We start from the raw sequence: 72089 nt of genomic DNA, 5'->3' as shown, positions 1-72089 counted from the left end.
TCCCTTCACCTTAGAGACCCCCAGCAACTTTGCTGGTTTTTGAGGACTTGATTTGATTTTTTTACTTGGAAAGAGTGTGAGCCTTTCTCCCCCCCCCCACTCTCATGTGTTTTTTTGTGTGTTTTACTCTTGTGTTATTTGATTATGGAGTTTTAAGATCACTCCATAGACATCTTCATGTGTTACACAGCACCCTCCATCCAGTAACACAGGGATGTCTTTTTAGACTTCCAAAATGTATAAATACATTCTCTGGGATAAACTGTTCCCCAGAGAATGTAAGGTTAAATTGACTTTACTAGTCTTTTTAAATTCCTAGACCCAGCACACACTATCTTCCTATAGAGTGCTGGACGGGTTACCTAGTATCCCCTGTGTCTAGAAACTCACGTAGCAGTCAAATGCTACCCTTTTCTATCGAAATGGCTGGTGGCAGTGATTTTACAACTACCATGATTTTTCCCGAATGCGAACACCGGTAGCTAAAAATCGCGGGAGCCATGTTTTTCAATATGGCGTCTTAAACCCCTTTGTTTAAACGGGTCACAGTCTTTTTTTTTTCTCCATTCCATTTTGGAAAGGTTTTTAGTGTTTCTCCGCGCGCCAGGTCCCTTTGTTTCTATCAAGGGTACACAAAAGGAGGTGAAGTCTATCCCTATCCTTGCTCACTACTTTCCTGTCTACTTTCCTGTCTACTAAAATGTTGCACACATCATCAAGGTCGATATTTTTACTTTGTCATCTCCTTGGATCTGTGTGGCTTACAGTACTCAAAGCCTTGATTTTACTAATCAAGGAATTTCTAAAACCAAAAAACAGCTACCAATCTTGTTGGTCTTTCTGATTTTTCTCAGAAAGAGTCAAGATTTTCAAATGAAACATGTGCTTTTGAAATTACAAACAGATATTCTTGACGCTAAGGAGGCTATGAAGATGCAAGATACCCAACGGGACAGCCACCAGAACAGCGGCGCCTCTGCTCTGACTTTTGCCCGCCAGGACACTTGTCTTTCTTCAGCAAATATATTGGCGCAAAGGTGATATTATCACTACAATTAACAAAGGACTATATGGATGAGGGAAAGATTCAGAAAAACAAGAAAGGTTCTACAATGCAGTTCTGGATATGATAGAATGGGTTTTGGATTGGATTACTTAAGGATAATTTACTGGCTATGGACAATTCTATTCTACATACTCAAGAGTATGGTTTGGAATAGGCCCGTCAAAGATCTGATCAAAGGGTTTGGACTGGAATTCGGCAAGCCCACCGGACAGGATTCAGGCACCCGGTTCTGCACTCAGCACGGCACTCTGGTCTCTGCACTGCCTCTGAACTGGATCTGACGGGTTGGTTCTGAGTTACAGCTATCTGGTTACAGCTCTGATCTACTGGTTTGGATCTCTGTGTTCTGGCAAGGGTTCTTGGCAAGAAAGCAGAAACCGCACAGCCAGGCTGTTCAATTTTTGATTCCCCTTGGAAGTCTGGGGTTAAAATCAGGTTTCAAGATTTTAAAGGCCAGCTGAGAAAGGTTCAGCTTTAGAATTGGGCCTTCTGAGTTCTGGAGTCTTGGATCTGGGTTCTCCTGCAGAGTGCTTCGCCGACAATCAGTTGATGGGTGAATGTGTGTGTGTGTCTAGGTCCTAAACTGTCCCTATTTATGTATTTCCCAAAGGGGTGGGTAGGCTGAATTATACTAAGCACACCCTCTAGGATTCCTATTGGTTAATGTATTTCCCCTCTCCTGATTTGAGAAGGAAATCTAGTATCATAGTGATGCTGCATTTTACAATCCAGGGAGTACCTCCCTTTTGTTTCCATACAGTAAATCTATTTTCCACATAAATCATAGTTACAATATCACCAACTTGCTAATAATACATATTCACATCACAGATTTAATAGAGCATGTATCCGTCCGAGTTTCATTTTAGTGTGAGCTTAGGTTCAAAATTGAGTGTTCCGCTCTTTTGGTGGGTTACCCAGTGTCAGATATATACACATTTTTCTACATATATGCGCATGACATCTGGGCATAATCCTGTGAAGTTTCATATTTCTATCATTATCGCAATTGCTACAACATCAACATTTCGGTAGTCCTGTCTCTGAACATCGCACAGAGTTCAGAGTAGTTTCAAACTGTGAGCAGCATTTTCATATTAACAACCTATAAATTACAGATTTTTCCAAGTTTTACACCGCTTTCTATGAGTCTTTTTCAAAAAGATATTTTCTTGTGGGTCAAGATACACATCTGTCTGGTCCTGCCCCCAAGGTTTGGCTGGGCCAAAAGCAGCCCAGGCCTCTCTTCCTGCTGGCAGTTGTTTTCTCTTGACAGTTGAATCTGCATATTTTCAATCAAGGGAGTCTTTTTTGTCTCTCCTCAGAGCAACAGGCCAAAATCTCCTCCCACCTCAATTAACAAATCAATGACAGTTCCTGAGCAGGGGGAAGATGCCTTTGTTTGGGGCAAACTGTGGAATGTGCCTTTGAAGTACTGTGGCTAACATTAGTTCACTTTTAAAACACTGTTTTAAATTCTTTTCTAAAATAAACTTTACATTTTCAACAAATGTACCCACAGATCTCTTCATTCCAGTCTTTTTAAAACATAGAAATTGAATATTAGCAACCTATATTGCTTTTGATGGCAAGTCTCCTCTTTTCAACAATTTGATCTTAATGTACAAGTTTAAACTGACAGTATAAATAAATGACAGCTCTGGCACAGGCGAGCGGCGGTACTGCGCCCATATCTGACAGATTTTTCCAGACAAGCACCTTTTTGTGGATTTTCTTGTGATGAAATGTGCTTCTGACATTGTGCTCAGGTGGATTCTTTAAATAAAGTGATGTTTAACACCCAACAAGGATGTTGGATCTTTTCTGATGTTTGGGAACCATGATTTTGCACTTTCAACAGCCAAGCAAAAACGGATTTTAAAGCATGTCTGGGTTTTCCTGGCAATGCAGCCCTGCCTTTTCAGGTAATTCCATTTCACTCTGTGGGCAGCCCAATGACAGGTTTTGGTAGTGTGGTCTCCGGTTCCACCACTGACACAGGCAAAATGGATTGGCGGCCTATTTTTCAGGTTTCCCTGTGCACTTCTCCGAGATTTTTAGCGCATAGCTTTTTGGTGGCCATCCAGTTGTTTCTGATGAAAGCAGCACAGTGTCATGTTGCAGGGCAGAGCCTAGTGGGTCAGAACATCCCAAAGGAGATAGAAAGTGCCATAGTAGGGGTACCAAGTGTGGTACACTTAACCAGGTAGTGCAGTTGAGGTACGTGGGAAGAGGTGGGCAAGGAGGGAGCAGACGCGGAGGGAGACACAAACTGGATAAGGAAGAAACAATTGGAGATGATGAGGCTGAGGGATACCGATAAGACTAGACAGGAGATAGAGGGGGTAACCTGTCGGCCTATTCACATGAAAGCAGGATTTGAGCACAGCTAAAAACTATTTTAGACAGCAGTAGAACAATCGGGATGTGCACACTGCTAAAAAACTATTTATCTCTTTGTCCTTCTTAGTTTAACTTTTTCTTTGTATAACTTAAATACTTTTCAGAAACAGCAGAAGAGGGAACCAGCACTCTAAAATGACTCCTTGTATATAAAGAAAAAAGTTAGTTGTAATAGTGTGTCTAGATTATCATACTCCTACTTGTGTCATGCTTTATATTGCAGGGTTGTTTGCCATTTCTATGTTTTCATTAGGCATTTATTTAGGAGCTGTTTTTATTTGGGGGCACATATATAAAGGGGGGGTCTATCAAAACACCACTGTTACTAATGTATTTAATACTAATTCAAATGTACCTATGTCTTTACTGTCCCAGGGCCACAAACATACATGCCAGCATTAACAGTTCTGTCCCTGTTACAGGCACTCCCACTGGTTCAGGGTTTTTAGAATTTGTCAGGTGCTTATTATTCCCCAATGTTTTTCACAAAAGAAGTTTTACTCATGGCACTTGTAGTTGTAGAATTATGAATGGACATATATACAAAGCTCTAGGCGCACGAAAATACAAATAAAAAAGGCATACCATGGACTTGGCTTAGATGCTATAGAAGATGCGTGCCACCCAGAATTGTCCAATAATTGGTACATGGACAACAGCACTGTGGGGAGAGAAAAAAGTGAATGGGAGTTATGTTTGTTGTTACTGCATGAATCCGGTCCTCCAAGCTTTTAGTACTGCTGGAAGTACTTATTTTAGAGGCTCAATGCCTGGTTCATCTAGTGCTCTGTAGGATACAAGGCATGTTCCAGGCACATAGTGTGAGGCTCGAAGTATCGGATCCAGATCAACTGCAATGCAACAGCAATCCTGAAAGCATACAGTGTCTGCCAAGACCGCATTTGGTGTTATAAGAACTTAAATATGTGGCGAACAAGTGGCAAGAAACCACGCTGAGTTGCATGGCGGGAGGCTTAATAGAGTTTGAAGACAAGGTCCTGGCCCGAGGGAATACAGCATGTGCACCATTCTGGACTGGTCATATCGCAAAACTAACGTGGATAGAGGCAATGGAAAAAACAAATAAGGGACTGTTTCTGTAGGGGTCCATGAACATTATAATAAGACTCTGCTCATCCCAGATCTCAGGAAAGGCACAGCTGCACTAATGGACTGTTACTCGGCGTGTGGTCAGCAGGTGTACTTGCACCTCCACCATCATGCAGGGGCTACTGTTCACTAGCTAGCTTGCACTCCGTGCTGCTTGTAATACCCGAAGAGCATCTCGAAGGGGGGGGGCCAGCAAGCTCATCACCACCAATGGCGTTCCCACCTCAGAAGGGCCTACCAGAAACCCATTACAGGCTCACCGAGTTCCACATCCTCCCTGAACGCGAAAGCAAAAAGAAAAGTTGCAGCGGAAGAAAAGACAAACTATTTATCTCGCGCTTCATCTGAACTTCTCAATTAGATACTCAATGACTACAGCCTATTCAGTAGCACAGAAACATTCTTTGCATCACTCTACTGCCTGGGGTCCAAGCAGCTGCTAACGCCAAATGATTCCAGATTGTCCGCTGGAAACCGATACAGCTGGCAAATGATACGAAACAAGGGTTCAACGCCATGAAAGTAGAGTTGCGTGCCTTACAATTGATGGTGCAGAACCGCAAAATTTTTGACCTCCTCACGGCGATGGAAGGAGGCGTGTGCAGAAAAATTGGTGATTCTTGTTTCACGTTCTTGCCTGCTAATGATGCAGAGAACGGCTCCCTCTCGCAAATAGGAGCCGTACATAGAATGAAGAAAGAAGCTGGAATACAAAGTGAGGGCTGGTTTGATAGTATTTTCTCCTGGGCCCTGTCCGGGATGGGAGCAATAGTGAAGATGTTGGTACCCGTGATCGTATTTGTATTGGTCATCTTCTTCACCTGCCAGCTGGCCTCAGATGCTGTGCCAAAGCAGTCCCTAATAGCGTTATGATGATGGTCTCAATTAAGGCATCCAACGCACCTCGCTTTACCACAGAACACTGTACCCAGACGTATGACCCAAATAAGCCCTGCATGGTCCGAGTTGAGCAGCGTTTATACCCCCATGGCACGATAACTATACCTCCACTAGATCCTGAGAACTATACAGAACATTGTGTTGCTTTAACTGGGGCTGCGGAGTATATATATATATATATATTTGTTCTCCTGAGGGAGTATGCGCAATCCGGAGCAAGTTTGCACAATGTGTGTAGAGCATGCATTTTTAAGGAGGGATGGCCACCATATTTGGAAGCTGAAGAGTTACAAGGGGTACAGAGATTGGAAGAGATCCATTGTTGGGGGATAAGCATAGGTGACAATGTGGTTGAGTTCATTAATGTAGAATTAACGAAAAGGGGGAATGTTGGGAAAGGAGAGGGTCTAGACCACCCCTCCACCCCCAGGCTATTCCGAATGAGAAACAAACGATAGTCCGCACTTCGACAGTGCAGGGATAGGGGGGTGTGCACGCAGGAGAGTAGTAGTGCATGCATTAGGAGCCATATAGTAGAGGCAGGTGTAAATGCTAACTTAGTTATTGGCAGCCATTTTGGAACGTAGGCACAAGCGCAGCGAAAGCTTCGAACGTGTTTATATTAGGCCTGCATTATTAGCATAGACATAACCCACACCACAAGTGAGCTTCAAGGAGTTGCAAGCCTTTCATTGTCTCGGAGGCAGTATGACTTTGCGCCCTGGGAAGAATGCGCTCTGCAAGGCCACGAGAAGGGGGCAGAGCGCCTCTTGGCAGTTACTAGCATGGCCGTAAAGCCCAAACACCCCCTGCGTCAGAGCTGCATCGCTCTATACTTTGATCCCAAGACCCGACATACCACAGTGCCGTCAGGCCGAGACCACTGACCATAAAGCTGTAAGACCCCTTATCGATCAAAAAGATCAGGAAGCAAGACTATCTCGCCTTCACATTTGGGTCACGTGATTTGTGCTGCAAGGTGCCTGGGAGGGATGAAATGATAGTCCAAATCGAGGGCGGAAGACCTTGGGAGGTTGCTGGTGCATCTGGGAATGGGAAGTATGCAAGTTGGTATGGCCTCGGCTCTCCCCCAGGGCTAATATCTGTGTCTGCAGGTGCACTGTTAGTGATAGAGTAGCATTGTTTTCAAGGTAACTAATTGCTTATTAGGCCATGTTATACTGCAGATGACAAGCCCAGCAGCACCCACGTGGATGGAGACCATAAAGTAGGCTGGGACCAGTGGCCTAGCATCCCCTACGGAGTGGGCGTCCATGTATAGGGTCTCGCCAAATAGCCTTGCAGGTGTTCATGATGACATAGATGACGCCATGCACCCTTTTAGCTTGCTGCACAACCCTAATTTGGCAGAACGTTCTGCGGCAACAGAGCTCTTTGCTGGTGCACTCCTATCTTGAAGGAATAAAAACTTCTTATACTTGTAAGTTGTGTCTTGTGACTATTATTTTCTTTTGTGAGCATGCAGGGGCTTACTTTCAGGGACACCCTTCAGATGGATCAGTAAAAGGGGTAAAACTCTCTTCTAATCTGACAATGCAGCAACAGGACGAGTGCAGAACTTTAACTCTGTTTTCCCCTCTGTTCTCACTTACACCAGGCTTGACCCCTTAGGACCAACATGACATTGACACTGGTGATAGTGTACCTGTTAACTGCAGGCGCTACGCTACAGAATGTCAGATACTGTGAAAAACCACATTAAATAAGAGGTCAATAAGATGTTTGACTTTGGAGTGATTGAACATTCCACATATCCATGGGCTAGCCCAGTTCTGTTAGTGCCAAAGGAGGAAACTAAGGAACCTAGATTCTGTGTGGACAAGACTGGTGTCCATCCTTTGCCAAGAACAGATGAACTGGTGGATAAGCTGGGTTCAGCAAGATTCTGCAGTGTTTTTGACTTGATGAGTGGTTATTGGCAGATTGCCATGACTGGTCATGCCAAGGAGAAAACGGCCTTCTCACCCCAGAAGGCATGCCCTTTGGATTAAGGAATGCACCTGCCACATTCCAGAGGATGTTGAACCAGGTTCTCAATGAGTTGGAGAACCTCTACATGGCAAACTTGGATGAAATTTCAGTGTTCAACACTACTTGGGAAGAACATCTCAATCACCTGGGGCTTGTGCTGCAGGCCCTTCAACAGGCCAATCTGATCATCAAAGCAAGTACCACGTAAGTCAGAGTAAAGCGGTCTACCTTGGTCATGAGGTAGGAGGAGGGGAGATTAAACCCTTACCCAGCAAATTACAGGCTGTACAAGACTGGACCACTCCAAATACTCAAACTCAAGTAAGAGCCTTCTTAGGACTCACTGATTACTACAGGAACTTCATTGAGTACCATGGGTCCATAGCTTCACATCTAAATATGGTATCCTCTTCCAAATACCCTAAAAAAAGTCGAGTGGAATGAGGACTGTGAAAAAGCTTCCAGGGGCTGAAAGATGCCCTTTGTAAAGCCTCAGTGCTGTGAGCTCCAGATTATACTCTGGCCTTCTTAGTCCAGACTGATGCTTCCAACACATGGATAGGAGCAGTCCTGAGTCACTTTGATAGCAATGGCAGGGAGCACTCCATCTGCTTTATTACTTACACTAAAAGATAGAGAAACCAGGTAGGCAACAATTGAACATCAATGTTTTTCTATTGTATGGGCCTTGAAAAGGTTCATGCCATACCTCCTATGGAACTACTTTCAGGATTCAAACTGGCCATCAACCCAAAGCTTTGACTTCACTATTGAGCACAGGTCAGCTACCCAACATAAGAATGCTAATGGTTTCGCCAGAAAGTATGACCAACTGGATAAAAAGATTCATCCAGAAGTGGATCCTCCTGTACCTAGTATGGAGGGGACGAGTGTTGGGGAGATTTATAATTTGTATGCTTCATCCGCTCTCCTAGTGAGACCCCCAGCACTTTTGCTGGACTTCTGGACCTTTTTCTTTATATCCTGATTGTGGAGCCTTTTTCCACTCATTCTTATGGGCTCTGTCTTTTGGAACTCTGTAATGTGTTTTACCTGTACTATGGCGTCTACTTTCCTCCATATCTCTTTTAAGGCATCTGTATTTAACTTTTGCAGCATACACAAAGGTTAGAAATTATACACATCCATATGGGCAGTGCTGCTAGGAACCCTTTGTGTTCTTGTTTGATAGACTTACCTTATCCTTAATGTCTACAGTTGTATCTCTCCTAAAACTTTATATTTTGAGAGATTGGCTCACCACCTTATGTGGAGTGCCAACGGGATACTTAGCAACCCCCGTCTCTTTGCTCCTGTGACTTTTTAGTCACAAAGACAACCTTCAAGTTATGGCTGGTGGCAGTGGACGTGCTCTACCTACTATTGTGCTATTTATTTGTACAGCAGACTGTATTCACAGTCCCGATTGTGCGCAATAGGGGCACTGTAATACCAACTGTCATGACCCTTGCCCCTGGCCCTCACTGGCAAGTCAGCCTTCCAGTTAGGGATAGGTCAAAGGCCTTAAAACCTCATCCAAGACTCTCTTGGAGTCAGTCCTGGCGCCTTTGGCATTTCACTCACCTTTCCTGGGTTCCTCCATCTTCAGCAGCGATCATCCGGATACACAGCCAAGAATAAGAGGTGAGAGAAGGAAGGGAATAAGACTTACCTGTTGGGTCATTCCCATTTCATTTCGGGTCTTGCCGCTTCCAGGCATTTTCCGGACCCCGGCCCCTATGGGGAAAAAAGACAAAGACATTGAATGAGCATAAGCAAAGACAGTTCCCGAGCGCTCATCCAGAACTAACCTGCCATTTACTGGAACTGGAACTGCACGTTTCACTTCGGGTCGGCGCCATATCTCCGGCATTCCGAACCCCGGCCCCTAAGGGGAAAAAAGACATAAGCATTAGCGCTTGCTGCAAAAAGACAATGAACATTATTATTCAGCTTGGACTTTTGAACTTGCAACTGAACTTTTACAGAGTCTTACCTGAATAGTCAAGCTTACCTGAACTCCCATCAATCATCAATCCAGTGAAGTAACTGGGTTTCAACGCGCCCCTGCATCAGAAGCAGGATGGAGAGCTCATCCTTCCTGACCCTAAGGTGAGACTTCACGGGGAATCGTGGAAGGGTATCGTGGAGGGTTGGAAGAGAGTGGGAGGCTTGAGCATAACTCAGTCAGTAGGTAATACTCCCTTTTCACGCACAGGGGAATATTCCTGCAAGCCGGAGAAGCCAGAGTAGAGGGCCCTTCCTGTCCATCTTCAGAGTCCTGCGCTTCACCATTGAAGAAGCATCAGCACTCGAAGCCAGACCTGCGCCTCCGTGGGAATCAGGTGAGCGTTACACCTCTTCACTCTTGTTAGCCCTACAGCTCTTTTCCTCCTCTTGAGTCCATCTTGGGGAATCCCTCTACCTTGATATCCTTCTTGGCTACAAGCAGTGCAGGTGTGTTGAGGTGCATCAGTGAGCACGTTCCTCCACAATTGGGTGATAGCTTCACGTATGTTTTGGATCTGCAGACCCAGTAGTGATCCATCAGTACAGCTGTTCCAGCGTTCATACCTGGAACTTTTACTGTCTGCTTACATACTTTATTTTCTCCAACCTTTACTGGACCACCATTCTGGAAACATAATGCTGCTCCCTTGATTGGTATTATGGGCATTGGTCCAGCTTCATTCTCTACCCATGTTAGTAACTTTGCACATGCATCCCTTTCTTTTAGACATTTGTCGTTTTCTTCTTGTACTATTCGAACTAGAATGGTTAGGAGTGCATGTGCCTTGTTCCCCACCACCCCTGCTTTCCAGCCATCAGCTATGTGTATTTGACCATACATCAGCATCTGTGGCTTTTCCTGGCATCCTGGTCGTCCTCCCATCTCCACTGGTGTTCTCTTGGTACATGGTAACTCATTTGGTGTCACTGCTCTTTTCTCCCTTTTGCCTTTTGTGGACCTTTTGGTTATGTAGTCTATGGCCTGATCTTTTTTTCCAGTAATCATCCATCATTTCTAGGGTCTTTATGTAAGTGTCTTCATATGGAAATGTCTTTTTGGACATCCATCTCAAGGTAGCTCTCTTCCCTTGAAATCGTCCCCCTGTGGTGCACAACAATAAATAGAGGAGCCATTGCGCCCTTGCTGCTAGGAGTTCAGTTTCCACAAACGTTCTGGAAGCACTCATGGCATAGGAGATGAGTGAGCAGACGTAACGGCTCTCTCCAGTGCTTAGTTTACCTACTTTGGTCATGTGCTTATACCGCATGTTATTAGATACCCAGGCTGAACGAGTTAAAAATGAATCAACCCCATCCAATTAAGCACTGAAAAAATAAACTAGGAGGCAGTCTTCTCTCTTGTTCAGACTGTATAATGAATCGAACAAAGTGATCCTGGTACGTTAGGGGCTTAGGATCCCAGGAAATCATGGGCCACAGAAATAACAATCGCCACTTTCACGATGAATAGCTATGTGTAAGAAAAAGAAGTATTCCTAGTCAGGATTTATGGGAAGTCCTTGCCCTACTACTCTGGTTCTAGAGCACGTTATTCTTGGCTGCAAGTCTTCCACCTGGTTTTGTCTTGGTCTGGTATCTTTTTCTTCCTCTTTCCTCAAATCATCCCCTTCTTCGCGACTGGGAGAGGCCTCTGCCCAACAGGATTTCACATCTCGGATGTAGTTCCAGACTCTTTTGCCTCTGATCTTGACTACTTAAACGGTTGCTTCCTCCACAGTATGGGGGCCACAAAACCTGGGCTTAAACCAGGTATGAGTAAAGTTCCTCAAAAGCACAGAATCCCTGGGTCAGGCTGTGCTGGTTTTAGGTGATCTTCGTTGGCCTCTGGGATGTTGTCCTATTCGTTCGTCTTTGACCTCTCCCGCCGTGCCTGCAGTTGGTGAGAAATAAGACACACTAGCCATCAAAGAAGCAGTATATTCGTACATTTCTTTTCCAAGTACGTTAAATACAGGATTGGCATCTGTGAACGCTCTAGTGGGAGGAGCCCGGGGTAGCCGCATGCATCATCAGGTTACCACCTCGTGTGGCGTTAAATGGTGGTCTAACCCAGGCTGGTTGCGCAATGAAAACAATGCTGTGGGCAGACAATGTAACCAACTCTTGTTCAGGGTTGCTTTCATTTTAGATATTATTTCTTTTAGCAGGCCATTGAGGCGTTCACACATCCCATTTGCTTGTGGGTGATGAGCACAGGAAAACTTGTGCTGGATCCACAGTGAAGTTATGTGCTGAAATACTTCATTGACAAAGTGAGGGCCATTGTCAGACCATAGGAACTCGCACACGCCCCATCATGGAAGACTTCTCTAACCAGGAAATGTGTCGCTCTAATGGCATCAGGGTGTGAACATGGACCGGCCTCGATCCATTGGGAAAATGAGAAAACAACTACTATCATATGTACTTTGAGCATGTCTATGTAATCTATATGGAGATGTTGAAACGGACCCAGTGGGCACGGTATAGCTCCTCTCACTTCCTTTAAGGTATGCCCTGCAGTGAATCTCGTGCAAGTTACACAATTCTCCACAAACACAATTGCATGTTCCGCTAATTTGTGACAAAACCATTCTTCTCCAATGTAAGCAGCAAGTACATCCTTCCCCATGTGGGTAGGATAGTGTAGTTGTGTGAGTGAAGTCTGTAATAACAGTGGCATCACCAGCTTGCCTGTACTTTCCTGTTGCCATGGGCGTCTGATGGAGAAATGGGGCATCCCATTTTCATCCATAATTCTTTCTTCCCTTGGTGCACTTAGCTGTAACTCCATTATTTGTGTCACTGGTAACATGATGTACCCTTCCTGTAACACCATTGTGCACACGTTAATACGCGTGTGGGGATGGAGTATCGAAATCTAAAATGTCAACAAAATATGCTGCACACTTTGCTTCTGCGTCTGGTGCTTTGTTGCCCCTGTAGATGAGGTCCTCCCCTCTCATGTGGGATTGGCACTTCACAATTGCTATGCCGATGATTGGGAGTTGAGGCGCCTCTGGGTCTGCCCAATAGGGGCGCGTGCTGCACCGGCGTTCCGTCAGCACGTCGGAAACCCCTCCTCAGCCACCGTGACCGCCCAAAGTGTACTGTAGATGTCACAAAGGTGGAGTCAGAATACACTGCCACTTCCTGGTTCTTGCTCTGCTCCAATGCCAATATAGGAGCCACTAATTATTCTGCCTGCCCTGAAAAATGTGATGGTAACCGTGCACTTTCTACTACTTTAGCTATCCTATCTGCCTTTTTATTTTCACTACCGCTGTCCCATTGTCTCTCCCCCGTGGTCTGGTCCATCGTCGAAGAACCATCAATGTAAAGCACTTCTCCCTGCTCAAGTGGCTTTTCCCTCACTCTCGTAAGGTTGTCATACTGCTCCATGTCTGTGGTGCAATCATGCACATAATCTCCCTCCTCTATTGGTTCGGCGACTAATGTCGCTGGGTTCACGGTCCTGCATCTCACTAACTTTATAGCTGGATTCTATAATATTACCTCATTACCCTGAAGCTCTGTGTTGTCAGTGTGCTCTTGGGCCGTTCGAGTATTGCAAAGAGAGCATGCTTCACAAAAAGGGTATTGCTGCACCCCATTGTGATACTCACTGACTTGTCCACTGTGAAAGCCTCAGCAGCCAGTGGTTGCTCACAAGGGTAGTGTGCCCTCATTACTGGATCTAATTTCCCACTATAGTATGCCAATGGCTTGTATCCTAACGTAGTTTTCTGTGTTAGCACTGCACTCATCACTACTCCATTGGAGTGTGAGAACAAATAATATTCGCTCTGATAGTCTGTGATCCCTAACACGGGAGCTGTGCATATCGCTTTCTTTAGTAATTAGTAATTTCTTCTGTTGTAGTGTGCCCTCCCCTTTTTGTGCTTCTTTAAGTGCACTTAGCAGAGGTCTCATGTATGTGCTGGAATCAAATAAACAAGCTCTGCAATAATTAGAGACCTAAGGATTGCAGCAGCTGCCTCACTGTCGTAGGTTATCGGCATCCTACGGTTTGCCTCTGCGTTTCTCTCAGACCCTCCTGCAAAATCAACTGTCGAATATACAGCACCTCCTTCCAACAGTAATGTTGTTTTGTACCCCTTCTCGGCTAATACCGTCGACATGTGCACTGAGTCATTGCTGCACTGCATCTCCGACTTGCTGCAGATCAAAATGTTGTCAACGTACTGTATGACTGCACTTTCTAACTGTACGTTGCCTAGATTCGTGTGGAGGAACCTATTGAATATGGAAGGTGACTCGCAGTAGCATTGTGGCAGACAAGTGCGTTTCCACTTCCTGTTTCTATATAGAAATAAGGTCAAGTCCTGTGATTCTATGTGTAGTGGTATAGAGAAGAAAGCATGCTTCAAATCTATTACCGTGACGTGGGTGGCTTCCGTGGGTAATGCTACACAGAATTGTGGCTGAATTTGGAACTAAAGGAAATACTGCCTCTACAATCTGGCGCAAATACTGTATAAAATGCCATGGCCCCCCTGTTTCCTTTTCCACGGGGTACACTGCAGTATTGCACTGCGATTCTGATGGTACTAGGATGCCCTGCTTCACTAATGCTGCAATTGTCTCGTACATTTCCTCGTCTGCTTCTCTTGACAAGGGATATTGTTTGGCCCTTGGTAAAATTTCTCCTGGTTTAAGCTTTATCTTACTACCCCTACCCCTTTCAGAGCCCCACGTCATGGGGACTTGTAGTCCAAAAAACACTGGGAACCCTTTCCAAGTCTTCCTCGAGAAATGATGGTGGTGCTTTCTGCATCATCCGCATTCTCTGCAGTATTTCCCTACAGTGTATTTTCAACCAGTACGTGATGCTGATGTCAAAAACCACTTTGTGATCTGATCCATCATCCTGGAATAGTCAGTCGCGTCAGTCAAACTGTACCCCTCCCCTACTGCAATCACTGTCCTTCAGGATCGTCCTGTGTCATTTGTCCCATGTACTGTTATCCTGTCTTCCCCATTGTCTGTTTTTTCCCCCATACCCAACATGCCACCTGAGAGTGTCTGTGTCTCCCCTTGCCCCTCCCCCTTACCCCCCTTTTTGCCTATCTTTTCCCTCCTCCCCTCCTCTTCCCTGCTCCTGTTTAACTCCATCTCTCCCCCAATTGCCCTCAGGCATAGGAATCGTAGCTGCTTCTCTTACGCAGCCTCCATGCCCCCCCCCCCGCTTTTCTTGTTAAAGCCTGGCTCTACCCCAATTACCATCAGGCATAGTAATTTGTAGCCGCCTGTCTTTCGCAGCCTCCCTGCCCTCCCCACCCCATCCCACCCCCACCTACTTCCTTTTATGTCCACTAGCACTTGCTCTTATCATTTGTCCCGGGACCTTTGATAGCAGCTTGCTGTCTCCCTCCTTGTCTTCTCCTCTCCTCCCCTTCCCTCCCCCAGTACCTGTCTAATTTGTCTGTCAAGCAACTATTTTGATAGTCGCTTGTTTTGTTCCTCTCCTTCGCCCCACTCCACATCCCTACCCCCATCCCCCCTCTTCTTGTATACTCATGCACTACATCAATTGTCGTCAGGCATAGTAATGTTACTGCTGGTTTTGTTGCCTTTTTTCCCCTTCCCCTCTTCGCCTTAATTGGTTTCTTGCACTTGCACTATCTGAAATGTCGCCATGCTGATTATGATAGTTATTTTTCACATTCTGTATTATTTCAAGGACTTGTAAGAATGTAACTGTATTTTTCCCATGTTCCCTCCCTCCTTGAAGCGCTTTGAAACCTATTATGTATAGGCGCTATATAAATAATCAATTCAATTCATTACTACCTCTAGTTCTATTGAGACCACTTTCCCCTCGGGCTCATCTAATCTAACTTCTGGCCTGAATATATACTCCTTAGGTAATCGCCATAGCATTCCCTGAATCCCTGGAAGTCATGCTATGATACCTCCACTCCATATTGGAATAGTTCAATGTTTGCTGGCACCCCCTCTATACTATGTGCCGGCAATATGCCTGAATAATCTCTCCCACGTTCATGTAATGAATCCCTGGTGTTGAACACACTATCCCCTGGTCTGTAAATGAGATTCTCATATCGGGCTTACTCATTATGTCCCTTCCCATTATGTTCATGGGTGTCTGTCGGGGGTATAACCTTTTCTCATCGACAGTTGTAATTTTGATGTTTTTTACAAGTTTTTTTAACCGAAAAAACAAACCGAAATATATAGGGGTTTGGGAAAGTGTATATAAGGGGTGTGGGGGCGGTCGGGAATAGTTTAAAAAAAACAATAGGGTATGGGGGTTTGGGCAATCAACATTTTTATTTTTGGGGTGGATGAGTTATTGCGGTAAATAATAATCATTAAAAAACATTGAAATGACAACCCTCGATGAAATGACATAGAACCCTATTGGCTATACAATAGTGGCAAAGCTATGTCATGCAACCCTATAGAGAGTGGAAGTTTGTCTGTAAAAGGAACCAAATCCGTCGCCCCAGAGAATCCCTGCGTATTCATGGTGTTGCCTGACATTGGGTATCTTCACTCCCTGATTGCAGGATCTAGTTGCCACTGTGTCCACAAGAAAGGAAAAAGTCTTGTCACTTATCGTCGCCCCTATCTGGGTTCCTCTGCAAGGTTGGGTGTATTCGATAGGATTGAACAATTCAGGTCTGTCTGTCGGCTATCCTATTGTGGGTATAATGACATTGCAGTCCCTGTGAACGGGTTGCCCCACACAAGTCACCCCCCCCCCCAAGCTTCTGAATAGGAGTCGATCCCACAGAGTCTGCAAGTGTCCATGTCCCAGCATCCTGCTTTGCTGCTGGTGGTGGCTTCATGTCTTTGTGTCTGCTGTGCAGGTGGTGCCTGTGGGTATGGCTGTACGGGTCCCTGCATTTGTGGTGCCTTTGTCATAGGCTGGTATGCTTGCATGTACACGTCTTGGGTTTGTGCCCATCAGTGTTTGGTCTTGGGCATAATAGTCAGTCTGTTCTGCCTGGTATGTGGGTTGGTATGGCATTCCCCCATTCTGTTGCATCCCACCCTTGCTTCTGCACACAAGAGATGTGCCTTATCTCTCTGCACACCCACCACTGTGGTGGTCCACCTATTGGTCTCTGATAGCCCCCTGGGCACACCTCTGCCCCGTTCTTTATTTTATGTCCATACCCTCTTCCCCTGGGTGCTCCTCATCCCCCCTCTAAACCATTGGTGCATGTCTACCCGCCCCACAAAGCCTCCCACCGCGGGTGACGGTTTGTACTGCGCATGCAGCGTACCTGCTCCTTCTGCGCTGGTCAACATTGCCCCTTCCGTTGTATACTTTAGTAATTTCTTCTGCACTAGCTTTGCTTCCTCCTGCTTTCTGTCCTCACGCTTCTTCCTTGCATTCGTTTGCATCAGCCTACAATAGTGTACTATAGTAAGCTGAATCTCTGACCAAAGCTTGGCCTCCATCCCCACTAATTTCTTGAGCTGCCTTTGCACCTGTTCAGGTAACCCCTGACACATATGATAGAATAATCCTACTGTTTTGTCCCACGGTTCACTCGTCTCCAGCCTCCATTTCTCTTGAATAGCCTGTATATATTGATTTGAATCCTCGTCATCCCCCAGTTTGCGTGCCATAATCGCGCTAATGTCCGAGGTAACTGGGTATTGCATCCTCAGAGCGTGCCACACGGCCGCTCGACAATTATTGAATGGCAAACCATCATGCGCTGTGTTCTGTACTGTTACTCTGGGGTAACCGGCCCTTTTCCATACATCGTCTGCAACCTCCCCGAGAATTGCTGAAAGCAAGCTCTTCATGTCACCCATCCCTAATGTCGTCCCTGCTGTCAGTCTCTCTAGCTCATATATCCATGTCGCATAACAGGTGTCCCCCTTCTTGAATTAGTTTTCCCCCTCAGATTTTATCTCTCATAATTAAAGACACTCCACAAAAGATCATTAATCTTAACTTCACAACACTAAACGTTATTGCTACAAAATAGAGCCCACAGTCATAACTGTAGTCCCTTGTTGCACTTATTCTACTCGTATTACTATCTATCTGAGGTATTCCATTAGTTAAAGGTGTCGTTTCCACCATTGTATCACCTGCAGAAACAAAAAACAAAAACGGGGTCGGGGATTAATGTACCGACAAAAAATAAAAAAAATAAACCTGGAAAGAGTTGCACCAAAAAGAAAAACATTTTCATATCATATTGTGTTCTTTATTTACATCCACTACTTTTTTTTTTATTTTTATATATACATGCTTTAAATATTACTTCTTATAATGCTGTTTGGTACGTACAAAATGTTGCTATTTACTGCTCTGCCACATCCCTTTCATTTTCCAGTAGTGTTTCTATTGCTACGCTGTCGTGGACCTTCCTTACATCTGACAGGTGCGCCCAGTATTTAAGCCCTTTTACCTTTACTGCTAAGGGACCGCAGTAAATCACTTCATATGGCCCATTAAATCTTGGGGAGTTCCATCACCGTACAAAACTGCGAACATATACTGGTTCACCAGGCCAGAGTGGTTTTGTGGGGCTATCAGGAGCAGCAGTCGTATCTGTTTTGTTTTCTCTTGTGCAAGGCAGTGCTATTTGTTTGGCAATGCATTGCGCTGCCCGTGTGAATTGAGTGAGGTATTCTTTAAATTCCTCTCCTAGAACAGTTGCTGTTCGATGGGCATCTGACATTCTTCACACTGGTGACAGTGGAGTTTGCATTCTCCTACCAGTCACAATTTCATTGGGGGGGGGGCAGTTGGCGTTTACTGGGCTGTGTGTGCAACTGGAAGAGCGCTAAAGGTAAACAATAGACCCAATTCTTCTTCAATGTGTGACATAGCTTTGACAACCTGCTTTTAAGAAGGCCGTTGATTTTTTTTCTACCATCCCGTTAGCTTGCAGGTGATAAATCGAGCACATTTTGTGTTTTATTCCTAACAATGCTGTTACTTCTTTTCATTTACGAAATGTGTTCTGTTGTCGGATCGTATGATATCACATATTCCCCATCGCAGGAACACTTCCCTCACCAGGAACTTTGCAGCGCATTTCATGTCTGGGTGGGCACATGGTCCTGCTTCCACCCAGCATGAAAAAGGACAGACCACCACGATCAAGTATCTTTCTCCATTACATTTTCCTCCCATGTCTGCATAATCAATGTGCAGCTCACGAAATGGTCCCACTGGACGTAGCAATGTGCCAGGTATTGTTCCGAGTATCATTTCTGAATGAAATGTTTGGCAGGTAGTACATTCAATAGACATTTTAGTGAGATATTCCTGGAGGTTTGTTGGATGTGTTTAGAGGTGTGGGCAGGGAAATGCAATTGTTGAAATGCTATCATCAATAATTCTACAGGCATTACTACTTTAACTATGCTATCCTCTCTCCATAGGTGATCAGTAGGCGAACGGGTCCACCCTCTTTTTGTCCATAATTCTTGTTCTTGTGGTAGTGCTCTTTTTTGGATTTCAAATATGTGTGCTATTGTAAGGCATTGTAGCCTTCCTCTGTTGGTTCTTGTGCTTTTTCTTTTAAGACACATTCTGTCGTTTGTTGGTTTTGGAAATATACTGCTTGTTTGGCTGTGGCATTCGCCGCTGCGTTCCCAAGTGATATTTTGTCATTGTTATATGTGTGTGCTTGGCACTTCACCAATGCTACTACTAAGGGCTCTGCTAACGCTGTAATCAATTCGTTAAATAATGCTGCGTGTTGTACCAAGGGGCCCATCTGCTCTCCTAAACCCCTTCCTCCTCCAACGCGATACAGGCATGTACGTGGTGGTTACATATGCCGAGTCCAAACATATTGTTACCGCACATCCCTTTGCTGTGTGTAGTGCTTCTATCAGGGCAATTAGCTCTGCTGCTTGGGCGGAGTCGTGCATTGGTAAATGTTCTTGTAAACGTATTTCATATTTTCCGTCCTCCAACCGTACTACTGCAACCTGGACATGTTTTTCACCTGCCTCTGGGCATATTGATGCTAACCCATCCACAAAGTATACTTCTCCCTCCTATAGTGCATATTCTCTTGCTTTAGGGATGTCGTCTCCTTCATATGTGGCGCAGTCATGTTCCTGCATGTCTTGTACTGTGCAGGGCTCTGTGATGAATGTCGCAGGGTTTACTGTCTTGCAACGTACCACATGGACATTTGGGATGGAGATCATAATCTTGTATGCTGGTGCTCTTTGGGTTGTAAGTGTGGACTTTGATCGTTCCAGAATGGCAAACAGAGAGTGCTCAACGTACAATGTGACAGAGCAGCCCATTACAATCGTTGCATGTTTCTCTAATGCAAACGCTGCTGCTGCGAGAGATTGTTTGCATGCAAAATGTCCTTGCATTACTGAATCAAGTGTACTGCTGTAGTATGCTAGGGGATTGTGTCCTAACCATGTTCGCGGTGATGTGTGTCCCATTGGAGAGCGAAAATAATTAAAATTCCCACTCATAAACAGGGGTTGCTAGGGCTGTGGCGGTACTTATCAGTTCTTTCAAGGTTGTGAAGTCTGTGTACATTTCAGGGGTCCATTTAATTGGAACTTTTTCCTTTTGTGCTTCCTTTAGGCCATTGAGCAGTGGCCTCGTGTACGCCGCATAATCCAAAATCCAGGCACGACAATAGTTGCAGATGCCAAGAAATGTGTGCTGTCTTTTACAGTATGCGGCGTACCCACCGCACGTACTTCCGCTGCTCTATCTGGTAATATCCTTTTACCGTCTTTTGAGATGAGCTGCCCCAATTAGAGCACTTCTGCTAAACTGTGCTGCAATTTCTACTTTGACCCCTTGTGGGCCAACAATGTCAATAAAGTAATAGAATCTTTTCTACATCTTTCTTCTCATTTACTGCATACTAGGTGATTGTCCACATATGTATTATGGTGCTCGGTACTTCAATGTTGCCACGGTCTTCATGTAGCATTCTATTGAATATGCTTGGACTCTCGCAGTACCCTTGGGGAAATCTGCGGTGTTTGAACCACCTCCTCCCTATTGTGAATGCAGTGAGGTATTGTGGCTCTGGATCAAGGGGTACTGAGAAAAAGGCATTTTTTAAGTCCACAACTGTGAAGTGGGTTGCCTCTTTTGGGATGCTGCACAGAATTGACAGAGGGTTCGGGACGAGAGGAAACTCTTTTTGGATAATATCATTAAGGGGCCGGAGATCCTGGAGCATACGCCACGCCCCTCCCGTTGCTTTTTTAATCGGATAAATTGCGGTGTTACAGGGGGAGTTGGAGGAGACAATGATACCCTGTTGTAGTAATGCATTTATGGTGCTTCGTATTCCTTCCTCTGCTTCTCTGGACAGTGGGAACTGTTTTACTGTTGGGAGGACAGCACCTGGTTTCAATTTAATTTTCACTGTGGTCACTTCTCTCAACCCTACATCATGTGGGTTCGTGGTCCACAAATATGGTGGTACGTGTTGCAAGTCTGTGTCACAAAAAGATGGCGCACTGACAGCGGCCATTAGGGGGTTTGCCACTTCTCTTTTCTGAATCATTATATCACAAGGCATACAAATTTCTAGTATAATCTCCCCATCAGTGTCGTGGTCAGTGAACAGATCTTCATCTGTCAATGTCCTTAGTGGAATGCTTGGATCAATACACAATACTGTCCTCCATTCACACCCATGTGTGTCCAGGCCAATTCCTACAATACGTCTTGCTGACACTTGTACCTCCTGTAAATCAAGGCAAATCACTCTCCCTGGCATTATTTCAGGTGTAACTACAGGGTGAAAAACATAATCTGAAGGTACTTCCCACTTTTTTCGTGTTATTTCAGGTACTGCTCGAGCCAATACTTGTATCCCATGAATGAACATATCAGTATTTGTGGGTATTCCTTGCACTGTTGTATCATTTGCTAATGTCTGTATAAATAGCATTGCTCGAAGTGTGCACATCCCTGGGGTGGAACATACTATGCCTCCGTCAGTGAATGCGATGGTCATATTCAACTTGCTCAAGAGTTCCCGACCTAGCAAGTTTATGGGAGACTCTTCATGATATAATAGGGGTGCTCGCACAGTTTTCCCCTCTATTCTGACATCCAAATCTTCTGTGTATGGAACCTTGACCACTGCCCCAGAGAAACCGTGCGTCTTGAGATTTTTGCCAGATAGCAGAAAATTACCTTCACGCAAACATGATTTTTCCACCCGAGTCCACCATAAAGATTAACTGTTTGTTTCCTATCTCTGCCCCCACCAGCGGTTCTTCATCTGGTCGTAAGGTAACTGATTGTATGGGACACGTAAGTGCTCTCGGTGGGATGTCCTAGTTGGGGTGGGTGTCTGTCCTGCGGCATGTGAAGAGATTATCACTGAGCACACACGTTCCCTGCAATGGAGAGGGTGCGCCATTAGCACAAGTGGCAAATCTGTTTGCACGCCTGTGTGTTATTTGGTTTTGCTGTGTTGGGCGGCTTTGCATACGTGCTATACCCTGGTGGGGGCCTGCTTTCTGGCTGCCTGTCCCTTTCACTATTTCCCATGTGTAGACCATAGGCACTGCCCGGGTGGGGGTATCCGTACTGTTGTTAATTTCCATATCTTGCATTATTCCTGTAATTCACCATGGACCCACTCCGACATTCTCTTGAAAGATTCCCCCTTCTCCCAAACGACCAAGACTGTCCCGGTGTGCCCCCCAAACCCCGCTTGGTCCTTTTCCGTTATATCTTTGTCCCTGCTGTCCTCTGAACCCACCTCTTCCTCTACCGGCCTTCCTTGCCACTGGGGTCCTGTGTAACATTCTTCTCTGCCCCACTGTTCCTGTCCATTATCTGCCCATGCTGCACCCATCCTAGCTTGTATCGCTACAGACACCTCCCTCTCTTTTCCTGGCTGCTCTGGGGGCGGCGTTGCTGTAACTGCTGCAACCTTCACTAGCTTGCTCTTTACCGACTTTGCCTCCTCGGCCTATCTTCGATGTGCCTTTTTCTTTTTCCTTTCTTTGATCCTCCTGCAATGGTGTACTATGATGCTTTGTATTTCTGGCCAGCCATTGGCTTCTATCCCAGCTATTTTATCAAGCGCCTTCTGTACTTCCTATGGGAGGCTTCTTTTGATAATGAAGTAACATAGGGAGGTGGATTGGTCCCAAGCCGTGCCCGTCTCCGCCCGCCACATCTCCTCCACCCGAAGAATAAATTGTGCAGCATCTTCGCCGTCCCCCATAGTGCATTGCATTATTGAGTGTAAATTGGGGGTATCGGGGAAGGTTTTTCGCAATGCATCCCATTCCTGCGCTCGTACATTATTGAAGGACGCACCATTATGCATGTCGTTCCCCAAGGATACACCCGGGAACCCCTCCTTCACCCACACTGAGTCTGACTGATCGCCTACTGCTATTAATAAAATGCTTTTAACATCTCCAGTTGCTAGTGGGACCCCTGATGTATTCTTCTCAAAAACATAAATCCATTTCTCTGCACCCCCAGAAAGTGGTGGAAGAGCCTTGAGGAGATCGTTTTTGTCTATTAGCGGCCAGGATACATAATGGGGCCTTCCCGCTCCGTTATAAATGAGTTGCATCTGTAATTTTGACCTTAACTTTTCCTTACTTTCACTGCTTTCTTTTTAGACAATGCATCCTCCCAAGCCTGTTCCTTAACCTCCCTTCCCATGCTGCTTCTTCTGTTGTGGCATCCCTCCCGCGGGCCCTCCTTCATCCAAATCGCTCCAACATTCTTCATCCCTCTCTGAAGCCACAGTATCATAACTCATGCCATCTGCCTCCCCTTCTCTTTCTACTCGCAGCGTTTTAATTGGTGTACTGTCTATCCTAAAGAGAAAATCTCTGGATGTCCACTTGTCTTCTGTTAATAGGGTCTGGCTTTCTCCCAGCGTTGGTTCTGGTGGTTGTGCTTCACCTGGCACTGACGGAGGCTTTTCACATAATGCTTGCAAGCGGGTCAATTCAGCTTCAGTAGATGTTAGTACCCTCTCTAGATGTTTATTTGTTGGGTGTGTGGGTGTTGAGGGTATTGTTAGTTGGGCAAAAGGTGGGGGCTGGGCCACCGCTGCAGTCGTGGGCACACTAACCCCCGGCACATATACTGGGTCCGTGTACCCCTCTGCGGGTTGCGTTAATAGCGGGTATATTTTTTAGGCTCCTTATTCTTTGTCCCTTTCTCCCTTACCATCCTCCTTCTCGGTCGCACTCACGTCTTTATCTTTACTTTGTACGACGGGTGCTTCCTCAAACATCTTCCACAGGTCTAAAACCTCTTCTATTTTGGAGTTTCTTCCCCTTGTATTTAGTCCTTAAATGTGTAGCAACATTGTCTAGTATTTTCTTATCAAAGGACCCCTCTTCTGGCCAAACACAAGTCGCTCCCTCCCCCCTTCAGTTCTGCCAAACACTTGTTATGATACTTTTTAATCTTCTCTTGATATAAGGGGAGGTTTTTAAAAATGTGGGACAATGGGGTATCCATCCACATTTTTAGTCAAAATGCTTCCTTTCCTTTCTTTCCCACTTGTTAACCTTTTGGAACCCAGGGGTAACACAGGAGTATGTGTATCTTTACTTCAACCCCCCTTTAGCATTCTCCATCTGTGGTACACCTGAACACAATGACCAACAAAACATTATGACAAAACACAACCAACAAATATTTAAACAATACAAAACATTTAAACTCTGAATTCACCCTTTTTTAACCTGCCCAACATTCCCTTGAGCCCCTCCCCCCGCCTTTCACACGGTTGCCAGACATTTGGTTGAAAAAAATTGGTCGACCAGACAAATGGTCGAACCAATTTGATCGAAAACCAAATGGTCGAATTTTTATTTTTTTTATTTTAACCCTTTTTTTTTTTTTTGAGGGGGTCCCTCCCAACCCCCTTTTTTTCTCTAAAAACCCCTTTTTATACTTAACGAAAACCCGACAAAAATATATAAATAAAAAAAAAAATTCAACCATTTGGTTTTCGACCAAATTGCGTCGACCAAATTGCAGTCGACCAGTTTTTTTTCGACCAGTTGACTGGACACCCTTTCACACGTTCTCCATTCACACTACCTATGCCCCTCCTTGGCCTTCCTCCACAATAGCAAACACTAAGAAAAAGATAAAACCTATAACAATAACTATTATTTACTATCAAGCCTACTACTTCTATGAGGCTTCTACCTATTTTGTTCTCTTTTCTCTTTTAATCTCTGCACTGGTCGGGACAGTGCTATCCGGCGCCATCTCTTTTCAGAGCTAGGTTCTAGTATCTCCTCTTCTTCAACTTATTTCTCTATATTTGAAAAACAAATTGCCATACAAGAAAAAATACAAATTATCAAATACTCATCTCACTCACTCTCCAACCATGTGTGTTCCTTTTCTCTTATAATTCAACCTCCCAACTATATGCCCTTATTTGTTCTTCCCTTGTAATTAGTACTCGCATACCAGTGTTTTTCCAAGAGCCTCCGTTCATGGTGTATCCCTAGGGGGCCTCCCCGTGGCGGGCCCGGCGCAGCTCCGGCGAGCAGTTGGGTATTCGCAAAGCAGGGACCCACAGATCTGACTCAGGAGCATATGCTTTTGTAGAACATCTGCCAACCGTAGATAGTAAGGGCCCTACACGGGTATCCCCGGATCTCTTCGCAAGTATCTCAAGGACTATCACGCATAAGGGGTCACCAAAAGAAGGCTGGCACCTTAGCATGCACATGTACCAATAGACAGAATAAAGTATGCACCCCACTAGGGAATGAGACCAGGAAAGTAGCTGCGAGGGAACCAAAATGTATATAAGTAAAATAAATGCAAGCAAAGAACTCTGCTGCCCAAGAGCGCTCTGCCAACGGATATGCAGCACATTAAAAGAGCACCAATCGTCATAGATGATGTCATACATAAGCGACAGTCGAACAAACATGATTGGCTAGGTACATATACTACTCCCAGCTCCATAGTGGATGCCTGGGCTCCATTGGTTACTGTTCCATCAGTCACAGTACACATGGTCAGCTGGGCTCATCCTTGCAGGGTGAAGGTCGGGCAAAGTTCTTCAGGGATGAAGTAGAGCTGTCTGACTAAGCTAAATAACAGTGCTTGGCATGCAAGGAATAATGACTGGTATCAACTACAACATGAAAAGAGGCCGTTCATTTGAAATGGGTACATTCCAACCCGTGTTTTTATGGAGGTGTGTGTTAGGGATCGGCCCTTCAGGTGCTTTATCAGCAGGGGCGATCTTTTATTTGTGATCTCTGCGGTCACACGATTTCAAACACATTGGGAATGGATGTTAGTGTTACCAGAATATATGACCACTCTGCATTTTAGGTGTATGGTGGGTGAATTGAAGGTGGTCCAGGGGAAGGGTCTGGTGACCAGATGCATTCAAAAGGAATTGGGGGCTTGGGTTCAGTGGACCGTGGCTTGGCAGGGAGGGGGTGGAGAGGGCATGAGTCGGTCTGTAAAGATGGATGGCGCGCTGGGGCTGGAGCAGGTGCAGGCCCTGGTCTCGCGTTCTAGAATGAGCACATTTTGTCAGTACTCAGTTGCTAATGGCAACAATGAATGACTGCGTTTCCGTGAGAACAGAAGTCACACTGAGCTGGTGGAGGTGGCGGGGGCTGGCTGTGCACAGCGTTGGGAGAAGGAGAATCGACATTTCGGCAGAGGGTCAGATGGCCTAGAAAAAGATGGCGTTTGAAAAGACGCAAAATGGAGTAGAGACTACAAGCCTAAACTCAGCGTTTATGTATTTCTATCCAAAATGGGAGATGCAAATATGTACAGGTGGGGTGAAGATGTCTCCCCCCTTAGCTCACACAACATTAACCTGGTGCGGGAATGGTGCAGTGGGCGGGATATACCCATCATTCATTGTTGCCGTGCCAGGTCCCTTCCTCATCCTGAAAGATCTGCCATAACTCGAGTATGGCCTTTTGTTAGCTTACCTTCTTTCCATTGTAAGCCTCATATATATACGTGTGTAATTGTTGCTGCACACATTTGGAGAAGTTTCCCTCTTTTGGCCAGGGCTTTGCCAATTTGCCCATTTTTCCTGCAAGTCCATTCCGTGCTATATTTACAGATCTTGTCCTTGTATTGCGGGAGGGACTTGCCCATGTGTTGTAGAGGTGTGTCCCTCATCGTTTTACCTGAATACATTATATGTCGACACATCTACCGTTCAAATATACACATTTTCTTCCATCTCAATATCAGGTAACCAACATCTCTTATAACCATAATTTCACCACATTAATCTCAGCATCTCCGACTCTTTCCCAGTAGCACGGGTGTGTTCTGTGCACTGTCCTTCTGCAGCTTTCCACCCCAAAGGCTCAACTGGCCGCTCTGCTCATGAGCTTTCTACGATCACTGTTTCATAACTCTTTTATCATTCACAGACCACCTAAAAAGCGCTTCACATCTCGTGCACCATAAGTCCTAGATAACAACCTGACTGGTGATGTCACCTCTACAGTAAGGAAGAAAAAGTAATCGCTGATGCCTGTTCTCCCATTATGTTCACCTAGTTACCGATTCTGTCGACGCCTTTCGAGGATGCTTTATCGGAGGTACCCCGTACATCGGTGGATACCCCGAGGAAGGCCCTGAAGAAGTCGGTGAGACCTCTTTGAGCCTTTTTCTGTGCCCTCCTCCAGGGATTTATTCCAGCCTCTGGATTATATTTCTGAGGTGGAGGAAGGGTCTGAGGAAGGTTTGGTTCTGGATGAGGTGCCTGACAAGATATTGTCTGGTCGTAGCCAGATTGAAGACTTGCGTCAGTCTTTGCACTACGCCAGTGGTCTCGATACCTCCCCAGAGGTTGAGTTTGGCAGGCCTGAGCCTGGTACGCATGCTGACTCTTTGTACAGGCAGCTTATGTCGAGGGTGACAGATTACTTGAGGTGGTCTGCGCCACCCGTAGATTTTCTGCAGGGCGACCTGACAGCTATCTTGGGCCAAGGTCCACCAACTGACCCGGTACTGCCATTCCATATGGCTTTGCAACGAAGGGTGGCGGTGGCTTGGACTGCTCCGGAGAGTCTCCCGGCAGTCGGTAAGTCATTGCCGAAAAAGTAACGCCCAGCCAGTGGCGACCCCGGCTACTTGTCCATGCACCCAACTCCGGAGAGTTTGGTGGTGCAGGCGGCTACGGCCCCAGCAAAACAGGCGTCGTACCCTACCATCCCTCCTGACAGGGACGACAAACATTTTGACGGTTTGGCGAAGAAAGTCTTTTCTTCAGGGGGTATGGCTTTGAAAGCAGCCAACTCTGTGTGTGCCTTAGCACGTTTCACTCGCACTCTGTGGAATTGTTTCATTGGCGGCTGAACATATTCCAGAGGAGGAGGAACGGGATGGCTTTCTTGCCCTTGTACAGGATGGCAAGGATGCCATGTGTGAATCCGTTCAGTCGGGTCTGGACGTGGCATACTGTGTCAGCCGGTCCATGGCTGCGAGCACCGTGATGCGCAGATTTGCGGGGTTGCGGAAGTCTGGGTTTGCTCCTGATGTGCAGGCCCGGCTTCTCAACATGCCCTTTGATGGTGACCATCTTTTTGGCAGCAAGGCTGACGAGAGCCTTGAGAGGTTGCAGACCTCCAAAGCTGCAGCAAAGTCGTTGAGCGATGCAGTTCGCTAACCTTTGCCTTTTCGTCGTAGGGCACAGAAATGGAGGGGAGGTTCCTTTCGATATTACTCATCCTTTGGTAGATCGAGGGGAGCTACAAGTCAAAGAGGCCAATGTAGGAGTACCAGAGGAGGAAAGCAAGGTACTCGAGATGCCAAGGCCGCTCGGGCAGTTGCCTCTTTGTCTTCAGGCACTGCCGCAGCCGCTTCAGGTCAGTCATGAGGCCATGTCCCATCGTTCGCCGGTTGGGGGAAGGCTGGCGCAGCATCTTGTAGAATGGCGTGCCATTACTTCACATGTGTGGGTTCTGGAGATCATAGCCCCTGGCTACTGTCTTCCTTTCCGGCAGAGGCCTCACGACAATCCACCAGGGAATCTCTTTGAAGAGTCCGGATCCGCTCCTTGCGCAGGAAATGAAATCCCTGCTGGAGAAAGGCGCCATAGAACTGGTGCCTGTAGCAGAGATGAACAAGGGATAGTATTCCCCTTATTTTTTGATTTCAAAGAAAGACGGGGGATTGAGACCCATCATGGACTTGCGTGGTTTGAACAAGCTCCTCAGGAAGGACAAGTTCAAGATGGTTACTCTCCCTCAAGTCCTCCAGGCCCTTCAACTTCAGGACTGGTTGGTGTCTCTCGACCTCAAGGATGCTTACTTTCATATGCCGATTTATCCCAAGCACAAGAAGTACCTGAGGTTTGGAGACTCGCACTTTCAGTTTCAGGTCCTGCCGTTCGGATTGACCTCCCCCCCGAGGGTTTTGACCAAGCTCATGGTGGTGGTGGCAGCGTATCTCAGGAAAGGGGGGATTCACGTCTACCCCTACCTGGACGATTGGTTGATCAGGGCGTGCTCTCCCGAGCAAGTCCTGGATCATCTTTCAGTCACCAGCCACTCCCTTCACAGGCTGGGCTTCTCCCTCAACTGAAGTCCCACTTGACGCCAACACAGCGGCTCCAGTACATCGTAGCAGTGCTCGACACATCCCTGGGGCAGTGTTTCCCTCCCCAGTTGAGGGCTCATCACGTTCTGCAGATGGTGCACAAGTTTCAACATGCCCAGAGTCTCCCGGCGTTCGAGTTCTTGAGGTTGCTCGGCCTCATGGCATCCTGCATTCTTTTGGTGCCACAGGCTCGACTGCGGATGAGATCTCTGCAGTGGGCTCTCAAGATGCAGTGGTCACAGTCCTTCGGCAGGATGTCGGACCCCGTTCAGGGGCCGCTCTCAGTTGCCCAGGACCTTCTGTGGTGGGTCGTCGAAGGCAATCTGATGAATGGGGCTCTGTTTTGGCTACCCTGGCCGGAGGTGACGATCGTGACGGACGCATCCCTCACGGGATGTGGAGCTCATGCCAACCCAACGAGTTGACAGTCAGTGGTCATTGGTCTCCGTCGGAGTCCAGACTCCATATCAATCTGTTGGAGCTGAGGGCCGTCAGGCTTGCCCTGAAGGCTTTTCTGCCGACTGTGCGAGGGAAGAATGTCCTGATTCTGACGGACAACACAGTGGCCATGCACTACCTCAACAAAAAGGGGGAGGCAGGGTCACTTCCTCTGTGCAGGGAGGCGATCCAGCTCTGGTTCTGGGCCCTCCAGCAGGACATTTTCGATCTCGGCAGTTCATCTGGCCAGAGACGAAAACGAGACGGCGGACGCTCTGAGCAGGCTGAGCGCGATCTCTCACAAGTGGGAGCTGGCTCAGGAGATTCTCCTGGAGATCTTTGCCCTTTGGGGGACCCCACAAGTGGATCTCTTTGCCCCCAGTGTCAACCGGAGGTGCGAAAGGTTCTGCTCGCTTGAATTTCCTCCAAGAGGAGCCTTAGGGGACGCGTTTGGGGTGGAGTGGTCCTTCCCACTGCTGTACGCATTTCCTCCAGTCCCCGTCATCCCGCAAGTGCTGCGGAGGTTACGGAGGTTCGGTTCCCGGATTATCCTCATTGCTCCGGCATGGGTCCGGAGAACGTGGTACCCGGACCTTCTCGACTTGTCCATCTGCCCTCCACGCCGTCTTCCCTGCCGAGATGATCTGCTCTCAAGGGAGGGGGGTCAGGTTCTCCATCCAGAGGTCAGATCCCTCAATCTTCACGCTTGGCTTCTGAAAGGTTGAGGTATAAGGATTGGGACCTCCCTGAAGACGTGATGGAAGTGTTGCTTTCGGCCAGAAGGCCTGCAACAAAGTCCCTGTACCGTTGCCATTGGAGAAAGTTCTGCGACTGGTGCAGGGTTCAGAATGTGATTCCTTTTTCATGTGACATTCCTGTGGTTGTCTTTTTTGGTTTCCTTAGCCCACAAGGGCCTGCAAGTGGGTACCATTAAAGGTTACCTGGCGGCGCTGTCCATATTTAAGCGCTAGTCTCAGGAGTGTTCTTATTTAAAAATTCCTTTAATTTCTCTGAAAGTTTCTGAAAGGGCTCACTAATGTGTTTCCACCGTCACTTTTCCAGGTGCCCAGTTGGGATTTGATCCTGGTTCTAAAATTCCTCATGGGTGCTCCATTTGAGCCTTTACATTCTTGTCCTTTAAGACTGTTAACCTTTAAAACTGTATTTTTAGTTGCGGTTACTTCCGCTCGCAGAGTGAGTGAGTTGCAGGCACTTTGTTAAGCCACCCTTCACGGTGTTTCATGAGGACAGGGTACGCCTTAGGGTTTGTCCTTCCTTTCTTCCGAAAGTTGTGTCGGAATTTCATTCAAGCCAGAAGGTCATTCTTCCGGCGTTTTATCCTAGGAGAGCTTTAGGTTTCTACATTTCACGCATGTCCCAGGTCAGAGTGGACGATCAGCTCTTTATAGGATACGCTGGAAGGCGTTTGGGACAAGCTGTTACTAAACAGACTTTGTCTAGATGGATTATCTTGGCAATTTCTGAATGTTACCGATTGGCGGGTAAGGACCCTCCGGTAGGATTACGGGCTCATTCTACTAGGGGTGTGGCTGCCTCTACTGCTCTGTAGAGGGGTGTTCCCATTCGTAACATTTGTGAAGCAGCCACATGGGCTTCGGTCCATACTTTTGTAAGACACTACTCCCTAGATTCTATCCATGGGCAGGATCTGGCCTTTGGCAAGGCGGTCCTTTATTCTGCAATTTAATTGGGCATTCTAAATTTTAATTTCTAAATTCTATTCCCTCTTCTATACGTTGGTACTGCTTTGGGAGTCTGTCATAGATATGGAATACGTCGGAGGAACCAATCCCCTCGAAGAACACGTTACTTTCTTACCTGGTAACGTTTTTTCGATGGGATGTTCCGACGACGTATTCAATATCGCTCCCTCCCTGCCTGCCCCGCTACAGAATTTCTTATGTGATTGCAGCTTATGTTTCCGCAAGGCTTTCTGTGGTCATAATGGCAGAAGATTGGTGCCACACGTTCTGGGGAAAAAACTACAACTGAGGCTACGGGCATTGTGCGTCCTACTTATAACATCTGGTGACGTTGGCTCAACGGAGGCCCTCGAGGACAGCGTATCGACGCCATTGACGCAGGACGCAGATGCCAAACATTTTCCGAAGCAGCACAGCTGTGGTGATTACCTGTCATAGATGTGGAATACGGTGTCGGAACATACCATCGAAAGAACGTTACCAGGTAAGAAAGTAACTTGTTCATCTAGAATAAAACGATGGTGTATGGCAGTGCAGTATAAAAAGCTGAAAAACATGGTTTGCTGACATGAGCCTGTCCTAGGGCATACACAATCTTGCTGTGAAAAAGGGTATACAAAGGTACCATTTCACTACTCCACTGTAAGGTGTTGTGTGCTACTGTTAAACAATACAGAAAAACATGACTGAGGCAAACAGCCCCCCTGCATTGGTAGTTCTGAAGGGCTTGCCAATGCCCACAAAACAAATGAGTTGAGCAGGTAAGTGAAGCTAAAATTACTTTACTTGGCTGAAAGACTGGAGTCCACGACGCAGGCAATTATGCTGGCAGTTCCATTGAAAACTATGGTTGGAAAACAGCAAACAAATTTGCTCAGAGCACTTTTTTTAAAGTTGCGAATTAGTAGATATTTCATTATACATCACTTTATAATAAAGTGGGGACTTGCCTCTGTGTTCTCATCTGTGATTAGCTCTAACCTCTACCAGTCCTCTTCCCCTTGAAGGAGTAAAGCCAGACTGCTCCATCAGGTTTACCATTATGAAAGTTTGGTCTAACTTGGTGGAAGTTCCTATACTATACTGTTTTGGCTTCTTGAACACCTCACCAGAAGACTTCACTAAACATTTGATGCCAACTTCCAGTTTCTGTTGAGCAGTTCCTGTTAAGTTCCCCTTCCTTACCAAGGAAGTACTATTTCATGTACCTTTTCTCCTGTGGTACTGTTGTAATGCTCTCTTTTGTGTGTTTTGCAGATGAGGAAGGAGTCCGGTATGTGCCAGTGCGTACACGGCCCCCTATTACGTTGCTTCGTCAGTACCGCAACCCATGGAAGGCTGCCTATCACCACTTTCAGCGATATAGTGATGTCCGAGTGAAAGGTGGGGCCTTGCTCAAGAAAATAGCATTGTGTAGAAATTTAAAAAAACTTATATCTACCATACACCAATAGATCTCCTAATTGATGTGTTTTCTGCATGTCCAGGAGGTGGATATAGTTTTGCTTATGACTTATTTAAAATAACCACAGGGTAGGATAAGTTGGTATGTGATTGTTTGGGACCAACACTTTTTTGCAGGGTAATCTGTGATGCTCAGGACGTATCTGTCGTGACCACTGGGAGGTTGATATAAAGGTTGTAATACATAAATATGCCATCTCCAAATTTGTCATTCAGTGAATTGCATTCACCCATAGATTCCTCATCTTGATAGCTATCGAGTGTCAGCTGCTTGGAAACTTTTTCGACCGGGGAGGGGAGGGGGGGGCAGCGGGGTACTACTGCTCAATGTCCAACTCCCTTGCCATTACTCGATTGGACATGACGGGTGTTGTATAAAAGCATGTACTTCGCCCCCACACCTCAGTTCCTTTTTCTCACGCACTTGCAACACTATTCGGAACGCGATAAATTCTAGAATTTGATACTGCATCAGTATGTTGAGGCGTAAGCCTTCGGGTTTAAACGTTGCATGGACTACAACTCCAAAATTTCCCTTGTGGACCCACACACTCTCTTTGTGTGGTGTCTTGGTGTTGGGCACGACACAAAGCAATGTGGTTCTTGCTTGGCAATGAACCCAAAGGCAGTGAAGGAACGCTGTGCTAAATTGGCACCCAGCAGACCGCATTTTAAGTCCCTGGTGAAATCACTTCCAAGGCCATTGGAAAACCAGCTGCTCAAGGTTTTTGAAAAGGCCTCGGCTGGTAAGTCTTCCACTTCCACCCTGCAGGTCGATACGGCTCCAACTGTGCCCAGCCCATCCGTCATAAAAGATGACATGATGGGTCAAATGCCCTCGAACCCTCTTCCTGTGCTGAAACAATGGGCTGCCCCTGCTGACCTAGAAGCCCCTCGACCTTTCCTGTATGATTGAAAAAGTACCAGACACTCAGTCAGGGTACTTCCACTGAATGCGGTTGATTTTCGATGAGGAGAACGACCCCCATACTGTTTGGGTTTCGGCTGATGAGATGTGCAGCCTTGGATCCGTTGCCTGATTTTCTGGAGGACCAAGTCGTGTTGCTTCAACTGGTGGAGGGCCTGCACAATGCCAATGTTCTGGACACCTCTCCAGATGTGGAATTCCAGCAATTGAAACCATACGCACACATGAACAAGCAATACCACAAAGCAACCGAGAAGGTGATTGTGGCCTTGGTGTTCGGTGCTCCCTCGAAGCATGTGTCCCAGTACAACCCCACCGATATCTGCGGCCTGCAAACTGAAAATGCTTTGCCGTTCAATGCAGCTACAGCAGACTGGTTATCGCCTTGTGGCAGCGCCCTTGCTCGATGCCGGCAGTCAACAGAGCTTACTAAGAAGTATAAGCTGGCAAAAGTTGACCTCCTATTTTTGATGTTCCACCCAAACCCACAGGGGCTAGTGGTGCAAGCCGCCACAGTTTCGTACAGACCCTCGATGTCAAACCTCCCCACTGACTGTGTCAAAAGCTCACGGGACCCCATTTCGAGCCTATGCACCAGTCGAGTCTTAAACACCTGACCTACAAGACTGCCTTCTTAGTGGCTATTACTTCTATAAGAAGACTCTGTGAATTACAAGCCTTGTCAGTGCAGGACCCTTTCTTTGTCCATAAAGATAAATTGGTTTTACGTACTCATCCTAGGTTTCCCCTAAATTCATTTCTAAATACATGTAAACCAGTCCATTGAGATCCTGGCTTTCTTTCAGAATCCAACTAGCACAGCTGAGGTTAAACTCCACACACTAGATGTGAGGAGAGCGGTCCTCTACTATGTAGACAAGACCAGACTGCTTAGAAAGACCCATCAACTGTCTCCAAAGCAACAGGCAGAGAGGGGGACCGCATTTCCAAGAATGCTATCTCCAGATGAATAGTCAGATGTATACAACTATGCTATTCATTATCAAATAAAACACTGCCTTTCACGCCAAGAGCTCATTCCACATGGAGCACAGGAGCTACTCTGGATTTTATTGCAAATGTACCCTTACACAGCATTTGCAAAGCAGCTACATGGAGCTCAGTACATACTTTACTTTCACTCAGCATTACTGCATTGACACACATTCCAAAGCAGATGTACAGGTGGGACAAGTGGTTCTAAAACATCTATTTGCCGCTGCTCCTTCTCACAACCCACCACCTTTTCATAACACTGCTAGCTAATCTATGCAAAGCATTGTCAGCCCCCATTACCCCCCCCACCCTCTGTCGTGCGAGGATGACGTACCTTGAGAAACTAAACCTGAGCTGCTAATAAATAGTCAGACAATAGTTTACATTTTGGAAACACAGCTCACAATTTATTGGAGCATACAACACAGGGGGCATTCCCAGCCCTAAAGCATCATGGTTCACTACCATCTATACCAAAAACTAACCCCAAAAAAGTGGGGCAAAACATCTGAATGTTCTCAGTGTCCCCTTGCCGCCCAATGCTGTCGCAACGCTCCAGACATACGCTCCAGATTTTAACTGCACAGGTCTGAATGTTTTTGGTGTCCCCTTGCCGCCTCCAAGCCTGTCGCAAGGCACCGGACATACGCTCCAGATTGCTGCACAGAGTACTTCCACCTCGGGCCACTGCACATGAAGGTGAGGAGTCTCCAGTGTCCATAAGGGATTCAATGCCTGTCGTCCGAGTTTGGCTCGAGTGCAGCCATCAGGAAACCAGCCCACAGTTCAAGCTGCGGCATACCCCTCCCCAGCTAGGACTGCCCCGAACTCCACCTGTGACAGAAATGGAACAATGAATACAAAATAAAGGAACAAAACATACACACTTACACATCGAAATCCGCTGAAAACCGAATAAACCATCCTACATTTTTACACATATTTAACACTGGTACCGTAGATAAAAACAAGCTGTAATCCCCAATTTACACCTCGAAATCCTCTGAAAACATAATAAACAATTGTACAAATCCTACACCTCCAAACATATGGTACCATAGTTACAAAACCTTGCCATCCTACCCAACTTACCCCTTGACATCCGCCTGAAGTAAACCAAAAATCAGGCGCGTTTCCCCCAAATCCTCAATCCCAGGCTAACCTATTTGCATGTCCTGCCTGCTCTAAACAGGCTGCTGAGGGTAGGGGAGGATGGGAAATCCGGCAGAGGGGGACTGGAAAGAGGCCGTGATCCAGTCCCCCTCCATCATATAAGCAATCCCCAGGGCAGGCAGGAAGCCCTGGGGACGGCCAGCCTACGCCCTCTGGAGGAGTAGAGGGGGGGGGAGAGGTGCTATGGGGCAGAAAAAGGGCAGGGAGAAGCCAGAAGGGCGCCATGCTATGTGGAACGTCCTTTTAGCGCCACCTGCGGTGGCTGTGACCTCCTCTTAGCTGTGTCAGCCCCCATTGGCGCCCCACCCACCCTCTGTCGTGCGAGGATGATGTACCTTGAGAACCGAAACCTGAGCTTCTAATAAATAATAGTCGGGCAATAGTTTACATTTTGGAAACACAGATCACCATTTATTGGAGCATACAACACAGAGGGCAGTCCCAGCCCTAAAGCATCCATCATGGTTCACTACCATCTATACCAAAAACTAACCCCCAAAAAAGTGGGGCAAAACATCTGAATATTCTTGGTGTCCCCTTGCCGCCCAATGCTGTCGCAAGGCACCGGACATACTCTCCAGATTGCTGAACAGAGAACTTCTTCCTCGGGCCACTGCACATGAAGGTGAGGAGTCTGTGTCCATAAGGGATTCAATGCCCGTCGTCTGAGTTTGGCTCGAGTGTGGCCATCGGGAAACCAGCCCACGCTTCAAGCCGCGGCGTACCCCTCCCCGGCTAGGACTGCCCCGAACTCCGCCGCGCTTTGGGGGTGGCTACCCCCAATTCCCCCATGCTTCAATAAAACGTATCCTTGCTCTCGCTAGTAAACTACCTTCAACCTTCACCAAAACCCCAATTCCCACATATCCGTGTTTTCCACATCCAGTTTTACATTATAAATCCACATTGTGCAAGGCCCCACCGCTTACCCTTGTTCTAGCTGCAACCGGCCTTCCAGCGGGTCATGCTTTCGCCCAGTTGCCTTTGTAAATAAGTACCAGCATTTTTAGTGCCCAAAAACCCGGCTGGTGGCCCATGCACAGCCTGTTGGTGTAAACCCTCCAGTTGTACACCATCTGTAATTTCAATCCTACGTTTCCTTGTGCCAACCTCAGATATTTACTGTGGCATTTATCCTGAGGCGGTGACCCACAGCTTGCCCAACCTCACCGGGTCATCATGCCATGTTACTGGACAGACCTTTCAGTTGTATGTAACCGCCCTTGCAATTTACAGTCCGTTTACACCATCACCTGGTCTTACCACCAGCCTGTATTGTGTGTCCGAAATCTTACCATTTTCCAATTGTCTTGTGGGTCGCTGATGTTTTCCAAGCAAGACCCTTAACTTGTAGCCAAAACATAATTCTAAATTATGTACACCTATCGTAAATGTTTTCCCTCTTACAGTCTTACCAGTGAGGCCCCACAGCTTACCAAACCCTTCAAGGATGTGTGCCATGTTACTAGACACTTAATTTTTACCTGGGTAGGAATTTGAACTCATCGTGCATTTATGTCACCCTTCAGTCTTACCACGAGCATGTCATTGTGGGAGTGCCCACAGTTTAGCAGACCTTTCGGGATCGTCATGTCGCATTCCTGGTCACACTTCTGGGACCAGACTGAGGCGGTCGTAGACGTCCGGTATTATTGACATATACTATAACACAAGCACACATCTGTTACTTGCATCATACATCTGCAGAACAGTGTCCCCCAGTTGGCCCCTCCATCAACCTTATGTTGCCCTTCGCCACAAAGCTGTCATGATCTCTGCTTCCAAAAGGTCAGGGTTTTCCCAACTCCCTTGGAAGCAGATCCATAACCCAGGTTCCGAGTGCCAACCAGTCCCAATTGGGACCTTTTGGACCCAGTCCTGGCGCCAGTGGCACCAGGCTCATAAATATGCCCAGTCCCAGCGCTGGAAGCGCCAGGCTCATAATGCTTGGGTGGACTTACCTGCAGCAGACCATGCTGCTTACTTGCCTGCCAGTTGAGCCTCTGATCCTCTTCTGTTTGGAACTACTTTTCCTGTTGGGTGGGGCTGGAGCCACTCCCTAGATTCAGAACACTGGAACTCTTCTGGAAGGCAGGAACTCTTTTCTTACCAGGAACTCTTTTCTTACTTAGGCGTGGCTGTGGAAGGAGACACCTAAGCACTACAGGAGGCTATTTAAACCACACCCGGTGGATGAATCTTGCTTTGCGTTATTCTGCACCCTCTGCAGCAGAACGCTCATCGTGTCTTCTGCATCCGGTCCTGGGCCTAAGGAAAAAGGCTTACCATCCTGAATCCAGTCTTCAGCAACACCTATAAAGACAAGAAAGAACAGGTTAGCATTCCGGCATCTGAAAGGCAAAGGCTTACCTACTCTTCGTGCGCTCCGGAGGTCTTCACACTGCATTCCGGCATCTGAAAGACAAAAGCTTACCAACTCTTCGCACGCTCCGGAGGCCGTCGGCGCTGCATCCCGCATCTGAAAGACAAAACAAGGTGCGTTTAAAGACATTGGGGAACTTTAATACTCACGTGCCATTACTCCTTTCCACATCTAACCCAGTGGGTATCCCGGCACCCTGCAGCCGCTCCGAACTTGTACCTGCACAATAAAAAGACAGAGCGCATCGTGAAGCTGGCAACAAGCGCTTACTTACGTGCTTCCAGGCGCTTCTATCCATCACACGGGCTCCATCTTCAACTCACTTCAGCCCGTCATCCGCCATCGCCGGAACCCTCCAAAACAAGAGACATCATTATTAAAGACTTTTAAAGACATTTGAGTTACTCGAAACTTACCGTTCGTGCAGTAAACGACGGACAGCAGTCCTCTGAAGTCAAGAGGCCTGCGCTACCTATCCAGTGAAGAAACTGGTTACAGCACCCTGCCCCGAGGCAGATGGAGAGCTCGGCATTCACTTACCTAAGGTGAGAGCGTTAACCTGTGGGGGTCTACAGGAGAGGAGAAGGGGAAAGAGATAGGGACACCCCAATAACCCCAGTTCATTAACCCCGTATTTTCTATCTGCAGACATCTTACTCTGCACGTCAGGCATACAGGGCACAGAGGTCCAGCCCAAAGAGCCAACCGGGTGCTGCACATCACCTTTGAAGATACGGTAGTCGCCCAGTCAAGACCGGCGCCTCTGCGAGAATCAGGTGAGCGTTACAAAAGCTGCAGGTGCGGACATCAATTTCCTGGTCCTTCATTACGTCTGCCTGCAGCCATTCCCTTTTTAAGCACCATGGGTGCACTTGGCTGAAGTCTTGTTAAAACAAGCATTGACAAAGCCAACAGTTTTGACATGTGTGCATTACCCCTTGCCAGGCCTTTCTTGGTTTGTCTTTAAAGGAATGCAATTCCAAAAACCATGGCCACCTTACCGATGATTATGCTCTGTTCACCGTACCTTGTTACCTTGAACCAGGTACTCTTTCCAGACGTCCTAAACCCGTTTTGTTGGTACAAAATAATAAATGTTACTTCCGCATATGTCAACATTGCTTACCCTCATCCCCTGTACAACCGCATTCACCCAACTTGTTCCCCGCAACATAATACGGCCCAAAAGGGAAGACAAGGGAATACCACTTCTCTAATGCCACCTGCTTTCAAACATGCCAGTCTTTCAGAAATTAGATGTGTTTCTATACTGATATACAAATGGATATTTCCCATATATAAAAGGTACAGTGAGCAAAAGCGATGGCCGCAAATTCTTATCTCAAAGTGGGGAAAACCCCAGAACATCTAACACAAGGAAACCCCCCAACCTAGTGGTAAAAACCTGTAAGTGCTCATGGGACCTGGCCCCCAATTTTCGAACCCTGCGCTTGTTTTGGGGTGTACATCATGTTTAAAATGGTGGCATGGGACCTCGTAAACTTGTGAACCACAAAATGTAAAATCTGTACAATGGCTATGCACGGTGAACAACGGGGCGTTCCTGAGAGCGGGCCGCCAGTTATAAATGTATACTTAGCCCTGTAAGATTTGTAATGGAAGCTTTCCCCCTCATAACTACTCTATGCCGAAACAATAAATGACTCGCCCAACATTACTGCATTCTCATGTATGCAACACTTACACGTGTGAATAGTGTATGCGAAGCATGCTGCAATTCCCCTAGGTATGCCGCCATCTGGAACCCAAGCAACATTTAAACTGCACATGTCTGAGCCCTGGTGCCTCGCATGACTGTGCACGTATCCACAGCCCTACATTATGAAAAACATGCCTTAGTGGGGGACAGGGAACAATCACCCATGTTCGTGCAGACACGACCCCCCCACCCATCCCTCTGTGAGCGCTTTTGCCCGATTGTGCTGCCTATCCCGCACGCGATGCATTAACCATTATACTGTGCTCCCCACTGAGCCGCCGAAGCCTGCGCCTCCGACCTTACAGTCCATCTTCACTCTGCCATCACATTGATGTCAGCCAGTGGGCACTGGGTGGCCTGCATACATCAACCTGTCCTTTTACCCTCTGAATCCTCCGCCTTTGGGCGGGAGAGGCCATCAGAGGCCGCCTCAGAAGTGCTGTTGGGGTTTAAGGGCCCCACATGAAAGACAGGACGCCAGCGTTGGAATGCACAACCTTCTTTATTGGCGTTACAATCGGAAGTGCCCCTGCAACGGCAATCTCCCTTTCCTCACGTCCCATCTGGACGTGACGTTTCCCCCCCCACGAGTGAGCTGCCTTAAAGGGGCACTCACCTGTAACACCACCCCCGGACAAATGTCCTTTCAAGTAATGTTCACAACTGTCCTTTCGCATAACATGAACTTGGCCTTGTGGCAAAACCAGTTAACACTCCTCCACTAACCTGGGAGGTCTCTTCACATTCCTCCAGGGTCTTCCTCGCGTCTCTGGGGCAGAGCCGCCGCCGGTGTCTTCCTCGGGGGCAACTTGGCGTTGGACTTGCGGTCCGAGGGGAACCCACGTTTCATCCTGACTGTCTCTGTCCTCTGTGTCACGTTCTTCTTGAGGTGGTCTCTCCTCTGGCCCTTTCATGACATGTTTAAACCTTGAGCTGTTGCAGGTCATTTCCTGTTCTCCACTGGCCGCAGTTATCATTGTTCCTTTGACTGCAACTACTTGAAGCGGTTCAGGATCATATTGCGAATCTGTTTTTTTTGTTACAGCTCTTTGTATCCATACTTCATCCCCAATTTGGAAATCCTTGGGTCGTGCTCCCCTTCTTTTGTCGGTTTGTTCACGAGCTCTCTTTCACCGCTTCATCTCTTTCAATGATTCCATGATCGACTTTGGGCTTCTTTGCTGGGTTGTTGACAACCCTGGTTCTCACTTGATACTTCATCATGAGCTCTGCTGGGGTTCGATTGGTGGCTTCGTGAGGGGTGTTGCGATAGTCACGCAACATTCTACATAGCGCTTGATGTGGATCAGATCCTTCCAGGCGTGCTCTTTGCATTGTTTTCTTAATAGACACCATAAACCTTTCTGCCATGCCGTTGGCTTGCGGCCATCTTGGTGTTACTCTTTGATGGCGAAATCCCATGTGTTTGGCAAACACCCACCCCAAATTCATGGCCACTGAACGGAGCTCCATTGTCTCACTTAAGTGCGTCAGGTATGCCCCACTCACTGAAAACTTCATCGAATGTTGCTGCGATATGGGCAAATGCTGTTGACTTGACACGTTTCACAATGGGGAACCAAGAGTGTTCATCAATGAACAACAGTAAATAATCTCCTTCCTCCCGCGGCCCATAGAAGTCAACCGCCACTCTTTCCCAGGGATGTTCTGGGATCGTCTATATTCTGAGCGGTACTGGTGGTTCAGGTTTTGCTGTGCACTGACATGCTGTGCAGTTCTTTACCCACCGATCGACCATATCATCCATGAAAGGGAACCACACATTGCATCTTAACTGACGTTTCGTGTTCTCCGCTCCCCGATGACCTTCATGCACCGTCTTGATGACCTCTATGCGCAATGCGGCGGGAATGACTATCTTACACCCTCGTAGCAGGATGGATTTGTCTTGGACAGCTAGCTCCGTATGTATTCTCACCAGGCGCTCCATCTCATCGCGGCACGCTCCTCGGTGGCTTTGGACTGCTCTTCGAAAGTCTTTCCACTTGCTATTTTCCGTCAAACTGATCGCTAATGCCAGCGATGGATCTGCAGCTGACACGACCGCAACGGTTTCGATGGATATGGCAGGTGGTAGTGCGTTGGCGGTGATGTAACTTATGTACTGTCACCTTTTCTTGGAGTGTGGTTGCCTGCCGGGTGCCTAGAGAGGTAGTCTGCAGGGTTGTGCTCACCCCCTGGTCGATGGATGATTTCAAAATCATACTCTTGTAGGCGGATGCCCCATCTCTCAATCCTGGGGGGCATTTTCATGCGAGGATTACCAAATAGCGATAACAAAGCTTGATGGTCCGTGATGAGTGTGAATTTTTTGGCAATGATGAAATTATGGAAATGTTTGCACGCCCAGACGGCTGCCAGACTCTCTTTTTCCGCCTGCGAGTATGCCGATTCTGGTGGAGCTAGTGCCCTGCTGGCATATGCCACAATGTGTCTTGGGTGAGTGTCCTGGCCACTGGTTTGCGCCAGAATTGCACCCAGGCCGACTGGACTAGCGTCTACCACTATCTCGGTGTGCCATTCAGGATCAAAATATGCCAGCTTCCTAGCCTCCGTCAGAGAGTGTTTGATGCTATCAAACGCGGCCTGGTACTCCTCGGACCATGTGAACGGAACATCTTTTTGGAGCAGGCGCCTGAGGGGTTCCGTGATTGAGGCATAGTGCGGGATATATCGAGCACAGTACCCCGCCATCCCTAGAAATGACCTGACATCGGCGATCTGGGAAGGTTTCTCGAGGTGGAAAATGGTGGATACTTTCTCAGGGTCTGTGGTCATACCATCCGGTGAAAAAATGTGGCCAAAAAACCTTGAGTTTCGTTTTGCTGAATCGACACTTGTCAATATTGAGGGTCAGTCCCGCATCCAGCAATGCTCGGCATGTCGCACGGAGCGCGTCGTCATGTTCACTGCGAGACTTCCCAAAAACCAAAATGTCATCACTGTAGTTAAGAGTTCCTTTTATGGGGCGTATGACTTGTCGAATAGTTTCGTGAAAAATTTCGGCCGCCGAGGAAATGCCAAAGTTAAGTCTCTTGTAGCGGAACAATCCGTCATGCGATGCAAATGTGGTAATTGGTCGTGATTCAGGATGGAGTACCAACTGATGGTATCCTTGGTTTAAATCTAGTTTGGAATAAAGGACTGCTTTGTTTAGTTGGACTATCATGTCCTCAATTTTGGGTCCGGGATGTCGCTCTCGTTGTATGGCGGTGTTGGCTACTCGCATGTCTACACATATTCTCAGGCGGCCGCCTTCTTTTGGTACAATTACAAGGGGGGATACCCACGGCGTCGGCCCTGTGGCAGGATCAATGTCATCTCGCAGTAGTTGGTTTAGCTCTTTAGAGACTGCCTCTTTGTCAGGTCCAAACTTGAATCTTCCTGCAGGAGTGTTGCTGGGCCCACCAGACCCCCTAAGTCTGCCTGCCCAACAGTCCTCAAACTGATAAAACTACCAAGCTGGCAAACCCAAGGGGAAAGGGGAATAGAGGAGAAAATAACAAGACAGATCTTCACTGGCTGGCACTGTAGTTCTCTGGAGCTGGAAATACACCTCTGTGTCTGTGAGATCTAGGAGACAAATATATATGTATATATTAATAATCAATCCACTCTAGCTAAGTTTACTAAAAGTTTACCACTCTCCTTGTAGTACCTGTAGCCTATGCTTTATTGCTGATAGGCTTATTCAGTTAGTAGCTGAGCTGAAGTCTGGAAATCAGAACTCAATGTTTCCTTCTTCTTCTACTGTGATAATATTTTTCATAAATGAACTTCTTAAAATACTTATTCTCGTATTTATTGCATATGGAAAGTCTGTTACTTGAATTAGTCTTATGAACTTGCAATAAATTACAATGTCAAAAAATGTAACCTCCTTAAAAGATCGGCATTGCTGTAGAGAGTTCCACTAGACGTTTACTTCCTGGAAAAAAAAAACGAATGTCAGCCGACACAATGCTTCTCTACTCAATTGTCTTTAGAAACAATGCCTTCAGAACTAAAAAATGTCACAACGCTTATCGTGTTCAATATTCTAGTCCTGCAAACAAGCACTTCCTGAAACGACGCTTACACGCGCTTAAAACGTTTGTAAGGTTCCTTCTAACCTCAGAGCCGCGCGTGGCGTAATACTCGAACCGAAAAATAACGCTCCTGAAAGAACTGCGAGCGAAAAAAAACAAACATGCGAGTAAAACACGAAGAGTTACGCGTGCCTGGTTAGTAAATATTAAACGCGCAGTTGTTCTGGGAAATACTCCTTCAGAAGCAGAATGGAAGCGTAACAATAAAGTTCAAAATAGTACACTGAATCTTATTTTCCTCAAAAAAAGAATAAATATTACCATTTGATTTCCACATAGTCTTTTTCAAAGTAATTCGAACTGAAAATCCTTGACATTAGACTTTGTAGAATTAATAAAACTTAGCTTGCTTCATATGTACGACTTCTTCAGCTTCTTGGATAAACTTCACTTCAGCTTAGAACTAGTAGTAATTGGATATTCTAAAATCTTCTTTAAAAACTAGAATTAAATATATTTAAATATATTCTTTGCTAGAGCTAACTAAACTGCGACCTGTCTCAAAGGATACTAAAATGGAAGGCAGTTGGAAACTCAGAGCAACATTCCAAATGAGCTCATAACTATTTAAACCAATCAGTGCTGCAGAAAAAACTCTCCATCTTGCTTTGGGGAGTCGAGTGATTCCTGAATGTACATTAAGGAATATTTATACTAGTTCAATTGTCAATCCAAACATAACCCAAACATCACACCTCTAAGTAACCTACATTCAAAAGGTTTTCTGATGCTAATGATGAATTCTTAATTAAGTAATGTAAATGTGTAAGTCTAGTTAATTTACCTTGGAATAGTAATGGTATGTCTTTTAAGGTTATGAACCCTTGAAACTCTAGAAATGTACCATGGAATCCTGACACTCTTGTAGGTGAAATCCTACTCTGCGTGGGTGTTGTGGGGCTGGTTGCACTGTCGCGTCTATGTGTAGCTTTATTGGTGGGCCTTTCAGTTTTCCTAGACCCTGACACAATTGTGGATATTCTTGGACAATGACTTCCTTGGTGATGGGTGAGGTGTGCTGAGACGTCACAGCGCGAACCTGTTCTTGCTGTATGACTTGACCGCCCGACGATTTGACAATATCTCCCTCTCGAACCAATATGTTGATTAGTCCTAAGCAAGATGCCGTCTTGTAGCTTAACAAACAGCGACCTTTGGTGGGGCTTCTGATGACATGGATCACAGTATTGGTGTGTTTGTCACCAAACGTGAGTCTTCTTTTGAGCGATCCGATGCTCTGCAGTGGACTGTCTGCACCCTATTGATATATTTTCGACATTGACGAGTTTAACGTCGGTTTCTGGTAGAGTGTCTGAAATTCTTTTTCTCCCATGACATTTACGGTTGCTCCCGAGTCAATCAGAAAACAGAATTGTTTGTCGCAAATGTCTATCGTTATTCTGGGTGCTTCCTGGGCTTCCTGTTCATCCATTATGAGATTGACAAACTCATCGTGAGCATATGGGTCATATGCGTTGTCATAGTCATACTCTCTCTGAGGCTCACTTGCCGACTTGCGGTGTGCCCCTGGCGGTCCATCATATTCATCGATTATACGTGCAATTTGTCCTTGTGGCATGAATTCTTGACTGTCATCTTCCGGGTAGATTTCTTCTACCATCCGCACGTATCTCTTTGGACTCTGTTGGTAGAATCGTGCCTGTTGAGGTGAGCTCGTGTATAACCTTTGGGCTGGCCTAGTTTGTAAACTGGCACCCCCACGTGGGGTGGGAAATGGTTTTCCTTCCCTGCATACAGACTGGAAGTGGCCTTCCCTGCCGCAGTTGCCACATTTTTGGGAGAGAGCGGGGCAGGATCCCACATATGGGAATGTCATCCCACACCTGTAGCATTGTCTCTGCATGCGTGGGGTCAACGCGTTGCTTGAGTTGATGTTTCTATTTCCAGCGTGAATTGCCGCTATTGTGTCACTTTTGTCTTGTTTGCCAGTGGCATTGCTGGCTATGTGTGTAGCTTGTTTTTCCACTCTTTCGAGTATACGTGCCATTTCACTTACTTGTTCGATGGAGACTGGTTTCTTTAAAAGTTGTTTCTGTAGTGCTGCCGACACACAGCCCTCAATTACCCTGAGACGGAGCGCTTCATCAAGCGAAAATTTGTCAAATTGGCAATGCGCGCCTTTGACGCGTAATCTCGTGAGAAATTCGTCCACTGTTTCGTTGCTGCGCTGTGAGCATTGGTTGAAAACATATCTTTCATAGTCTCTGTTGGGCGCGATGACAAGGCGTTTGTTTAGAGCAGCTATGAGGGCATCGAAATTATTTCCGTTTGCGGAATGGTTTTGATTAGTGTTTTTATTTCTCCACCCGCTTTGTTTATGAACATACTGCGTAGGCGAGGGGAGTTTTCTTCCCTCGCAGCCTCAATGAAATTGTTGAAGTCTTCTAGCCACTCCACCCACCTCGCCCCTTTGTCTGCCTGGGGCGTCATGGAGAACGGTGGTGGCATGCGCCATGCCGTGGCAGTAGATCTTGTGATTGCCGGCGCTGGTGGTGGCGCATGCTGGATTTTGCCTGATCAGCTGGCGCACTCATGATGGCGTTCAATGCTTGACCCCTGGCCTTTGAATAGTGGTTATTGTCTTTAAAGCTTTTTTGGCTCTTGTCCAAAAATTGTACTGGGACGAGGAAGATGGTCTCCGCAAAATGAGGATCGGCCGTATGAGAAGACAGAGATCAAAGAAAAAAAGTTTTTTTCTTTTTTCTCTTGGTTGCTAGGCCCTTGATGTCGTGTGGAAAATACCTGGGAGCATTTTTGGGCAGCTGATGGTGCTGTGGGCAGAGAATGGAGCGAACAGCTGGAGGAACACGGAGCACCGTGGGATCGCGTGTGCGAAGGAGAAGGAGAGGTTGCGGCGGGGATCCGCTCACCAGTGGGATCACCGGCATGGTTGTCCGGACACGCTCACAAGGAGGACCGCTGGCACGTGGAAAATCCTCGTCGCCAAATGTTGGGGTTTATGGGCCCCACATGAAAGACAGGACGCCAGCGTTGGAATGCACAACCTTCTTTATTGGCGTTACAATCGGAAGTGCCCCTGCAACGGCAATCTCCCTTTCCCCCCCACGAGTGAGCTGCCTTAAAGGGGCACTCAACTGTAACAAGTGCCGACTCCCACCCCCTTCCTGCAACCTCAATGGAGAGGCAATCGAAGAGGCATGGCAATCTCCCCTGCCCCATTAACAGCCGCACGTTACGAGCCCTCTGCCTTCTCACGGGTTCGTGTTAAGTGTGAATAATTCCCCCAGGCCCTGTTTTACGCTTCCAATTCTGGTGCTTGTGGTACTGTACCTAAATGAAGTTAACTAGATGCAAGAAGAACAGTGATCAGCTGTGCGGACTGCAAAAAATCCTTTTTGTTTTACACTTCATCCCTACTGGGGACTCAACCTGAGCCGTCCCGATATCAGGCCAGTATAACATTGCACTGGCGCTATCTCTCAAGAGCAGAGTCCTCTGTGAAAACGTTATGTGAAGGCCGTGAGAAACCAATGCTAACTGCAATGAATGCACACTCTGAAAACAAGTGTTTTCAACCCGAATTAGCGTGCAGGACAGAAGTCATGTACCCACATAGTAAAAAGCTGCATCTGTCCCCCTTGTAAAACATAAAAATTGCCACCCGAAACCACGTAAACATTCAAAATTAGCCACCCCCGACGGTAACAATGCATTGACGCCAACATACATGTAATCTGCAGCAACCAAACGTTTTGCATGCAAACCCAATGCAGTAACTCTGAATTTTAAACACAGTGAATTAAAAATTGCTCAGAATTCATAAGCCAATACTACATTTGTTAATAACTTGTGGCAAATCACTGTGCAGTGGTGGGATAATTATTGCTCACAAAGACACAGACACCAAACCCCACGCGGTACAAGCGACCCTATAAGGTATAGCAATAGTTATAAACCAGTTTAAATGTTGGCGGCGAGGCTGCTCTTCGCAAAACACATGTCTCATCACCAACTCCCCCAAATACCACGCGGTGCTTCCCCAAAAAGTGGTGAGCTGCCCCATCAACCAATTCGCCTATCGCACAACTATTTTCGGGCGAGGGTTGAACTTGCAACTCCGACATAGTAATTAGAATATGGCCATCGAAACCAGCAGTCCAGCGACCAACAGTCAAACATTCCCATGGGTAGCCATTGCTGCAAACAAAACACAAACTTCTCCAGCATGGGGTCTGGCATGGATTCACATGCTCATGAATATTCCCCGTCAGGCTGGGTATCTCGGTAAAGAAAAAATCAGTATCAGTTTCGTTTCTGATCTGTCTTTCTTAGTAGTAATCAATCACTGATCTCTGGGTCATACTGCACCCAGCCAATGACTGCCTTCTCCCTAAGCCCCGCCTCTGGCAGCAATCCTCAGATTTTTACTGCATGCTCAAGTGTTGGGAGTCCTCGTGTTTAGCTCTTGAGTTTTTTTTTTTTAAACATATCTTTATTATTTTCATTGGACATAAACATAACAATAAAAGGGAACTTTGTACCAACATTACCCCCCCAGCTCTCCCTCCCCCCTCCTGCCCCGGGGCCGCGTGGCCTGCTTCGTGGTTTTCTTTATGCGTTGAAAATGTCCGTGACCTTTATGTTGTGTGGGCACCATTGTTCCATAAAGTCTGACTGCAGATGTTCCTGGACCCCACCCCATTTTTTGGTGAACCTGTCCTTAGTGCCTTGGATTATGTGAGTGACTTTTTCCATTGCTAGCTGCGCCCATACTTTTTGAAGCCACATAAATATTAGTGGTGTATCCTTCTTTTTCCAGTTTTGGGCAATTGTTGTCCAAGCCGCGATGAGAAGGCCCATAAAGCTTCTCCGTTGTGCTTTCGTGTATCTTCTTGTAGTGTCATCTCTCATGCCACACATCCATACGCTTTCATCTAGTTGTCCCACATTTGGAAATATCTTGCCCATTTCTCCCTTAACCTCTTCCCAGAACGGCACTATTCCTTTGCAGTCCCACCAGATGTGTCTCCACGTCCCCACTTCTCCGCACTCCCTCCAGCAGAGATTAGATGTTCCTGGGAACATGGTATGCAGTCTCTCGGGCGTGTAGTGCCACTGAGTCACTATTTTGATCCACATTTCTCATCTGCACCGCTCTTGTCAGTTTGGGGATTTGGGCCCATATGTCCTCCCACTGTTTTCTCATGAGTTCCCTTCCCAACGTTTTATCCCATTTGCGCATATATGCCCATTTGATCTCTTCGCCTTCTTTGTTTATAAAGTGGTATAGAGTCGATATCCACTTTGTTGCCCCTGAGTTGGTTGTGATGTATTTCTCAAATGGGGTTAGGGTTCTCGTAGCCGCCCTCGCTATTTCGGGAGTTTTTAGCCAGTGTTTGAGTTGTTCATAACTGTATCTATTCCGTGTGGTTCTTTTTGGGAAGCTCTTGAGTCTTTTTTACTGCGTTTTCACGTTTTTTCAGGAGACTTTCTCATTTTTTCGGTTTAATCGAGCCTCAAGCTCCACCTTTTCTACTTCCGATAACGGGGACCCGTTTCGGAATTCTTCTACGCCCCTCAGGGGTGAAGTTTTCGTCGAGTTTACACTTCTCGGAGGATTCTGGAAGATCTGCGGCCTACCTCAAGGACATGGCCCAGGACAAAGGGAGCTCGACGCCCGGATCCAAGCTGTTCAGGAATTGCCCTGGATGCGGATTATATAACGTTTTCAAGGAGGACGAGCATTCGCAATGTGTCTACTGCCTCCATGGGGACAAGACGCACGTGGAGAAGGACTGTGCGTTCTGCAAGAACCTTTCGGAACGGACCAAACATGTTGTCGTTCCCGCCTCGCCACCTGGCTGGAGATGGGCACAGCAAGTGAGAAGGCGAAGAAGAAGTCTGAGCGGGCTTCTAAGTCCTTTGAGGGCGCCCCGGCGACAGGGGCCCAACAGAAGGTCAAGCACCGCTAGTCCGCGGGCTCTGGGAGCGGCGAAAGGTCGGGCTCTTCGTTTGCCAAGCAGGGCGCTACTTCCCCGGCACGTTCGATCACAAGCCAGCGCTCTGGGTCGGGGAAGAGGAAGTCCGAGAACCCGGGTAGGCGGCTGGAGCGGACCCAGATGACCTCGAAGGGGGAGCGAGGCATTGACCTCCCCCCCCCCCCCCAAGGCGAAGGCCCAGGACGCACCTAAGGTGTTGAGGGCCTTGATCCATCCGGCCTCTACTGAAGTGGTCTCTGCGACCCTGGCGGAGCCGGCTGAGACTAAGCCAATGGAAACGGCCTCTGGGTCCAGATTATCCCTGCCGCCACGGAGGGAATCCTCTTTCCAGCCCATCGCTAAGACTCCCGTGAAGCCCCCGGCTGAAAAAGAGGGGGGGGGGGCGGTGGCCGTTACAGACTCGGAATCAGTCTCTGAGGAGGAACTGGTGGAGACCGAGAGGGGCCTCAACGAAAGGTCCATAGGCCTCAACGAGAGGTTCATAAACCTCAACGAGAGGTTCGAGAAGGTTCGATCCCAGGGGACAGTCCCTGCTGACGTGATCGAGGATAGCGACGAGGACGACGAACAGGGCCCACTGGAGCGGCCAAGCCGTCTGTCGTAGCCATTGCCCGAGCCCCAGGATAGCTTGGCGGCCATTTTGTTGGCAATCCAATCCTTATGTACCGAGATAAAGATGAGATTACCACGCACCCCGACGGAGGAGCCAGAACCAGGCCCGTCGGGAAGCCCTCCGAACAAGCGGAGGAGAGTCCACCCCGCTCTGCCCTTCGTGCCTGCGAGACTGGTGGACCCCTCATCCCCCTCGCCGGGAGAGGATACGGCGACGGATACGGGGACGGACGATGACGGCGGCGATGACACAGCAGACATCCTTTCATCACCCCCGCCCCTCCCCGCGGGCATCCCCAGCCGACGAGGTTGGCTCTTTCCACGCCATGATAACCAGGGCATCCAAGCTCTTCTAGCTCTGCCCTGAAGAACAGAAAAAGGAGGGGTTTCTGTACCAACGATGAGAGGCTAAGAGGAAGACGGTCCTCGCAGTGCCTTTACACGACGACATCTGGGACGAGGGGCTTGCTGTCCTCAAGAACCCTGACGACACCCGCCAAGAAGGACAGGTACGAGAAGAAGTACCGAGTCCCCAATACCGCCTCAGGGCCCAGCCCACGCCGGACTCGGTCGTCTCGGCAGCGCTTAAGAAGAAGGCAGCGGGCGCGGCCGACTCAACTTCCACTTCCCCGCCGGACAGCGAGGGTAAGAAGTTGGACTTGTCGGCGGCGACGACGATTAAGGCGGCCAATGCCTTAGCGATCGTGGCCCGCTACGACCGGGAGCTCTGGTTCAAGATAGCTCCCCTGCTAGATTTCCTACCTGATGACAAAGGGTCGGAGGCCCTAGAAATTCTGCAGGAGGGTGAGGTGGCGTCGGATCACGCCATTACGGTGGCAACGGACATTGCCGATACCGGTTTTCGTCAACTGGGCAACAGAGTTTGCCTCCGACGATGAGGATGGCTCAAGGCGACAGACTTTCGCCAGGACGTCCAGACCAGAGTGTTGGACATGCCGTTCGACAGCAACAACCTCTTTGGTTAGGCGGTGGATGAGTCTCTACAGGCCATTAAGACCGACTCAGAGACGGCCCGGGCCCTTGGAGTGCTTCAGCAGCGACGACCCTTTCGGAGCTCTGGGGGCAGAGAGGGTGCCTCCAAAGGATCCAGCGGTGGCTCCTCCACCTACCGCCAGGCGGCCCGCTCCTCTTCCCAGGAGGCCTACAGAGGTTGCATCAAGCAAGGGGGTTTCCCGCCGTCGTCGCCAAGGCGGCAAGGCCGCTTCCAAGCAAGACTGACCCGGCCGGGTGGTCGGGCCCCCACCGAAGCTCCCCAGTGGGAGGCCGACTGACGAAGTTCGTCAGGGTGTGGGAGTCCATCTCCACCAATCGTTGGGTGTTGGACACCCTAGCCAACGTGCACTCGCTGGAATTCCTAAAGAAGTGCCCTCGCATTCCTCCCGTGGCAAGGAAGGAGAATCACGTCCCTCAACTGCTGTTGGAGGTAAAGGCGATGCTCAAGAAAGGTGCCATCGAGCTCGTCCCCAGGAGGCTCCGGAGTATACTCAAGTACTTCCTCGTCAGAAAGAAAACAGGCGGTTGGCGCCCCATCCTAGACCTGCGTCGGTTAAACAAATACATCAAGGCGCAGAAATTCAGGATGGTCACCCTCCAGCACGTACTGGGACAGCTGGAGGAAGGCGGCTTCCTATCGTCGCTGGACCTGGAGGATGCTTACTTCCACATCCCCATTCTAAAAAGGCACAGGAAGTTCCTCAGGTTCGTGGTTCAAGAATGCCACTACCAATTCAGAGTCCTACCATTCGGATTAAAGTCGGCACCTGCAGGGGATCCACGTCTACCCCTACCTGGACGACTGGCTAATCCGGACAAGGTCAAAGGAACTTTCCGTCGATCATATGGCGAGGACCGTCCGGTTGCTCACGGAGCTGGGGTTCTCCATCAACTACCCCAAATCCCACTTGGTTCCGTCGCAAGTAGCACTGTTTTTGGGGGCAAAGCTCAATACAGTGGAGCAATTGGCCTCCCCTTCAGAGGAGAGGACCAAAACCATCCTGGGCAAGGTACGGCGACTTAACCACGGTCATGGCCAGGGTGAGGTCCGTCGAGTCCCTTCTCGGGATGATGTCCTCATGCATCTACCTTGTACCCTTTTGCAGACTTTGGATGCGTCTGCTACAGGAGTTCCTCGACGCCCGCTGGTTTCAGGCGGGGGGCTGCTTCGAGGACAGGATCCCCCTCGACGAGGAGTTCCGTCGGGCGATCCTATGGTGGGGCACCCGGGCACACCTCACGACGGGCACAGACTTTCAAACCCCGGCGTTTCAGGTGACGGTGACTACTGACGCCTCTCTGGAGGGTTGGGGGGGCCCACACCAGAGATCTGCACGCAAGAGGCCTTTGGCTCCCGGAGGAGAGGTCTCTTCACATCAACATCTTTGAGCTCCGTGCAGTGTTCTGGTCGCTCAAGTCGTTACTCCCGTCCCTCAAGGACAAAGTGGTGAGGGTCTTCACCAACAACACCACCACGATGTTCTACATATGGAAGCAGGGGGGCATCAGATCCCCAGCCCTATCCAAGGAGGCCCAGGATCTGTGGCACTGGGCCGTCGCCCAGGGGATGTTTCTGGTTCCCTTCCACCTGGCAGGAATAAAAAACACCATTGCTGACTCACTCAGCAGGGAGCTGCGCTTGTGCCACGAGTGGGAACTGCGCCAGGATCAAGTGGGTCGACTCTTCCAACGATGGGGCAACCCCCAGATCGACCTGTTCGCGACGGCGACGAACTCCAAGTGCCAGAGGTTCGCCAGCAGGTTCCCACAGCCGAGGAGCATGGGCGATGCTTTATCGTTCCCTTGGGACGGCCTGTTTCTATACGCGTTCCCTCCATTGCCGTTGCTGCTCCACCTCATCAGCCAGCTCAAGAAGTCCAGGTGCAGGATGATCCTCATCGCACCGGCGTGGCCAAGGCAGGTCTGGTTCCTGGACCTTCTGGACTTGTCAACGTCCCCGCCAGTCAGGCTACCGGCGGACGCGGATCTTCTCTCCAGAGAAAGAGGCGCCATTCTACACCACGACCCACAGTCGCTAAACTTGCAGGCCTGGCTCCTGCAGCACTAGTGTTTGGAGAGTACGATATCCCGGCTGATTGCAGAGAGGTTCTTGCAAAAGCCAGGGCGTCCTCAACTCTCAAGTGTTACGGTCATAAATGGAAGAGGTTCTCTGTCTGGTGCAGTGCACAGAAGATTAACCCTCTGCGGATTACGGCTCCTCAAGTGCTGCCGTACTTACTGTCGCTGGCCAAAGCTGGACTGGCGCACGCCTCCATAAAAATACATCTGGCTGCCATCTCCCGATATACCAGGACTACGGGACGGGCGTCCTTGTGGTCTCATCGCCTGGTAAAGGAATTTATGAAGGGACTATTCCGATCATTCCCGCCGGTGAAGGCTCCTGCCCCGGCTGGGAACTTAATGTGGTGCTGACCAGGCTCATGGGAGCCCCATTCGAGCCTATGCATTCGGCGCTTTTGAAGTTCCTGTCATAGAAGACAGCGTTCCTCGTGGCCATCACCTCTGCACGACAAGTGGGAGAGATTCAGGCCCTATCTTGCAAGCCCCCATACTTGACTTTTCATGACACAAGGGTACTGCTTAGGACGCACCCCTCCTTCATGCCCATGGTGCCGCCGGACTTCCACCTCAACGAGCCCTTGGTGCTACCAGTTTTCTTCCCGTCGCCTTCGACACCGGCCAAGAGGACTTTGCACTCGCTGGATGTAGCTAGAGCGCTGAAGTTCTACGTGGACCGCACGAAGAGTTTTCGGAAGACGTCACAGCTATTTGTGAACTTTGGGTCTGTGAATCAAGGGAAGGCGCTCTCGAAGACTTCCATTTCCAGATGGCTCTCCGGCTGCATCATGCATTGTCACTGGTTGGTAAACCGACCGCTGCCCGGCCGTCCGAGAGCCCATTCGACCAGAGCGATTGCTGCTACCACAGCGTTCCTGTCTGGTGTGCCCCTGCTGGACATCTGCAGGGCTACTACGTGGAGGTCGATGCACACCTTCACAAGATTCTACTGCGTCTATCGGGAGGAGTCCAGGGTCGGCCAAGCAGTGTTGCGCAACCTGTTCGCTTAAGGTGAGCCTGGTGAGGAGGTAACAGATGCTTAATGTTGAGCCTGTTGCCACCTCGCGTGATTGTGCATGTGTATACTGCTATGTATTCTTTTATTCATGAGCATGTGAATCCATGCCAGACCCCATGCTGGAGAAGGAACAAGTTACTTACCTGTAACTGTTGTTCTCCAGCATGGGTCTGGCATGGATTCACATGCGAACCCTCCCACCTACCCCTCTGCGGCTCTTCACTTGGTCATACTGCCTCTTGGCATGCTACCAAATCTGAGGATAGCTGCCAGCGGTGGGGCTTAGGGAGAGGGCAGTCATTGGCTGGGGGCAGTATGACCCAGAGATCAGTGATTGATTACTACTAAGAAAGACAGATCAAAAACGAAACTGATACTGATTTTTTCTTTACCGAGGATTCCCAGCCTGACGACGGGGAATATTCATGAGCATGTGAATCCATGCCAGACCCATGCTGGAGAACAACAGTTACAGGTAAGTAACTTGTTCCTTATAGCATGCCTATGTGAACCTGCACTTTGCTCTTAATGTGTGGTGCCTCGAGTTAAACTTTCGCTCTAGCATCCCCCCCATCGACCCTTCCCTCCACAACAAAAGCCATCAAATTGGGAAGACGGCATCGCATCTGCGCTCACATCCCCTAAGAAAACCATATTGTTCACCGCCTGTAGTATGCACACTTCCGAGAACGCAAACCGCCTCCATAATCCTGAACTTTATGGATTTGTTTAAGAAGAACCCCCGAACCCTGGGCTTGTGTATCATTGGGGCAACTTCTGCTGTTAATTTTTAACCAGTATGGGCCAATACAACAACATTGTTCCCAACACAACCCCTCTAGACCACAACAAATGCCCCCACCATCCCTGCGTGCCTTCTGGAATGGCGACCGGCGTGCACTGCCTGGAGAGAGAGAACACCATACTCGAATGTACTAACTCCTCGACAGAGATGCCATGCAACGCATGGGTAATGGGACTGAACTTCATTTAAGAATACAACCCGTATTTACACAGTGCTTCTTGCCGATTTGCTCCCTCAAAGCACTGTATAGTGCAATCCTCATACTGAACCTCGATTGAAAAGATCCAGTCCTACCGCCGCACAGCCATCAAACATTACACACTCACACGGCAATGCTCGCCCAGCAGGCCTCATGCTTGAGCCCAGTCAACCGAGGGGAGGTCACCAATTAACACTGTAAACAAAAATCCTGCATGCCTCTTTTCCAACAGTGAGGCGGTCCACTGTGTAAGCCCTGCGGCACGGCGGGCCGGCAATGAAGCAAAGCGATGCCAAGTAAATTCGCCGCCACAGATTTAGAAACTCATTGTGCCTACAGCGCGGCCGCCGACAACTTCTGCAGCAACCCTCATACCCACGAACAGTGTCATCCGCCCCTTCACAAAGCAAGCCAGTAAACAGCACGCAATACAACTTTTCTTAGCGCTGACACCCTCAGTGGGGGCACGACTCCATCCGCTGCTCACACACACACCCCCAATTTTTTGCCCCCCTTAATTAACCACTACCCTCCGCCCTTGTAGCCCAACCCCCCCTCCCACAGCCGCCCCAATGAGGGGCATGACCAGTTGTCTGAGTGGGAGAAAAATTGCCACAGCAAACTTTATTACATATATAAAGTCAGGAGTTAACTTACAGGTGTTCCGTTTTAAACTCAGGATTCTGCGCTGAGAGCAATGCAACTTTGCAACCCCCCATCCCTTCGGGTCCTTGGGGGACACGTCGCAGGCGCCCACCCCGCCCCTCCCTAACAGTCCCACTCTACCCTTTTGCCATTTCTTTCTTTTGCAGTTTTTCTTTTCATTTTCTTTTCCCATCTACATTTAAGTGCAATTTTCTTTTCATGTCTTCATTTCGTTTCATTCTCCATTGCCCGCTTTGGGCTCCTTTATTTAAGGATGCGATTCGGTCTCCTCACCCCCCCCCCCTCTTGTTTCCCTTTACCCCTGGATTCCCTCATCCCCTTTGCCCTAGTCGGCTCTCTATCCCTAGCCAAATTATTTCTCTCACCCAAAAGATCTTCCCATTAGCCCGTCATGACAGGGATCCATCCCTCCCCCATTCCACCGAGAGTTGTCCCATCCCTTCCGGCCCCTCCCTCCCCCTTCGCACCCTCCTGTCCTCAAGAGCCCCCACCAGAGCTCCTTTCACCTTCGGGCAGCCCAACAGCTTTAATATCCCCATCATCTTCCCCTGTCTTGCGCTCAAGTGGGGTCCTCCCCAACTATCCCCCCTGCTCCTCTTGGCCCCTACCCACTGCATTCCTGGGACCCCCCCTCCCAAGTGTTTCTTCAACTCTCCTAGAGCTGACAATTGCAAATGCCCCACTTCTCTTACCAACTCCCCTCACCAACCCCTAATCCCACATGAACCCCCTCCCCCCAGTTTCCAACCTACTTTCTAGAGCCCCGTTTACTGTACAATCTTTCATTACACCCCCCCTTGCTGTCTTCATTGCAATATTGTGTTTCCAACGTTGCACTTCCCATTTCCCCCACCCACTTTTGGAGTTGGAAGGTCTTCCAAGCCCCCTAAACTTCCCCTTTAACATGGGCCTCCCCTGAGTCTAATACTCCTGGGCGCTGTTCATAATAAACTTATGGCTGTGCAGTTCCCCTTGTGGTATCCGCCAGTACTTTCTAATGGGAACACCAGGTAACATCCGCTGGGCTTGTCTGTCCGAAACCCATCACTGCGACCAGTGCCTCCGCCACGACTCTCTGCAGGCAACCGGCTGCAGTGAGTTCCCCCTCAGGCACCTGGTCGCCTTGTGCTGCATGAACACCCTGCTATACTCCAAACCTGTTAATCAGCCCTCATTCATTCCATTCACACACATGCTGGCCCTCCGGACCCCAACGGTGGGGTCATGATGCGTGTTAGGGATCGCTGTCCCCGGCCGTCAACTGTGCGTGACGGCATTCCTTGCAGGTTGCGGCTCCGCTGATTCGTACTCCCTTGCAGGAGGGCCAACTGTCCCTACAGCGGCGTGTCGGAAAAAAGGTCTTCCCTTGACCGTGCGGTTCCTTTTCAGGAGGCCCCCCCCCCTCCGACAGAGGGGGTGCGTGTCGAGTCTCTCTCCGCCATTGTGATCGCTTCCAGGAGGGCTTTGTTTTTTTTTTTAACACCTCTTCACCTATTTAATAATCTTTGCTGGGAACCAACACTTCTTTCTATATTCATCCCCCCATGTGTTCGCTCATTTCCTCAACCACTGTCTTGTCAGCCCCCTGCCACTCTGTGGTTTCCAGCCCCTTCCCTGATATCCCCCTTTGCCCCACCTTGTTACGCCAGCCAGAGCACCCCTCCCCTGCAAGGGGGAGAGGGGGATCCCGCCTGCGCACCCTACCTTAATCGTAGCTTACCCAGCCCAATTGAGTGCTGGTGTTGCCTGCTGTAACAAACCTGCTTGCTGTCGTATCTGTTTTAGAGCGCCAATGTAGTGTTAGAACCCAGAAGTTTCTATGGTCAGGCCCACCGATTGCACCTGTGTTGCTCCATGTAATTTTGCTTCCAGGGCGTGCATGTTGCCCCTGAGCTCCTAATCTGGAAATGCTCTGTAATTGGATGCTAAGCATGCAGGAAACCTCACTGGTGCCATTGGACACCTATCCCAACTCTCCTATAGGTATTCAAAAGAGTGCCATAGGAGCATATCGGAGTGTCCATGTTGGAATGATAACTTCCACTGAAATTAATTAGCAAGGTTGGTCTAGCATTGTGGTAACATGTAGCCACGAGGGAAAGTGGTGGGTGGGTGCCCTTAAAAGTTGAGCCGGGGATACTCCGTTAATGCACCTTGCCATGACCAGCTAGGGGTGTCTACTTTGAGCAATGATAACACACATTGCTAGTAAGTATTTCAAGAGCAGCCAAAGAACCTTGATTCCCCCCCCCCCGCCCCTTGTATTCCCCCCCTTAGGCTGGGTACATGGGGTAAGTGTTGCACTAATGCCAAGGTATATTGTCCAGTTGGTTTATTCTGTGCTATGTATTGAGAGACACTGTGCAACTGGATAACACCCCCCGTGATCCTTCCGTGCTAGCCCTCGTCCTTTTGTATTGGTATTCCCAGAACCACTTTTGGCACCCTCGTGTCCGAGCCTTACCCATTCCCATGTATCGCCTCTCTGCTCGAGACCTCCTCAAGCTGCAACTGCTTGATTGTAAACTGTCCATACCACCCAAACCACCATTCCGGCTAAACAAAGCTGGCATTAGCGTGTCCTCCCCTACAATGCAGCTAAGCTCCCCCTGATCTAACCATCTCTGGACCAATTGGTTTCTGATGTTTGTTAATCTGCTTAGAATCACATGCTGTGCATAGTCCGACATCCAGTGGTCATTGCGGAGTATTGCATTTTGTTTTTCGTAGTCGAAAAGGGGACGTCGACAAGGCTTGTCTGTAACGCTATCCCCATAGTGACATGCAGTGTACCCACAATCCCTCACGCGTCGAGGTCCCTCAGATTGTTTTTTTCCGCCCAGTTATTGGTCGCCTTTATGCGGAGCTCTTCGAGAGACATTGCGAAATCATTTCCTCGACCCTTGGTCGTTTACTATTATTTATAACCATACACATAGATCCCTCCCTCGACGCAGAAGCTGTTCCCCGCCGAGCAAGATCTTCGACGGAGGGACGAGCGGAGGAGATCCTACAGCGCCGCCGAACACGTGGCCTGGCCTCGCCGGCCTAATACAGTAGGGAGAGTGGGGTTGTGGGGTTGTGTGGTCATTTCTTTGCTTCACTCTAAGAATGCCTTTCTCTTTCCCCTCCCTCTCTTTCGAGGTCATAATCACATTTCATACCCTCAGCTATGGAGAGGACGCCCTTTAGGTTTTGCCCGCGCTGCAAGGGCAAATTTACCTGGAAGGACAAGCACAAACGGTGTAACCGTTGCTTGCCCCTCGATCACAAAGAGGACGGCTGTGCGGTCTGTTACTTAAACCCAAAACCTTAAAAGACCGCAGGGTCAAAAGGTGGGCAGCCTATGCGATGTCTAGGTCTGACTCCTCGCCAACTGCCGCTGTCGCCGAATGTGACGAGGAAAGTGATTACACGGCCTCCGCAATGGAGGTTGTAGACCTCTCGAAGGAGCGTTCCCGCTCCTCGGCGTCCGTCCCCGGCCCCGACAAGCCCAGCTCACGCCCCGCTTATGGGGATGAACACCCCGGCGACAAGGACGAACACAGGAAAACACATAAGCACATACCCCACGGCACGCATTCGTCGAAGACGAAGGCAGCCATAGCGTCAACGGAGGCGTCTGGTCCACCGGCGCCTTCCGCCGACCGTAAGGGTCGCAAGCCCTCCCCGCCACCGTTCCCGCGACCGGCAACTGGGCTTTCTGTAAATAAGGCCGCTAACCCCAAATCCTCAGGCGATGCGCCTCGCAAGAGTGCGTACGTCGCCAGTAAAGACTCTGCACTGCCTACAGCGACGGCGAGCGATCCCTCGATGGAGAAGCTGCTCTCCGAAAGCCTTGCGCGTATAGCTTCGAAAGACTGGCAGAGACGGACGGCGGGTAACACGTCGATAACCGCTCTCAAGGCCAAAGAAACGCAGAGGACGCCCGAGGGTAGGCTGGGACAGCTCCCACCGTCGACAGAAGACCCTAGCCAGCGTGAAGGTTTCTCAGAAGGCGAAGGATGCTATCTTCGACGCTATGGGACAGAACTAAGCAACTGCAAAGAGAAGAACCTCCCTTTTCACTCCCAGGCCGCTCTGGCCTACCTTACTGGACTGAGGAGAGGTTCCAATCATGTATGGACAAGCTAGACAGGTTCATGGCCATCCCAGAAAATAGGACACCCAAGAGGCCAAGGGAGGTACCCCAGGAAGGGCCAAGGGCTAAATACCCAAAGCACTTTAACCCCCTACAGGAAGACATGGACTCTTACGACCTCACTGAAGAGGATTCTCACTTCCAGGAAGAGGATGAGTTTGTGTATAATGAAGACCATCAAGAGGAAGAAGGTTTTCATGAAGGTGAAGAGGATTACGAGGAGGACCCAGGTGAAGGTGGCTCACAGCCCTGGCAGTCACCATCAGGGTCTACAGACCCCGACATAGACATTTCTTCTCAGACCACACCGGTCAGGAACCCATCTCCAGTAGAGGATCAGCCCACCTTCAATGCGCTACTGAGGAAGGCAGCAGCGCGTTTTGAAGTTGAAACTGGGGAGGTCACCCCAGATACTGATTTCGTCGAAAGGATTATTAAGGAAAAACCTCCAACTAGTCAAACTATTCCTATCCTATCCTCGCCTCGGTTAAGAGACGACTCACCCCATCGCTGTCCACCCCCGCGCTGGCAAGAGGGGTCAATCCAAGAATCGAGACATTTTCTCACCCTCGCAGTCAGACCCATCATATATCAGGGGTCACTCAGTCCCGGACTCCTTGGTGGTTACTAACACAAGGAAGAGGGCTGGGGTTCCACTGTCAACCAGCGAGGCACCCCCAGACAAAGAAGGGAAAAAACTTTACGCCTTGGGCAAAAGAATTTCCGCCTCGGCAGCGTTTTCAATTAGGATTGCCAATAATAATACATTGTTGGCAAGCTATGTCGATGCTCAATGGGGAAAGCTTAAGCAGGACATCGAAGAAGCCCCTGAACCTCTAAGAACACGATTATTGGCTACAGTTACAGAAGGAGCTCTGGTCAACCAGAGCATCATTAAGAACACTCTTGATGCGGCAGAAACTGCTGGTCGTTCTTTGGTACAGGGAATTCTGCTGAAGCGTCACGTCTGGCTTCGCAATTCCGGTTTCAAGGCAGAAACGCAGGCGTCACTCATTAATAAGTCAATAGAAGAGTCAAATCTGTTTGGAAGGGCAGTGGACGATGCACTGGAAAATGCGAAGAAAGAATTCGACACCATAAAGACCTTGGACCAAATCTCAAAGCCTCCAAACAGGCGGGGATTTGGGAACAAGCGCTTTTTTCGTGCCCAACAGCAGCAGCAGCAACAGCATTACCCTGCGGGCAACTGGCCCTCTAATCAGGGTAAGAATAACCAGTATAACCAAAGAGGACAACGCCGTGGCAAGGGCAGAGGCCGAGGCTCCAGCCCCAGAGGCACCCCGGCAAGTAACACCACATGACCCGAAGGTTCGGGGTCCCCTCCCATGCGTCTCCGGTTGGGGGCCGGATAACATCGTTCCTTTCAACATGGGAGGGAATAACATCAGACCGGTGGATATTGTCAACCGTAGCCCACGGGTACTGTATAGAGTTCAATCGGTCCCCCACCTACAGACCTCCAAGGGGACGACGCCTGTCACCAGAACACCTCGTCATCCTCCTGCAAGAAGTAGAACAGCTGCTACAGAAAGGAGCAATAGAGATCGTGCCCCTATCTCAGGTAATGGAAGGTATTTATTCAGTGTACTTCCTTGTACCCAAAAAGGACCTAACCATGCGCCCTGTACTAGATCTGCGCCCAGCGAACAAATTTGTAAAACCACAAATTTCGTATGGTAACATTACAGGAGGTAATTCCCCTGCTATCTCAGGGGGACTACATGACAACACTAGACATGAAAGATACATACTTTCATATTTTGATGTTGCCAGCGCACAGAAAATACCTAAGGTTCATGATAGAGGGCAAACACTACCAGTTCAGAGTGCTACCCTTCGGCATAGCGTCTGCACCAAGGGTATTCACGAAGGTACTGGCAGTGGCAGCAGCCCACCTGCGCAGGTTGTCCATACCGGTATACCCTTACCTCGACGATTGGCTCATAACAGGGGAGTGCTACGAGACATGCTTCTCAAACACCCAGAAGACAGTAGACCTTTTGTTCCAACTGGGCTTCTCCATCAACAAGAAGAAGTCCAGCTTAGACCCCAGCCACATCAAACCATTTCTAGGGGCTCTAATTCGAACAAAGGACGGCCTCGTCTTCCCCTCCAATGAGAGGGTCCAAAATATACTGTTTCAGATCCCTCAATATGTGGCCGGTCGAGAGGTGACGGTACGCAAAGCAATGCGCTTGCTAGGAATGATGGCGTCATGTATTTATTTGGTACCTTGTGCGCGCCTGCGCATGCGCCCAATGCAAGAGTGGCTCAACAGCCAGTGGTGTCGGGCCAGCGGACAATGGGACGATCTAGTGGTGGTCTCGCAGGCCTTGGTTCTCTCGCTACGGTGGTGGTCGAAGGAAAACCTGGTAATCGGGAAACCATTTGCCACCCCCGCAGTGGAAGCCACTCTAACCAGACGCATCCCTCACAGGATGGGGGGCTCACCTATCCCATCAGACTGCTCACAGAGTCTGGACTCCGAGCGTAGCATCCAAACACATAAACTTATTAGAGCTACTTGCGGTGTTCAAGGAACTAAAAGCCTTCCAGACACACCTACAAGGGAAGACAGTGATGGTCCTCACAGACAGCACCACAGCCATGTACTACCTCAACAAGCAAGGAGGCACTCGCTCTCCAGGACTGTCCAAGCTGTCCCAGAACATCTGGAGGTGGGCTCTCAGACACAACATGTTCCTATTGTCACAACATGTACCAGGGGAACTCAATCTGCTAGCAGACAAACTCAGCAGAGACTTCCCTCTGCCCTCAGAGTACGAATGTCGATTACACGAAGACATCGTCTTTGACGTCTTCACACAATGGGGCTTCCCAGAAATGGACCTGTTCGCAACTCTGGAGAACTCACAATGCCTAGATTATGCCTCAAGATACCCACAGAACCGCTCCAAGGGGAACGGGCTCTGGATACCATGGTCAGGGAAATTTGTTTACGCTTTTCCACCGACTCCTCTGCTGAACAAGATAGTGCACAAGATGCACCAGGAACCAGTCACCATGATACTGATAGCCCCGATGTGGGCCCGCCAACCATGGTTTGCGCACCTGATGGAGATGTCCCTGTCCCCACCAGTGAAACTGCCCTGCCCGTACAACTTGCTGTCACAGGACAAGGGCAAGACACTACACCCATGCCCACAGAACATGAACTTAGCAGCCTGGCTCCTGAGGTCATAGAATGTGGCCATTTACAACTCCCTCAGAGATGCATGGACATTTTCAAAGAAGCTAGAAAACCCAACACTCGCCACTGCTATTCTAGCAAGTGGAAGAGATTTGTCATCTGGTGTAAAGGTAAGAGCATCAACCCAGTCCACTGCTCTCCCACACAAATTGTCCTGTACCTGACCCATTTACTGGACTCGGGTCTAGTGTTCAATTCTATTAAAGTCCATCTAGCGGCACTTTCTGCATACACCACCTCTCAACTTAAGGTGTCATGGTGGAAAGTCCCAGTTATCAAAGCCTTCATGGAGGGGGTAAAGAGAATACACCCTCCGATAGCAAACCCAGCTCCCGGCTGGGACCTTAATGTGGTACTTACCAGGCTCATGGGCTCACCCTTTGAACCCATGCACAAGGCAACTCTTAAGGACCTCACCCTTAAGACTGCTTTCTTAATAGCTATCACCTCCATTAGGAGAGTAAGTGAACTACAGGTTCTTTCTATCCTAGACCCCTTCGTAACAGTTCACAAAGATAAGGTGGTTCTACGCTCACACCCAAGGTTTGCACCGAAATTCATATTGAAATTCCATGTCAACCAGTCAAAAGAACTACCAACATTCTTTCAAAACCCTTCCAATTTGGGAGAAAAAAGCCTGCATGCACTCGATGTGCGCAGAGCTGTCATGTTTTATACGGAAAGAACTAGGTCACTGAGAAAGACTAATCAGTTCTTTGTCTCGGTGGCAGCAGGAAGAGAAGGAGATGCAGTCTCAAAGTCCACTATTTCTAGATGGATTGTTCAATGCATCACTCTGTTTCTCTCTTGCTAAGAGAGAACTACCCTTCAAGCCAAGAGCACACTCTACTCGAGGCACTGGGGCATCCATAGCATTCATTGCAAATGTTCCCCTTGAGTCCATTTGCAAAGCGGTAACCTGGAGTTCTGTACACACCTTTACAAAACACTACTGTCTAAATGCTCACTCTAGATCTGATTCGCAGGTGGGACAAGCAGTATTAAGACATCTTTTCTCTACTGTTCCTTCTCACAACCCACCTCCAACTCCGGGTACTGCTCGCTAGTCTATGCACAGCATGTGATTCTGAGCAGATTAACAAACATCAGAAGACAATGTATTACTTACCGTAAAACCATTTCTGATGGTTGTATCTGCTTAGATTCACATGCACCCACCCTTCCTCCCCGCTCGGATGGAAGGAACATAGACATCTTTCTACATCTCTTTATCTTTTCTGTACTCACTCACGTATAGAAGGCTCCCTCAGGGCAGAAAAAATACAAACAGAGGGACCTCGACGCGTGAGGGATTGTGGGTACACTGCACGTCACTATAGGGATAGTGTTACAGACCCGCCTTGTCGACGTCCCCTTTTCGACTACAAAAACAAAATGCAATACTCCGCATTGACCACTGGATGTCGGCCTATGCACAGCATGTGAATCTAAGCAGATACAACCATCAGAAATGCTTTTACGGTAAGTAATGCATTGTCATATAGCCATACTAGGGGGGGGGGTTGAGCCGTTGGTCGCACGACTCAAAACCTCTCTGCCCCCTGCCATATCCAGGATTGCTGGACTACAAAATTAAGGAGTTATTTAAGGATAACTAGACTGGGGATACGCGCATGAGCCCATGTTGCCCCGTTGATAACTGGGCAGGAAACCCCCTTGGTACTATTCGTCCCCAAGCCACTCACATAGGGAGGTGCCCGAAACATGCTTCCCTTCGCCTGGAGCAGCACTGCCACTTACTTGCAGACCCCCAAGCGCCTTTCGAAACCTTTGAAGCAGCCAGCACAGGGGAAGATTACAAAACCCAGACCTCTTAAAGCCAAACTCACCAGGAACAAGCCTGCCCCACTTCCCTTTCCACCTACGCGAAATGTGCTTGCCCGTCTTAGTACTGCTAACCAAACCCATACCCATCCATGCTAAAGCGCGCTACAAATAAAACAACTACAATACAAAGTGCCCAATAAAGACCGACGGGACTGCAGAAAACATCTGCTCGGCTGCGCCCATTGCCCACCATCGTCCCAACTCTGCCGCCGTTTGTAGCCTGCTTGTTGCCTTATCAATCTTGCGTTTGCTCATTCCTCCTGTTTATGTCGATGTCTAGCAGGCAGCCAACCCAGGACTTATGCCCACTTTAAACGGTCCTAAAAGCAGAGCCATTGAACCAATTGCATTTAAGGACGTGCGGTCCCAGTAGGTACGCGGGTGACCCAAACGCCAAAACGTTCCCAAAATGCACCCCAAAGGATTGCTCCTCACTTCCATTTAACTTGCCATGTAGGCCCAAACCCCCCCCCCCCCCCCGACCCTACCCCCCCCACCTTAGTCGTCTGCGGATCGAATGCTCATGCGGGAATTCTACAGGGCTGTCGGACATGAACCTAATGTTCCTAGTTAATGCATCTATGATCCCAAAGACTGAGCCACCCATTCCAGCAACCAATTTCCATGTGTTATTGCCCAAAACCACAATCTTGTAGTTCCCCGGGCCGAATACTTTTAGACCGCCCAATTTGCATTACATTACGTAAATACACACCCGTCGGGTACGCCACAGTGACATGAATGGAAACACTTGCCATTTGCAAGCAAAGCCACTTTCCATTGGTGCTCGAGATAACTGTAACTCTACTAAACAATAAATCACTTATTAAGAAGCTTGAAAACCCACTTCTGCCGCCAACGTGCTAGCCGGCCTGACACCAGGATGGAAGGCAAGAAGAGAGAAGGCAAAGCAACTTTGCATAACAGGCCTCAAAGCCTTTAGGATGCATGTTAAAGAAAGTATTGTTTTACATTTAAAACCACAAATGTGGTGAATAAACACCCCCAGGTAAATAACTCAAGGTGTCCCCCTCCCCCCACCACGAGCAACATACAAAACATTCCTGCCCCAGGTGACGCCTGACCTTATTCCATAACACTTGTGGCACATCAGCAACCTTCCACTTCCCCCAGACGGATTATAAAACCATAATTGTAAATTGTATTGGCCTGCTTGCCATGAAAACCCGCTCTATAAATTGCCCATAATATGCTCATAGTATGCACAGCCCTCCACCTGTAAGTTATCTCCCAATTGACAAGTGTGCCATTAAATCCTTGTGTATCGTGTTATAAAATGGCATTTTGTCCCGTAACGTGCGGCGTGAAATCAAACACAGCCTGATCCCTTGTTATGCCAATTGCGTGTGCCTTGGTATTTCTGTGCATGTCAAACTCCCCTCGCCCCCAAGGGAATGCATTGCCCCTTACCGACCTAACAAACCCCCCCTTCTTTTTGTAACGACTCGATTCTGACCTCGAGTGCCAGTACTACGTCGCGAGTACTGCGTGGTTGCCGCACACCCTCAATCGGCCATCAGCCTCGACTCCCCTCCCCCAAGAGGCCGTTGTCCCCCCTCTCCTTGGACAATGCCCAACATCTTGCATCTCGCTCGTCCCACCCCCCATTCCCATCTGCGTGCCATTTCCAAGGCCTGCATGCCCGCTACCCCCAGCCAAAACCAGGACACCGTTGCTCAGCCGAGGCCTGCCCCCCATTTCTAAACTCACTGCAGCGAGCCCTCTATCCCCTCTGCCATTACGGCACCCAGGTCATGTCTAACCCAACGATCCAGCCTGCGCACCCTATCTTAACCGTAGCTTGCCCAGCCCAATTCAGTGCTGGCGTTGCCTGCTGTAGCAAACCTGCTTGCTGCCGTATTTGTTTTAGAGCGCCAGTGTACTGTTAGAACCCAGAGCTTTCTATGGTCCGGCCCACCGATTGCACCTGTGTTTTCTCTGTGTCGTTTAGCTTCCAGGGCGGGCATGTTGCCCCTGAACTCATAATCAGGAAATGATCTGTATGTGTACCGTGTTCTGCCGATTGTTCTAACCAAATGCTCTCTTCCTGTATCTGTTGTTAGTTAATCATATTCCTAGGTGAACTTAACTGGTCCCCTTAAGCCCCCTTCCAACTCTCAGAGGCATTTGAGAGTAAAATAGGAGCATAATGGCTGTCCATCGTGGAATGGTAATCCATCCGAAAAATGCTTACTATGGCTGGTCTGTTATTGCGACCGGCATAGTAGCGAGAGGACCGATAGTCATTCATTTTCGGCCCCTCTGCTGGGTTTAACATTTCCACTGGCCGCTTGCTCCACTCCTCCCAGCGTGACCCCTGCCTTGCACTCTACTGCCGCACCGCCATTACCCACGAGGCTGCCCACCCACGCCCCCAAAACCGACCTCTCCCTCACTTTGCTGCGCCATTTGAGCCGTCATTGTGTGGCACCTGGGTCGTGCGTCCCTGCATGAACGAGCCTTTCCCTTCCATGTTTTGTGGCTGGACGGGCGTTCATGGTCACTGCAACCCGCCTTAACCGGCCTTGTGTGCAACATATGGCCGAACATTGATCTGCTGTGATCTGCCAGTCGAATCGTGCCATAATGGCCCATTCACCTATGGCGAGTGTGGATTACATGACAATTCGCACATATTATGCAGCACAGTGCGCACATACCTGCCCATGTCCCCATTCCGTCCTGTACCAATTCTAAACATACGCCAGGGCGGGCATCAAGACATGTTTTGCTATACTGATGTAATGACGGAGTTGACCACGCTTGTCTGCACCTGGAAAAACAACTGCTACTAGCCTGCCATTATTTTATATAGCGCTTCCTGACCTGGGGTAGCTTCTAAGCGCTTTGGTGTGCCCAATCTAGCTAATGGGCATAGGAAACAGAAAAGGGGCCCCAACAATAATGGGAGCAGGAAGCAAAGGAGAACCTCGCAATTCAACAGCGCAAGTTCCCGGCACCTTTAGTCCCACGGTGCTGGTGCAGCTATCGTCTCCTGCAACTTCTCTGTAAAGTCTCAAGTTTTTTCATGCCTCCCTAACGTCCTTTCAAGCGGTGCCATTGCCCCAATTGCCTGTCGGGATATGCGTTCCCCATAAGTACGCGGGTGCACCCATGGAAGCCAAACTCAAGTCGGCAGCGCCTCATCACATTGCCTACAACTCCCAGAATGCATTGGATTAATAAATCAAAACCTGGAAAATAGTCTGATGGCCAAAGGTTACTATTCACACATTTCAGCAGTACGCTAAGTGTGTTACCAAACCATCATATTGCGAATTATGCATGGCCACGGAGAAAACTGCTTCAAACAAAACACGCAGCACTGATGAATATCCAAATCCCATTGCCTCGTACTAAACATTGCAGCAACACCGTGCAAATTGCCCAAATTTGTGCATAGGCGCTTACGGAGACCTTTCCTCCTCCCCAGCTGTCCCAGAGGCAACGCCATAATTTGACTAATCAAGGCCCCTTCCGGCAGCCGCCATAAACCACGAGGTGTTGCGACGAGTTGTCGTCCCTTTTAACACCTTGCACCTCTTCCCCTCACATTGTAACCAACATGCCGTTTGCCTATCCCATCCGCTGTGCGCCCCATGAATCTGCAACATTGCATTGCATTTACCCCGACTCCAGCATGCTCATCCCTGCGCTAACTATTTGCCATAAGCGAGTGACATATTTCCACTGCGCATTGGTTTTCCGACGTTGCCGCAACATAATGCCTTTTATAAATACATGAACATGAAAAAACCCCTTGTCTGCGGTGCCGCCCCTCACTGCAATACTCCCCCCCCCCCCCCCCCTCTGGGTGGCCCCCCCACCACTGTCGCCACCTACTTTGTCGGCACCCTTACCATAACCCCCGCTCCGCATTCCCGGCGTGCCACCGTGCCCTCAACCTACTCCCCTCACTGCAATATTACACCCTTTGTCCTTTCCTAACTGGAACTGGCCCTCTCCCCCCCCTCACCTGTTCCTTTCTTTCCTTACCCCACCCGCGGTGACTCCGCATTGGAGTGTATTTCAGAGGAGAGCCGTGCTGCATTCTGGGGCATGTGGATTTGCGGGGCCAACAGAAACGCCCTGTGCCGGAGGTCTCAACACCCCTTCCTCCCCATCGGACATCATGCATCCTATTTTACCGTGCAGGCCCCTAGACCACCTTTCCGCCCCGAGCCTGGTGTTCAATCTGCTACCACCCCAAAACCTTGTGACCACCCTGTCCATACTACCGAGTGACGTGATGTCTCCTAACGTGCACAAGAGGCGACTCTGCATGCCCGACGAGCCCCAGCCGCCCGCACTAAAGTTCCCTTAACCCTGCCTTGTAAACCAACCTTTCCCCTCCCTGGTACCTTTTCTTCGTTTGCTTGCTGGAACACAGAACACCGACACTCAAACTCTTCTCCCGGAACTGCCCGAAATGAACACCGAACCGGAGCAGGAGCACCAAACCAGCAACAATAGTGGGAGTCGGCGGAGAATGAGGCTGCATTCATGCGCAGAGCCATAATTATAGGGTCTCCGGCTAGGGCGCATTTCCCTGCGTCGCTCGTCGATGCAGTCACCCACCCCCCTTTCGGGGTGGTGATCTGCATGGCCCCCGCCCTCCTTGCTTGTAATACAACGCCTTGCCCAATGAGAGCGTCAGCACTAAGGGGGCCCCCCGCCAAGGAGCCATTCTTTGAATGGCACAGGAGCCCGTCGTTTTTTTTTTTCTTCTGACCGCAATACAACTTTTCATATCATGCTGTACTCTATAGATATGAGCCACCAAGGTAATTCCAACCACGCTAATCACCCCTCAGCAATACTAAACCCATCCAATGTTGCAACATGAGACCGCCACAAATAAGGTCCCATGCTGTGTGAAAAACACTGTGATGAGCATGCAGCATCACTTTAATCGACCTGCAAGACTCGTAAAACCGAACCTCAATACTGGAGTCCTTCGACACCAAACCCCCCGTGCCCCGAAATAACTACTCACACATGAGCACCTTACTTCAATGTTTCTATACTAATTAAATGTATGATGCGGCGCGGGGGCCCTGCAATCCGACCCGGCATGCGATAAAAAGAAATGTGCGGGACCCTTGGCCCGCTGCAAACCTTGCCCCAACCCACGTGGCAACAGACAGCCGCGGGGACGAGAAACCGTGTGTTTAACGCTCCGCAATACATGACCCCCAAACTTTCTCCAACGAATGACCTTTTTTGTGTAACCTTGCATTTTTAGATCAAACAACTTAAGCTAAATGCATTGTGCATTTCACCCCATTAAATGAAACGCTTTTCATCTCTTCATCTATACTACAGCAGCCATCCCAGAGACAGACAGACAATCTGTCCCCCTTCCCCTGGCCCAAACGGAATCATACACCTAGTGTGTAAGTGTGTACTAACCTGCCCCGAGGTCACAAAGGCAGCCACGCGATCCCAAAGCTGCAAATCTGGAGGAGGGTGACTGGAAAGAGGCCCTGACCCAGTCCCCCTCCGTCTAATAAGCAATCCCCAGGGTGGGCAGGAAGTGCCACCCTGAGGACTGCCAACACCCTGGAGGAGTAGTGGGGGGGGGGGGTGCTATGGAGCAGAAAAAGGGCGGGGGCAGCCAGAGGGGCGCCACGCTATGTGGGACTTCCATTTAGCACCCCCCTGCGGTGGCTGTAACCTCCTCTTACCATGTGATCTAAGTAGATTTCACAAGCCTCAGAAGGGATACATTACTCACTGTAATCATATTTCTGATGCTTGTATCTGCTTACATTCACATGCGCCCACCCTTCCTCCCCTGGGAGAAGGTGCATAGATGTTATATGAGCTTTCTGTCTACATCTGCTTGGATACAACTGTACTCGCATTACACTTCATGCAACCTCATTTCAGAACAAAACAATCTGAAGGACCATGGGTACAGTGGACATCACAGTAGGGATAGTATTACTGGGATGCCCTGTCGACGTCCCTTTTTGAATTTCGAAAACAACTGTAATACTCTGCAGCTTCCACTAGATGTCAGACTATGCATAGCATGTGAATCTAGCAGATACAAGCATCAGAAATACGATTACGGTGAGTAATGTATCCCATATATTACACGGCATGTGGTAGTGGCCGTGTAGTTATGGTTAAGTTGCTAAACCCATAGGAAGAGCACTTTTTGGGCTGCTTATAACTTTGCTCTCCCTGGACGAATATTCACCAACCCTTGCAAAAAAGTATATGGCCTGCTCTGATATTTGTCTGCAAGTTTGGTGAGGCTTCGTCCAGGGGGGGCAAAGTTATAGGGGCGGTCCCTAAATCATTTTTTTTCCATAGACTGAATGGAAAAAACTTTGCTCACGCCTACAGCCCAAACCGCTGGACAGACTTTCACCAAATTTGTGGCGGGTGCGGCGGCTTGGTCTTGAAAGAGTGCTTTTGTAAATCTGGTGAAAATCCATCTAGTAGTTCTTTTTTTTTAAATGGGCAAAAT

At 48.5% G+C, this 72089-nt stretch overlaps 1 long non-coding RNA gene across 1 annotated transcript; it reads right to left on the bottom strand.

Annotated features, from left to right (window-relative positions):
- Nucleotides 1–34986: 34986 nt before the first annotated feature.
- LOC138491334 (uncharacterized) lies at nucleotides 34987–47045 on the bottom strand. The gene is made up of 2 exons (XR_011275990.1): nucleotides 45032–47045; nucleotides 34987–35441 (listed from the first exon to the last, which is right to left on the bottom strand). It is a non-coding gene; the product is annotated as an uncharacterized lncRNA (long non-coding RNA).
- Between the last annotated feature and the right edge of the window lie 25044 nt (nucleotides 47046–72089).

The sequence above is a fragment of the Ambystoma mexicanum genome, chromosome 10 (assembly GCF_040938575.1).
Source record: "Ambystoma mexicanum isolate Mex_15411 chromosome 10, UKY_AmexF1_1, whole genome shotgun sequence".
Classification (NCBI taxonomy): domain Eukaryota; kingdom Metazoa; phylum Chordata; class Amphibia; order Caudata; family Ambystomatidae; genus Ambystoma; species Ambystoma mexicanum.
This window is presented reverse-complemented; position numbering and strand designations above follow the sequence as displayed.